Source organism: Bubalus bubalis, chromosome 2 (genome assembly GCF_019923935.1).
Source record: "Bubalus bubalis isolate 160015118507 breed Murrah chromosome 2, NDDB_SH_1, whole genome shotgun sequence".
NCBI classification, from domain to species: Eukaryota; Metazoa; Chordata; class Mammalia; order Artiodactyla; family Bovidae; genus Bubalus; species Bubalus bubalis.
In genome coordinates this window covers 141,827,204-141,899,292 of record NC_059158.1, presented here as the reverse complement: position 1 = coordinate 141,899,292, position 72,089 = coordinate 141,827,204, and the positions used below count along the sequence as shown (strand labels likewise).

Sequence of the window (72,089 nt, the reverse complement as noted above, 5' to 3'; positions counted from 1 at the left end):
CTGCCTGCCAATGCAGGAGACACAGGAGATGTGGATTCAATCCTTGAGTAGATCCCCTGGAGGAGTAAATGGCAACCCGGTCCAGCATTCTCGCCTGGAAAATTCTACAGACAAAGCAGCCTGACAGGCTACAGCCCATGAGGTCCAAAGAGTCAGACAATACTGAGCATGCACACACACAGTGGAGTTTACCCTCCAGTGGCTATTTCATATATATTCTTATTTTTCTATTATTTCTGTTAGTTTTTGAAACATGTTTTTATTCTTTATGATTGTTCTACTCTCTTTTTTTTAGTATTTTTTCTGTCTTTACTATCAGACTCTGATTTTACCCTCCAATGATTGTTTCATACATATACTCTTAATTTTTTTTAATATATCTGCTGGTTTTCCAAATCAATTTTATTTTCAACTCCTTGCTATTGCTCTACTTCCTTTTGTTTTTTTGTTATTATTTTTTTCTCTTTGCCATTGAAGTTTGGTTTTACCCTCCAGTACCTGTTTCTTATAGAGTCATATTTTCTCTAATATATCTGTTAGTTTTCTAAATTTATTATTTTTTTATTCTTTGTTATTATTCTGATCCTTTCCTTTTTTTTTTTTTTTTTTTTTTTTTGCCTTGGCCTGTGGTTTTTCCATTAGTCATGTGTGGATGTAAAGGTTGAACCATGAAGAAAGCTGAGCACCAAAGAATTGATGCTTTTGAACTATGGTGTTGGAGAAGACTCTTGAGAATCCTTTGGACTATGAGGAGATCAAACCAGTCAGTCCTCAAGGAAATCAATCTTGAATATTCATTGGAAGGACTGATGCTGAAACTAAAGCTCAAATACTTTGGTCACCTGATGCAAAGAACTGACTCATTGGAAAAGACCCTGATGCTGGGAAAGATTGAAGGCAGGAGGAGAAGAGGATGACAGAGGATGAGATGGTTGGATAAGATCACTGGCTTGAGGGACATGAGTTTGAATAAACTCCAAGAGTTGGTGATGGACAGGGAAGCCTGGCATGCTGCAGTCCACAGGGTTGCAAAGAGGTGGACACGACTGAGCAACTGAACTGAGTTAAACTGAACTATGGCTTGTGGGATTGTGGTTCACAGTCCAGTGATCAGTCCTGAGCTCCTGTGGTGGGAATACCAAGTTCAAACTGCTGGACTAACAAAGAACATCAGGCCCCAGGGAATGCTAACTACACTGAGTTATCCAAGAGGTCCACATCTCAACACCAAGGCCTAGCTCTACCCAACTGCCTACAAACTCCAGTGCTGGAAAGCTTAAGCCAACAATTAATAAGAGAGGAACACAGGCCCACTCATTAAAAAAAAAAAATGAGATGACCAAAAAATATGTTACAGATGAAGGAGCAAGGTAAATACCTACAAGGCCAAATAAATGAAGAGGAAATAGGAAAATCATCTGAAAAAGAATTTAGAGTAATGATAATGAAGAAGTTCCAAAATCTTGAAAGCAGAATGGATTTTATTCTATTTAATGTATTAATGGGCTTCCGTGGTAGCTCAGATGGTAAAGAATCTGCCTGCAATGTAGGAGGCCTGGGTTTGATCCCTGAGTCAGGAAGATCCCCTGTAGAAGGAAATGGCAACTCACTCCAGTATTCTTGCCTGGAAAATTCCATGGACAGAGGAACTTGGCAGGCTACACTCCATGGGGTTGCAAAGAGTCAGACATGACTAAACTATTAACACATAATATATTAAATGTGTTTTATTTAATGTATTTATTTTATTTAAATGTATTACATGTATTTAACAAGGACCAAGAAGATATAAAGAATAAACAAACAGTGATAAACAACATAATTACTGAAATTAAAAATACTCTAGAAGGAATCAGTAACAGAATAACTGAGGCAGAAGAATGAATAACTGAGCTGGAAGATAGAATGGTGGAAATAACTGTGAAGGAGCAGAATAAAGAAAAAAGAATGAAAAGAATTGAGGACAGTCTCAGAGACCTCTGGGACAAGATTTAATGCACCAACATTCAAATTACAGGGGTCCCAGAAGAAGAGAAAGAGAAACGGTCTGAGAAAATATTTGAAGAGAGTATAGTCAAAAATTTCCCTAACATGGGAAAGGAAATAGTCACCCAAGGACAGGAAACACAGAGAGTCCGATAGAGGATAAGCCCTAGGAGAAACACACTGCTGCTGCTGCTGCTAAGTCGCTTCAGTCGTGTCTGACTCTATGCGACCCCATAGACGGCAGCCCACCAGGCTCCCCCATCCCTGGCATTCTCCAGGCAACAACACTAGACACATATTAATCAAACTAACAAAAACTAAATACAAAGAAAAAATATTAAAAGCATCAAGGGGAAAGTAAAAAAGTAAAAAATAACATAAAAGGAATCCCCATAAGGCTATCAGCTGATTTTTCAGCAGAAACTCTACAGTCCAGAAGGGAGTGGTAGGATATATTTAAAGTGATGAAAGGGGAAAAACCTACAACCAAGATTATTCTATCCTGCAAAGATCTTATTTAGAATTGATGGAGAAATCAAAAGCTTTACAGACAAGCAAAGGCTAAGAGAATTCAGCACCACAGTATCAGCTTCACAACAAATGCTACAGGAACTTCTTTAGGCAGGAAACATAAGAGAAGGAAAAAACTCACAAAAAACAAACCTAAAACAATGAAGAAAATGGCCATAGAAACATACATATCAATAGCTTTGTTAAATGTAAATGGATTAAATGCCCCAACCAAAAGACACAGACTGGATAAATAGATAACAAAATAAGACTGTGTATATGCTGCCTACAAGAGACCCACTTCAGACCTAGGGACACATAGAGACTGAAAATAAAGGGATGGAAAAAGATATTCCATGTAAATGGAAATCAAAAGAAAGCTGAAGTAGCAATACTTATATCAGGCAAAATAGACTTTAAAATAATTGCTGCAAAAGATAAGGAAGGACACTACATAATGATCAAAGGATCAATCCAAAAAGATATAACAATTATAAATATGTATGCACCCAACATAGAAACATCTCAATACTTAAGGCAAACGCACAACTATAGAAGGGGAAAGTGATAGTAACACAATAATAGCAGAATTTAAGACTACATTTATTCCAATGGACAGATCATCCAGACAGAAAATTAATAAGGAAACACAAACCTTAAATGACACATTAAATAACACATATAGACCTAACTGCTATCCACAGGAAATTCTATCCAAAGGCAGTAGAATACACTTTTTCTCAAATACACATGGAACATTCTCCAGGGTACATCACATCTTGGGTCACAAATCAAGCCTTGGTACATTTAAGAAAATTAAAATCATATCAAGCATCTTTTCTGACCACAATGCTATGAAGTTAGATATCGATTACAGGAAAACAAACTGTAAAAATTACAAAAACATGAATATTAAGCCATATGCTTCTAAATAACCAAAGTCACTGAAGAAATCAAAGAGGAATTAAAAAAAAAAAATGTCTTGAAACAAATGACAACGAAAACACGATGACCCAAAGCCTATGGAATGCAGCAAAAGCAGTTTTGAGAGGGACATTTATAGCAATACAATCCTACTTCAGAAATGAGAAAAACATCAAATAAACAACTTCAGTTCAGTCACTCAGTCGTGTCCGACTCTTTGCGACCCCATGAATCGAAGCACGCCAGGCCTCCCTGTCCATCACCAACTCCCGGAGTTCACCCAGACTCACATCCATTGAGTCTGTGATGTCATCCAGGCATCTCATCCTCTGTCGTCCCCTTCTCCTCCTGCCCCCAATCCCTCCCAGCATCAGGGTCTTTTCCAATGAGTCAACTCTTCGCATGAGGTGGCCAAAGTCCTGGAGTTTCAGCTTTAGCATCATTCCTTCCAAAGAAATCCCAGGGCTGATCTCCTTCAAATGGACTGGTTGGATCTCCTTGCAGTCCAAGGGACTCTCAAGAGTCTTCTCCAACACCACAGATCAAAAGCATCAATTCTTCGGCACTCAGCTTTCTTCACAGTCCAACTCTCACATCCATACATGACCAAAGGAAAAAGCATAGCCTTGACTAGACGGACCTTTGTTGGCAAAGTAATGTCTCTGCTTTTGAATATGCTATCTAGGTTGGTCATAACTTTCCTTCCGAGGAGTAAGCATCTTTTAATTTCATGGCTGCAGTCACCATCTGCACTGATTTTGGAGCCCCCCAAAAATAAAGTCTGACACTGTTTCCACTGTTTCCCCATCTATTTGCCATGAAGTGATGGGACCAGATGCCATGATCTTAGTTTTCTGAATGTTGAGTTTTAAGCCAACTTTTTTACTCTCCTCTTTCACCTTTATCAAGAGGCTTTTTAGTTCCTTTTCATTTTCTGCCGTAAGGGTGGTGTCATCTGCATTTCTGAGGTTGTTGATATTTCTCCTGGCAATCTTGATTCAAGCTTGTGTTTCTTCCAGTCCAGCGTTTCTCATGATGTACTCTGCATATAAGTTAAATAAGCAGGGTGACAATATACAGCCTTGACATACTCCTTTTCCTATTTGGAACCAGTCTGTTGTTCCATGTCCAGTTCTAACTGTTGCTTCCTGACCTGCATACAGATTTCTCAAGAGGCAGGTCAGGTGGTCTGGTATTCCCATCTCTTTCAGAATTTTCCACAGTTTCTTGTGATCCACACAGTCAAAGGCTTTGGCATAGTCAATAAAGCAGAAATAGATGTTTTTCTGGAACTCTATTGCTTTTTCGATGATCCAGTGGATGTTGGCACTTTGGTCTCTGGTTCCTCTGCCTTTTCTAAAACGAGCTTGAACATCTGGAAGTTCACAGTTCGCATATTGCTGAAGTCTGGCTTGGAGAATTTTGACCATTACTTTACTGGCGTGTGAGATGAGTGCAATTGTGCGGTAGTTTGAGCATTCTTTGGCATTGCCTTTCTTTGGGATTGGAATGAAAACTGACCTTTTCCAGTCCTGTGGCCACTGCTGAGTTTTCCAAATTTTCTGGCATATTGAGTGCAGCACTTTCACAGCATCATCTTTCAGGATTTGAAATAGCTCAACTGGAATTCCATCACCTCCCCTAGCTTTGTTCGTAGTGATGCATCCTAAGGCCCACTTGAATTCACATTCCAGGATATCTGGCTGTAGGTGAGTGATCACACCATCGTGATTATCTGGGTCTTGAAGATCTTTTTTGTACAGTTCTTCTGTGTATTCTTGCCACCTCTTCTTAATATCTTCTGCTTCTGTTAGGTCCATACCATTTCTGTCCTTTATCGAGCCCATTTTTGCATGAAATGTTCCCTTGGTATCTCTAATTTTCTTGAGGCGATCTCTAGTCTTTCCCATTCTGTTGTTTTCCTCTATTTCTTTGCATTGATCGCTGAGGAAGGCTTTCTTATCTCTTCTTGCTAGTCTTTGGAACTCTGCATTCAGATGCTTATATCTTTCCTTTTCTCCTTTGCTTTTCGCTTCTCTTCTTTTCACAACTATTTGTAAGGCCTCCTCAGACAGCCATTTTGCCTTTTTGCCTTTCTTTTCTATGGGGATGGTCTTGATTCCTGGCTCCTGTACAATGTCACGAACCTCAGTCCATAGTTCATCAGGTACTCTATCTATCAGATCTAGGCCCTTAAATCTATTTCTCACTTCCACTCTATAATCATAAGGGATTTGATTTAGGTCATACCTGAATGGTCTAGTGGTTTTCCCTACTTTCTTCAATTTCAGTCTGAATTTAGCAATAAGGAGTTCATGATCTGAGCCACAGTCAGCTCCTGGTCTTGTTTTTGTTGACTGTATAGAGCTTCTCCATCTTTGGCTGCAAAGAATATAATCAATCTGATTTCGGTGTTGACCGTCTGGTGATGTCCATGTATAGAGTCTTCTCTTGTGTTGTTGGAAGAGGGTGTTTTCTATGACCAGTGCATTTTCTTGGCAAAACTCTTATTAGTCTTTGCCCTGCTTCATTCTGTATTCCAAGGCCAAGTTTGCCTGTTACTCCAGGTGTTTCTTGACTTCCTACTTTTGCATTCCAGTCCCCTATAATGAAAAGGACATCTTTTTGGGGTGTTAGTTCTAAAAGGTCTTGTAGGTCTTCATAGAACCGTTCAACTTCAAGCATTACTGGTTGGGGCATAGACTTGGATTACTGTGATATTGAATGGTTTGCCTTGGAAAGGAAGAGATTATTCTGTCGTTTTTGAGATTGCATCCAAGTACTGCATTTTGAACTCTTTTGTTGACCATGATGGCTACTCCATTTCTTCTGAGGGATTCCTGCCTGCAGTAGTAGATATAATGGTCATCTGAGTTAAATTCACCCATTCCAGTCCATTTTAGTTCGCTGATTCCTAGAACGTCGACATTCACTCTTGCCATCTCTTGTTTGACCACTTCCAATTTGCCTTGATTCATGGACCTAACATTCCAGGTCCCTATGCAATATTGCTTTTTACAGCATTGGACCTTGCTTCTATCACCAGTCACATCCACATCTGGGTATTCTTTTTGCTTTGGCTCCATCCCTTCACTCTTTCTGGCGTTATTTCTCCACTGATCTCCAGTAGCATATTGGGCACCTACCAACCTGGGGAGTTCCTCTTTCAGTATCCTATCATTTTGCCTTTTCATACTGTTCATGGGGTTCTCAAGGCAACCTAACACTAAAGCAAGAACAACAACAAAAAACCTCCCACCTAGTTAATAGAAGAAAAGAAATCATAAAAGATCAGAGCAGAAATCAATAAAAAAGAAATTAAGCAAACAATAGCAAAGATCAAAAACTAAAAGCTAGTTCTTTGAGAAGATAAAATTGACCAACCATTAGCCAGACTCATTTAGAAAGAAAGGGAGAAGGCTCAAATCAATCAAAACAAAAGATCATGAGAGACTACTAAGAGCAAATCAGTTCAGTTCAGTCGCTCAGTCATGTCTGACTCTGACCCCATGGACTGCAGCATGCCCTGTCCATCACCAACTCCCGGAGTTGACTCAAACTTGTGTCTATTGAATCAGTGATGCCATCCAACCATCTCATCCTCTGTCGTCCCCTTCTCCTCCCACCTTCAACCTTTCCCAGTATCAGGGTCTTTTCAAATGAGTCAGTTCTTTCCATCAGGTGGCCAAAGTATTGGAATTTCAGCTTTAACATCAGTCCTTCCATTGAATATTTAGGACTGATTTCCTTTAGGATGGACTGGTTGGATCTCCTTGCAGTATATGCCAGTAAAATAGACAACTTGGAGGAAGTGAACAAATTCTTAGAAAAGTAAAACCTTCCAAGACTGAACCAAGAAGAAATAGAAATTATCAACAGACCAATCACAAGCACTGAAATTGAAACTGTGATAAACAATCTTCCAACAAACAAAAGCCCAGGGCCAGAGGGCTTCACAGGTGAACTCTATCATATGTTTAGAGAAGAACTGACACCTATCTTTCTCAAACTCTTCCAAAAACATTGTAGAGAGAGGAACACTCCTGAACTCATTCTACGAGGCCACCATCATCCTGATACAAAAGCCAGACAAAGACATCACACATAAAAAAAGAAATTTACAGGCCAATGTCACTGATGAACATAGATGCAAAAATCCTCAACAAAATACTAGCAAACAGACTCCAGCAACACATTAAGAGGATCATACACCACGATCAAGTGGGGTTTATCCCAGGGATGCAAGAATTCTTCAATATATGCAAATCAATCAATGTGACAAACCATATTAACAAACTGAAAGATAAAAACCATATGATAATCTCAATAGATGCAGAAAAATCTTTTGACAAATTTCAACACCCATTTATGATTAAAAACTCTCAAGAAAATGGGTATAGAAGGAACTGACCTCAATGTAAAAAAGCACATGTAAGAAAAACCCACAGCAAACATTATCCTCAATGGTGAAAAACTTAAAGTATTTCCTCTAAGATCAGGAAGAAGACAAGGGTGCCCACTCTTGCCACTAGTCCTAGCCACAGCAATCAGAGAAGAAAAGAAAAAAATACAGATTAGAAAAGAAGTAAAACTCTCAGTGTTTGCAGATGACATGATATCATAGATAGAAAAACCTAAAGATACCACCAGAAAATTACTAGAGCTAATCAATGAATTTAATGAATTCCCAGGATACAAAATTAATGCACAGAAATCCCTCGCATTTCTATACACTAATAAAGAAAACTCAGAAAGAAAAATTAAGGAAATAATCCCATTCACCACTGCAACAGAAAGAATAAAATACCTAGGAATAAACCTACCTAATGAAATGAAAGAACTATATGCAGAAAACCATAAGACACTGATGAAATAAATAAAAAATGACACAAACAGATGGAGTGATGTATCATGTCCTTGGACTGGAAGAACCAATGTTATGAAATGACTATACTACCCAAAGCAATCTACAGATTCAGTGCAATCTCTATCAAATTACCAATGGCATATTTCACAGAACTAGAATAAAAAATTTTACAGTTTGTATGGAAACACAAAAGACCCCCAATAGCTAAAACAATCTTGAGAAACAATGGAGCTAGAAGAATCAACCTTCCTGACTTCAGACTATACTACAACATTACAGCAACCAAGACAGTATGGTACTAGCACAGAAACAGAAATATAGATCAGTGGAACAAGACAGAAAGCCTAGAGATAAACCCATGCACCTATGGGCACTTTATCTTTGACAAAGGAGGCAAAAATACATAATGGAGAAAAGACAGCCTCTTCAATAAGTGGTGCTGGGAAAACTGGACTTTATTTTCCTGGGCTCCAAAATCACTGCAGATGGTGATTGCAGCCATGAAATTTAAAGACCTTACTCCTTGGAAGAAAAATCATGACCAACCTAGACAGCATATTAAAAAGCAGAGAGATCACTTTGTCAACAAAGGTCCATGTAGTCAAGGCTATGGTTTTACCAGTGGTCATGTATGGATATGAGAGTTGGACTATAAAGAAAGCTGAGGGCTGAAGAATTGATGCTTTTGAACTGTGGTGTTGGAGAAGACTCTTGAGCGTCCCTTGGACAGCAAGGAGATCCAATAAGTCCATCCTAAAGGAGATCAGTCCTGGGTGTTCATCGGAAGGACTGATGTTGAAACTGAAACTCCAATACTTTGGCCGCCTCATGCAAAGAGCTGATTCATTTGCAAAGACCCTGATGCTGGGAAAGATTGAGGGCAGGAGGAGAAGGGGACGACAGAAGATGAGATGGTTGGATGGCATCACCGACTCAATGGACATGAGTCTGAGTGAACTCCGGGAGTTGGTGATGGACAGGGAGGCCTGGCATACTGCGATTCATGGGGTCACTGAGTCAGACATGACTGAGCAACTGAATTGAACTGAACTGATGCATAAACTTCCTAACACCATATACAAAAATAAACTCAAAATGGATTAAAGACCTAAATGTAAGGCCAGAAACTATAAAATGCTTAGAAGAGAACATAGGCAGAACACTTTTTAACATAAATTGCAGTAAAATCTTTGACTCCCCTCCTAGCATACTAGAAATAGAAACAAAAACAAACAAGTGGGAGCTAATTAAACTTAAGAGCTTTTACACAGCAAAGGAAACAACAAACAATGAAAAGACAACACTCAGAATGGGAGAAAATAATTGCAAATGAAGCAATTGACAAAGGATTAATCTCCAAAATATAGAAGGAATTCAATATTAGAAATACAAACAACCTGATTAAAAAATAGGCAGAAGACCTAAACAGACATTTCTCCAAAGAAGACTTACTGATGGCCAACACATGAAAAGAGGATCAAATTGCTCCTTATTAAAGAAATGCAAATCAAAACTACAATGAGGTATCACCTCACATTGATCAGAATGGCCATCAGCAAAAATCTACAAACAAATGCTGGAGAGGATGTGGAGAAAAGGGATAATTCTTCCACTTTTGGTGTGAATGTAAAGTGATACAGCCCCTATGGAGAACAGTGTGCAGAGTCCTTTAAAAACTAGGAATAAGACTACCATATGACCCAGCAATCCCACTCCTTGGCATATACCCTGAGAAAACCATAATTCTAAAAGACACATGTACCCCAGTGTTTATTGCAGCACTATTTACAATAGCCCGGACATGGAAGCAACCTAGACATCCATTGACAGATGAATAAAGTTGTAGTACATATATACGATGGAATATCATTCAGCCATAAAAAGGAACAAGTATGAGTCAGTTGAACTGAGGTGAATGAACTTAGAGCCTGTTGTACAGAGTGAAGTAAGTCAGGGAGAGAAAAACAAATATCATATATGAACACATATATATGGAATCTAGAAAGATGGTACTGATGAGCCTATCTGCAGGGCAGCAATGGAGGCAGACATAGAGAACAGACTTATGGACCTGAGAGGGGAAGGAGAGGGTGGGATGAGTTGAGTGAATAGCATTGAAATATATGTATGTGTATACACACACACACACACACACACACATATAGGCTTCCCTGGTGGCTCAGACAGTAAAGAATCCATATTATATGTATATATGTTATATATATATACATATATATATATTATCATGTGTAAAATAGATAGCAAGTGGGAAGTTGCTGTATAACACAGGGAGCTCAGCCTGGTGTTCTATGACCAACTAGAGGGGTGGGATGGGAGGGTGTGAGGGAGACTCAAGAAGGAGGGGTTATATGTATACTTATGACTGATTTGCATTGTCATATGGCAGAAATCAACACAACACTGCAAAGCAATTATCTTCCAATTAAAAATAAAAATAACAGGCAAAAGATTTTGATATATATCTCAACAAAGAAGATATATGGGGAATTTCCTGTTAGTCTAGTAGTTAGGACTCCACACTTTCACTGGGCCAAGGGCCCAGGTTCAGTTCCTGGTTGGAAGAAGATATATGGATGTCAAATAAGGATTAAAAAAGTACTCATCATCTTGTCATTAAATAATTGCAAATTAAAAGAATATGAATATAACGTATAAATCAACTATATTTCAATTAAAAATATATATATATACACATATAATATCACTGCTGCTGCTGCTAAGTCACATAATTCAGTTATGTCCGACTCTGTGCAACCCCATAGACAGCAGCCCACCAGGCTCCTCTGTCCCTGGGATTCTGGACAAGAATACTGGAGTGGGTTGCCATTTCCTTCTCCAATGCATGAAAGTGAAAAGTGAAAGGGAAGTCGCTCAGTGCGACCCCATGGACTGTAGCCTACCAGGCACCTCTGTCCATAGGATTTTCCAGGCAAGAGTCTACAGATCTACTAAAATAGCTGAAATGCAAACCACTAACACCACCAAATGCTGGCAAGGATGTGGAGCAAAAGAACTCTGCCAAATAGTACAGCCACTTAGGAATACAGTCTTTCCATTTTTTCGGAAGTTAAACATAGGGTTACCAGACAATACAGCAATTTCTCTCCTGCGTATTCACTCAAATAAGTTGAGCATCTACATTCACACAAAAATCAGCACCCGAATGTTTCTAACAGCTTTATTCATAATGCCAAAACTTAGAAGCAACCAAGATACCCTTCCGTAAGTGAGTGAACAATCTCTGGTATATCTAAAGAATGAAGTATTATTCAGAAATAAAAAGAACTGAGTTATCAAGTTGTGAAAAGACATGGAGAAATTTTAAATGCATTTTATTGAGTGAAAGAAGTCAGTCTGAAAAGGCTATTATACTGTATGGCATTCTAGAAATAGCAAAATTATAAAGAAAGTAAAAAGATCAGTGGTAGTCAAGGGCTTAGAGGGAGAGAAGGATGAGTAAGTGGAGCACAAAGTATTTTTAGGGCAGTGAAAATGTTCTGTATGGTACATTAATGGTACATACCTGATACACATTTGTCAAAACCAGGAGCTGTACAACACTGAGTGAACCCTAATGTAAATGCTAGTAGACTTTAGTTTAATACAAATGTATCAATATTGTTCCTCAATTGTAACTACTGTACCACAATAATGCAAGGTGTTAATAGAGGAGAATTGTGGGGAGTGGGAGAGTATATGGAAACTTTGTACTTTCTGTACAAATTTTCTGTAATCCTAAAATTATTCTAAAAAATAAGTTGTCTTAAAAAAGAAAAAAAGTTGGGGAGAAATGTTCATTTAACAACTAATAAATTATCTTAATCTTTTTTTTCCATTTTTTCAAAAATTTGAGGTGAAATTCACATACAATATACTTTTTTAAAGTGTACAATTCAGTGACCTTTAGCACATTTACAGTGTTAATGCGACCATTACCTCTATCTAGTTCCAAAACATTTTAAGAACCTCAAAGGAGACCTTGTCCCCACTTAAGCAGTCTTTCCCCAATACCCTTACCCCAGTCTCTGGCAACTGCTAATCTGCTATTTTTCTCTATGGATTTGCCTATTCTGGGTATTTCACATAAATGCTATCATACAATATGTGACCTTTTGTGTCTGACTTCTTTTACTTAGCGTGATGTTTTCAAGGTTCATCTGTGTTGTAGCATTGATCAGTACTTAATTTTTTCTTATGGACAAATAACTGTATTTTATGGATATACCACGTTTACTTAATCCATTCATCTGCTGATGTACATTTGAGTTGCTTCCAACTGCTGTGAATTTACTGCTATGAGCATGTATGTACAAGTACTTGTTCACCTGTAATCTACATTTTAGGTGACCCTCCAGGTATCTAGTGGGGTGTTCGATTAATCCATGGTCCTTGGTGTATACCAGTTGATACTACAGAGGGATTTATTGAAGAGAATTTGTATTTCTTGAATGTTTGCTTATCAAGTATTTGATAGAGCCAAAGTGGAAAAATTTGAATGCATGGGTCTGGTAGCTTTGGTATGGCACAAGAAGATGTTTAGAGTAAGTGTTTCTTGGAATAGAGGACAGAATAAATTCTTGAAAAATCAGACATTTCATTTAATGGCCTTGATTGAGTACTACATTTCCACCTCTGGGAATGCTGTAGACAAGAAAAGGTCTGGCTGGGAAACAAGAAATTGTGGATTTACAAACAGTGGGTCCTTTGGAGTCATTATCTTCGGTAATCCTAAACATATGTGCAGATTTACTATTTCTTTTTTATACCCAGTTCTCTGTATGTATTTTTCAAACTCTTACCCACTGTAAACCAGGTCCAAAAGCTGGTCTATATTAATGATTCAGTTAGAACTCTTCCTTGTGGATTACATCTGTTATGAGGATTACCTCTCCTATGAGGACAGTGTCCAATTCCTACTAATGTCTTAACAAAAAAAGCATCTCCATCTCTCCAACACAAAAATATAAAAGAAAATAAATGACACCACCAGACATATCAAAAACTTAGGTCAGCTCAGGTTTTTAAATTTTATTTTTATTTATTTTCAATTACAGGATAATTGCTTTACAATGTTATGTTGACTTGTGCCATACAAAATGAATCAGTCATAGTGTATATACATAATTCCTCCCTGTTAAGCTTCCATCTCCTCCCACCATCCCACCCCTTGAGGTCATCACAGAATATCAGGCTGATCAGCTCAGGTTTTAACATTACATTTTTAACCATACATACATACACACATTTTAAAACAATAATTACAAATTAAAATGATCTAAGCAAATTTTTATTTTAAACTTAAAACAGGCATAAATATTTTAATCAAATAACAAGGTATAAGCCAGATGGTGTGTGTGCGTGCTAAGTCACTTCAGTCGTGTCCTACTGTTTGTGACCCCATGGACTATAGCCCACCAGCTCTTCTGTCCATGGGGATTCTCCAGGCAAGAATACTGGAGTGGGTCACTATACCCTCCTCCAGGGGATATTCCAGACCCAGGGATTGAACTCAGGTCTACAGCATTTGTAGGAGGGTTAGGCTTCAGCAATACATGAACCATGAACTTCCAGATGTTCAAGCTGGTTTTAGAAAAGGCAGAGGAACCAGAGATCAAATTGCCAACATCCGCTGGATCCTTGAAAAAGCGAGAGTTCCAGAAAAACATATATTTCTGCTTTATTGACTATGCCAAAGCCTTTGACTGTGTGCATCACAATAAACTGTGGAAAATTCTTCAAGAAATGGGAATACCAGACCACCTGACCTGACTCTTGAGAAACCTATATGCAGGTCAGGAAGCAGCAGTTAGAACTGGACATGGAACAACAGACTGGTTCCAAATAGGAAAAGGAGTATGTCAAGGCTGTATATTGTTACCTTGCTTATTTAACTTAAACGCAGAGTATATCATGAGAAACGCTAGTTTAGAGGAAGCACAAGCTGGAATCAAGATTGCTGGGAGAAATATCAATAACCTCAGATATGCAGATGACACCACCCTTATGGCAGAAAGTGAAGAATTAAAGAGCCTCTTGATGAAGGTGAAAGAGGAGAGTGAAAAAGTTGGCTTAAAACTCAACATTCAGAAAACTAAGATCATGGCATCTGGTCCCATCACTTCATGGCAATCAGATGGGGAAACAGTGGAAACAGTGTCAGACTTTGTTTTTTGGGGCTCCAAAATCACTGCAGATGGTGACTGCAGCCATGAAATTAAAAGGCGCTTACTCCTTGGAAGGAAAGTTATGACAAACCTAGACAGCATATTAAAAAGCAGAGACATTACTTTGTCAACAAAGGTCCATCTAGTCAAGGCTATGGTTTTTCCAGTAGTCATGTATGGATGTGAGAGTTGGACTGTGAAGAAAGCTGAACGCCAAAGAATTGATGTTTTTGAACTGTGGTGTTGGAGAAGACTCTTGAGAGTCCCTTGGACAGTAAGGAGATCCAACCAGTCCATCCTAAAGGAAATCAGTCCTGGGTGTTCATTGGAAGGACTGATGTTGAAGCTGAAACTCCAATATTTTGGCCACCTGATGCAAAGAGCTGACTCATTTGAAAAGACCCTGATGTTGGGAAAGATTGAAGGTGGGAGGAGACGGGGACGACAGGGGATGAGATGGCTGGATGGTATCACTGACTCGATGGACGTGAGTCTGAGTGAACTCTGGGAGTTGGTGATGGACAGGGAGGCCTGGCGTGCTGCGATTCATGGGGTCTCAAAGAGTTGGATCCGACTGAGCGACTGAACTGAACTGAACTGAGCTCTTTAATACTAGCACAACCTGGACATCTAGGCTGTATTCTGTGAGGCTTTGTGCTCAGGATCAAATTAAGACTTCTATTACTAGGGATAAAGAGAATGGTATTTGGGACAGTAAGCAGGGTCTGCTACACAGACAAACTGACAAGGCTGACCTCAATCCTGAAAACTTGCTCCTAGAATCTTAGCAAAGAGATCTCCATTTCAAACACTGCAGACAGAAGAAGGTGTCAAGTGACACCAACCATGGCTCATTCATGGAAAAGGATGGAAGGGGTTGGGGGCTGCCATGGAACTGAGGTTGATGAGTCAGTCCTAGCCAGTGGCCTAGAACAGCAGCCCTGAGAACAGGGATCCTTCTACTGAAAAAGACTAAAGACCAGACAGAGAAGTGAATACAGAACTAGAGAAGAGTTGTTTCTTTAGCACCAAAGAACCAATGAGTCAAAAGTTCAAAGAATTACCTAGTCTTTACTCTAGAAAGCAGTATTCTCAAATATATCGAGATGAGGATTTGGAAAACAGAAAAAATATCAGCCATAGTCCTGTCGTTAGTATACCCCTTTTGGAATATTTCTTTCTGGGCTTTTGTTTTCCTGAGACATTTTTTTGTTTGTTTTTGCTTTAAATATACTTACTATAAAAGTAAAGGCTCTGTTGGGATTTCCCTGCTGGTCCAGTGGCTAGGACCCCACACTCCCAATGCAGGGGGCCCAGATTCAATCCCTGGTCAGGAGGCTAGATCCCACATATCACACCTAAAAATTCCTGCATGCTGCAACTAAGATCCTGCATGCCACAATGAAGCCTGAAGATCCCATGTGCTGCAACTAAGACCTGGCACAGCCAAATAAATAAATAAATACATTTTTTAAATGCTCTGATTATGGCTTGAGTTTATATCCTCAAGCCAGGGTGACTACGGATAATCTACATAATATCACTGTGCTCACCCTCCTCATCTCTAAAGTGGGAATAAATAATAAAGGGGACAAAAATACCTACCTCATAGAGCTGTTCTGAGGATTAAATGAGATAATTTATGTGATGAGCTAAGAACAACTCATGTAAGCCTTTATTATTTGTATATATAATTTTAACAGTTAGAATTCCAACCACTGGACTTTTCAGCATAATTATGCCCCTATTACTGAACACTGGATGAATTTTCAGTTGGGGGGTTATTATAAAGTTTGAAGTATTTTAATATATTTATCTCTTTTATATTTAGGGCTATTACTTAAGCAATGTCTTCAGAGTCTTCGCTGAAGATTTTAGAACATTTCCTTTAAGCTGGGTTGTGGGTACATGAGTATCCATTATATTGATGCCTAATATAATTCTCTTTTAGCATGCCTAAAAAACTTTACTTAAAAACTATACTCAATGAAATAAGGCATTTAATAATCAAATCCTTATATACAGAAGTGTCAAAGTAGTTCAGACTCCACCATTAAAGTGAGGAAAAATAACTTACATGAGAGCTGACTAAAAGACAGAGATGGGGGTCTTTTCAGGTCTTCACATGCCAACCACATGCCAGGCATCTCCTGGCTTGTCACCACTGCTCACATTCTACATTCCAGCTAAAAGTTACACTCATGGTTTTTAAAACATGCCTTGCATTTCCCCTGCTCCTTCATTTGACCTGTTTCTTCTGCAATGTATTCTCTTCTCCATCTCAACCTGCCAAAATCCTTACCAGTTTTCAAGCTTTGATTCAACGTTTTCAAAATAACTCCTCCACAGTGTGCTATTAATAATAACAGCCATGTGTGGCATCAGCAGTGTAGTCAGTGGGTATGATCATAAGGGCTCTCTCATTTCATTCTTGGAACAATTCTGTGAAGTAGGCAAGGGATGGCAAGTCCTTATTCCTCCCATCTTGAAGGCCTGCTCCTGGAATCAAAGTCCCTCTACTCCACTCCAGAACCCTTGCCAGTGAGCAAAACACACAAGCAAACCCTTAATGCTCTTCTCCTTGAAATCCGTGGGCTGACAAATGGTATTAACAAAAGTGACAAAAGTAAACAGACAACATAATATAATTTAATAAATAACTGTTTTATTGCTGGTTTGTTTTTTACTTTGTATTTTTTTTTTTTCCTCCAAGTGGCAAGTGGCACATGGGATCAGTTTCCCAACAAAGGATCAGACTCAAGTCCCCTGCAGTGGAAGTAGAGTCTTAATCCCTGAACTGCCAGGGAGGTCCCCCTTTCAGGATATTTTAAGCAATAATACTCTTCTAGGTCATGCTCTCCAATCCAAGGAGGAAAGGTATGCTTATGTGCCATGTCCAACCCTTTGAGATCCATGTAGCCTGCCAGGCTCCTCTGTCCATGTGATTCTTTGCACCTTGAGTGAGCTTTGGCAGTTTATCTCTTAAGGATATAGTCAATTTCATAAAAGTTTATCAGCATAAATCTGCCAATAAATATTTCAGTTTTAATGTCTCTATGGGATCTGTAGTGGTGTCTTTCCTTACTAACACTCCTAATTTATGTGTCTTTTCCCTTATCATTCTAGCTAGTGCATGCGTGCTAGAATGCACAGTAGCTCAGTCGTGTCTGATTCTTTCCAACTCTGCCGAACTAGAGATCAATCTTACTAGCTGTATGCCACAAATTTTGCTATTTGTATTTTCATTGTATTCAATTAAAGATATTTTCCAATTTCCCTAGACTTTTTTGAACAGGGGTATTTATAAGTGTGCTGTCTGATTTCCAAATATTTGTAGATTTTTCAGATGCTATTTTTAGGCTAATTTCTTCATAGTCTGAGAATATATTTTGTGTGGTTTCAATCCTCTTAAATATATTATTTTATGGCCCAGAATATAGTCTGTTGTGGTAAATGTTTCATGAACATTTGCAAAAAATGCTCTACTGTTTTTGGATGGTGGTAGTTTAGTTGCTAAGTTGTGTCCGACTCTTGGGACCCCATGGACTGTAGCCTGCTGGGCTGCTCTGTCCATGGGATTCTCTATGCATGAATACTGGAGTGGGTTGCCATGCGTACTCAAAGGTGATCTTCAGGACCCAGGGATTGAACCTGCGTCTCCTGTGACTCACTCCTGCATTGCAGGTGAATTCTTTACCACTGAGCCCCCGGGGAAGCCCAAGGAAAGGCATATAAGAAGAGACACAAGACAGCCTGTTCTCTCTGCGCTTTCTGCCATATGGAGACACAACAGTAAGCAGGTTCTCACCCGCCGTGATGTAGACGTTTTATTTGTGAGCGAGGAAGAGATTCTTTCTCAAAGTGTGCTGCAGCCAGACGTAGTATCGCTCCTTAGCAGACACTTTGCTGTTCCAATCATACACCAGGCGGTTGAGTTCAGTGTGGAGTTCCAGGAGCGAGTGCTTTCTGGAGGGAACGTAGAAGGCAAAAATTAATCCCATGCAATTATCAATGAGGAGACAGATTATCATCAGAATGAAATCAACTCACAGATATGAAAGTGCTGTAAAACTGTTCCTTTCTAAATAGTCTACAAGCTGCTTAGCAAATGATCTAAACAGGTTTGCAGCAGTCTGGTTTGATGATCACAGTCCCCTCCCCCAAGAGGCAACTCTGTGCAAATGCAGGATGAATGTAAAAGGACAGGCCAAAGATGTGGCTGGCCCATGGCATTTCCACCTTGGAAGGCTGAGTCACCCCTGCTCTAGCCCTCCCTTTACTGTTGAGCCATCCTTGAGGAGGCTAGGTGTCCTGGACCCTGAGATTTATTCCTGGGGTTCCCCAAACAATGAAAGATGCCTTTCACAAGTGACTTGGAGATACTCTAAATTGTAATTAGTGGGCAACTGAAAAGGGACTACTAATCTTCATTTGAGGCACAGTGAGGCTTGCTTCCCCCTAAAGGAACACCAGACTGCTAATGGTTCCCTTAGAAAAGTATTCTTGCCAATAAACATCAAAAATGTCCAAGTAACAAAGACTTGCAAACCTGTACAATCTGGTACCATTTTTTACCCATCAAATTGTCAAGACGTGGGAAATAAAAGAGCACACAGTATTAGTGAAAACTCAGGGATGTAGATAGTCTCATAAAAGCAGCCCTATGAGAATTCCCTGGCAGTCCGGTGGTTAGGACTCAATGCTCTCACTACCAGGGTTCTGGGTTCAATCTCTGATTAAGAAACTAAAGTCCCTCAAGCCACATGGCATGGCCAAATTTTTTTGAAAAGCTGGTCTAACTGTCCTAGAAGACAATCTGATAAGATGTATCAAAGGTTTTTAACATGCTTATTGGACTTCCCTGGTGGTCCAATGGTTAAGAGTCTGCCTGCCAATGCCAGGGACAAGCGTTTGATCTGGGAAGATTTCACATGCCAGAGGGTAACTAAGCTTGTGTGCTACAATTACTGAGCCCGTACTCTAGAGCCTGTGCTCTGCAACAAGAGAAATCACTGCAATGAGAAGTCCGCAGACTGCAAGGAAGAGCAGCCACCGCTCTCTGCAACTAAAGAAAAGCCTGAGTGCAGCAAGGAAGACCCAGTGAGGTCATAAATAAATAAACATATTTTTTAATGCTTGTCATTTGACACAGTAATTTAATAATTTAATGCTTGTCATTTGACACAGTAATTCCACTTCTTGGAATTTTCCCTTCAATAAAACAATTAAGAATAAGAACAAATACTGACCTAAAAAGATGTAAAAACATCTTGTCATTTGACACAGTAATTCCACTTCTTGGAATTTTCCCTTCAATAAAACAATTAAGAATAAGCACAAATACTGACCTAAAAAGATGTAAAAACATTGCCCAATGCAAAATATTGCACAAAGACTAAAGACTGGCCAAGGAAATTGTGCTGGTAACCATATTAGGGACTACTCTGCAGGTAGTAAAATGCTATAGAAATGTGATTCCTGACATGTAAAAATAAGCTGTTACACAAACTAAAAGCACGTTATAAAGTAACAGTAGATTATGATTTCATTTTGGCGTACAACACATGTTTATTGTATGGGATCCAAACAAGATCTGGAAGGCAATATATTGAGATTTGGTTAACAGGTTGGTTCTGGTAAGTTGGATTAAAACTGCTTGTTATGTTCTGCTTTCAGCATCTATATCTCATGGTTTGGTGGTGGTGGTGGTGGTTTTCTTCCCAGTAAGGAGTATGCATTGTTTTTGTAATAAGAAAAAAATAAACATTTCTTAATTTTGAAGAAAAATATCCAAACCACAAGCTCTACTAAATATCCTTCTAAGGCACAAAGCATTCATAAACTGTGCAGAATCTATCTCAGACTCTTAAGGCAACCGCAACAAGGAATGAAAAAAATCCCCGTGAAGAGAAGGGCATCAAACAGTGGCACTTCCATCTTGGTGCATGTGTGCGTGCTAAGTCGCTTTAGTCATGTCCATCTCTTTGCGACCCTAAAGACTGTAGCCTGCCAGGCTCCTCTGTCCACGGGATTCTCCAGGCAAGAATACTGAAGTGGGTTGCCATGCCCTCCTCCAGGGGATTTTCCCAACCCAGGGATCGAACCCACATCTCTTATGTCTCCTGTGTTGGCAGGTGGGTTTTTTACCACTAGCACCACTTGGGAAGACCCTTCCATCTTGGCAGCAGAAAATAAACAATTGGGGCCAGGATCCATCACAGCTTGGGTGGCTCACCTTTCTTTCCACAGTTTCTGGGAGAGGCACTGCAGGTACAATGAGGGTGAGCTGGAGGGCCCCTCCAGTAGGGACACATCTGCTTTGCACAGGCTCCAGAAGAAGTCAGCTTCTCGGTGTATCAAATCTTGGTGGGGCCCAGGCTGCCTGGCCTTGGAGTCTGCACTTTTCACTGACGGCCCATCCACCTCCAGGAAGCTGCTGTCCTCCAGCTGGCCCTCTGATTTCACATAGCTCTGAATAAAAAAGAGCTTTGGCTTCCCTGAGAGAGAGGGGCACGTGTCTGCCATGAACATTCTTCTGATATGATCCAAAGGGACCCCAGAGTGAGTCTGATCCACGCCAAACACGCTCTGGGAGCCCCCTCGGCTCACCAGGATACACGCAAAGCTGTCAGAGTCTTGGTGCTGGGGCATCTGGGCAACTTGGCGTAGAATGTTGGTTATATCTGTCATAGTGAGATATAAGAAATGCTTGACTTCATAGCCCAGGGAAGTGAAGGTTTCCCGAAGAATGTCTGGAAAAAACAAAGAGGAAAAACAACACAGGAGTAAGGAAAGCTCAAGAGACACTGGGTCACAATCCTAAACATGGTCTCATCTCCATTACTTGTCTGTTTCTGCTTTTTGTGTCATAGTTTGAGGCTTTACCCTGGTGGCTCAGACGGTAAAGAATCTGTCTGCAGTAAAGGTTCTATCCCTGGGTTGGGAAGATCTCCTGGAGAAGCAAATGGCTACCCACTCCAGTATTCTTGCCTGGAGAATTTCAGGGACAAAGGAGCCTGGAGGGCTACAGTCCATGGAGTTGCAAAGAGTTGGACATGATTGAGCAACTAACATTTTCTTTTCTGAGGCTTTAAAGGTCCCGAGCAGAGAAGGTAGTGGCACCCCACTCCAGTACTCTTGCCTGGAAAAATCCCACGGATGGAGGAGCCTGGTAGGCTCCAGTCCATGGGGTCGCTAAGAGTCAGACACGACTGAGACTTCACTTTCACTTTTCACTTTCATGCATTGGAGAAGGAAATGGCAACCCACTCCAGTGTTCTTGCCTGGAGAATCCCAGGGACAGGGGAGCCTGGTGGGCTGCCGTCTATGGGGTCGCACAGAGTCGGACACGACTGAAGTGACTTAGCAGCAGCAGTAGCAGCAAGAATGTAGTTAAGCTATTCACTGTTGTCCTTCTGCCAGACCAGGAGGTAAGGGCAAAAAAAACAATGAATTATATGTATATATGTGTGTGTGTATATATATATATATAACGCCATAATGAAGAGATATAAAGAAGGTGCCAATCTCTTTAAAATCCTATGACAAACAACCTCACTTGTCTACATAGGGTCCCGGAGTGGTAGACAAGCGCAGCAGCACCTCCCACTAGGCAAGGTTTCTGAGGGTGTAGGCAAGGCTTCAGTGCCCAGTTCTGTGCTCAGGTGGGGCTGTACCATGAGAGAACCTGGACAGGGACCCCAGTGCCATCCCCTCTGCTTTATTCCAAACTCTCCCTTTCAGGAGTCACTCTCCAATCATGGAGCATTCTCTCCTCTAGGGGGCAGAAGCAAACAGAGAAACACCAGACTCAAAGCTCTTTTGTTTACTTGTTAGTTCCCTCAAAAGCCTCTTTTCACTGATAGATTGACTCTCTTATCAAAGCCCTTGAAAGAAAGCCACTTCCTCCCTTTCCATCCTTGTATGCAGGGGCTGAACAGAACCCATGCTATCCTGCGCCTTACTTAATTTCTTGCTTTGATCTGGGCTGCCTGCAGGCTCTGACTGGGCTGTCGCAAGGCAGTCAGCAGGCCACTGCATGAAACTGGGTAAAAGAGGAAGTCTTGGACTCACAAGGTCTTAGTTTCAGTCCTGACTCCTCCACCCACATATGGGTCTAAACCTTGTCTGGTCCTGAAAGAAGGCTAACTTACACTAACAGAAGAGCTAAGAAGGAGATAGAAATCTGCAGTCTAGAAGAACAGAAGGAAAAAGAATAAAGCTGAAAGTGGATCCAAAAGCCATACAGGTCCTCAAGGCCAAGTATAAGGCCAATCAGAACACCAGACCTGGATGGGCCTCAGACAAAGACAGAGGATCCCTTAAAATATTCCTGAGGCAACACTCATCCAATGGACACAGTCTGAAGAGATCCCAGCTGGCATTTCCCATTAATAACACACCTTTTTCTCTATCAGATGATGAGGACTGAGGCTGCTGCTGCTAAGTCACTTCAGTCCTGTCCGACTGTGCAACCCCATAGATGGCAGCCCATCAGGCTCCCCCATCCCTGGGATTCTCCAGGCAAGAACACTGGAGTGGGTTGCCATTTCCTTCTCCAATGCATGAAAGTGAAAAGGGAAAGTGAAGTCTCTCAGTCGTGTCCGACTCTTAGCGACCCCATGGACTGCAGCCTACCAGGCTCCTCCATCCATGGGATTTTCCAGGCAAGAGTACTGGAGTGGGTTGCCATTGCCTTCTCTGGGAGGACTGAGGCTAGCTGTTGTGTTTTCTTGACCCAGCAAGAACATGGATATAAGCCAGTGTATACAGGATGAAGATCATGATAGTGTGGCTTTGAAGAAATGACATCTGTAACTTACTCATCTATAAAATGGATCAGTGACTAAACCATCCTCCAGAGGGTGGCTGTAAGGATTCATTGACATTTCTGTCAAGATGCTTGGCAAACTGTGAGTGCTTATTCAAATATAAGATATTAGTTTGGGGACTTCCCTTGTGGTCCTGAGGTTAAAAATTCACTTGCCAATGCAGGGGACATGGGTTCGATCCCTGGTCCAGGAAGATCCCACATGCCATGGGGCAGGTAACCCCACGTGCTGCAACTACCAAACCCTGCGTGCCTAGAGCCTGTGCTCCGCAACAAGAGAAGCCACTGCAATGGGAAGCCAGCACTCCACAACAGGGCAGCCCCTGCTCACCGCAACCAGAGAAAGCCCGTGTGCAGCAACAAGGACCCAGTACAGTCAAAAATAAATATAAAATAAGTAAATAAAAAAATTTTAAGATATTAGTTTTAAAGAATACAAAGGCAGCCACTTCACCACAAATCATAGAGCCTGCCTGCGATGCCTCTCTTGCATGCAATCTACTTCCTTAGAAACCAGTGTGCTAAGTCACTTCAGTCGTGTCCGACTCTGTGCAACTCCATGGACAGAGGAACCTGGCAGGCTACAGCCCATAGGGTTGCACAAGCAAGAATACTGGAGTGGGTTGCTATTTCCTTCTCCAGGAGATCTTCCCAACTCAGGGATCAAACCCATGTTTCTTATGTCTCCTGCATTGGCAGGCAGGTTCTTTTAACACTAGTGCCACCTGGGAAGCCCCTTAGGGTGAAAGCTAACTAAAAGGGATTCAGAGCAGCCAGATTCAGATCCTGCACCCCCATGTATCAACAGTAACTTCCCTGTCCTTCTTTGCAAATAGGGGAAGAAAAATGTGGGTGTTGAGTTTGGAAAATAAAACTTCAACCGACTGCAGAAGTCCCACTTCTCCTACCCATCTTGGAAACTCCACACCTGACCCAGCCCTAGCTCTGTAAAATTCAGCTGTTCCTTTATTAACTTCCTGAGAGGGATTTCTTCTGGCCTGACAGTACAGGGCTGTTAGGGAAAAGCTAGAATCAGCACTGCCCACCAGTTTGGGGACTACTGAGATGAAATCCAAAAAATTAAATACAGTAAAATGTCATGACTCCATCCAGTTAGAATGTGTTTTGACTGAAATGAGCTCACATTTATCTTAATACTACCTACAAACTGGGATTCATTAAATAAATGTATAGAATATAAAAGAAAGGGTGGCTGCTTCACCAGTCTATTTACAATCACTTACTGAGTAACTTTAATAAACCAAGCTCAAATTATTACAAAGCACATGAATGCAACACAAGTGCGCATCATATTCTTAGTGGAAAGGGGAGTTTTGAGGTCAAACATGAAGGACAAATGCAAGATTGACAAGACTTAACCAGGTTTCTTTACTCAGAAGTAAAGACTGCTCAGAAGCTTTAAGGCCAACATGCATCGCAAAGCTCCTAAAGGGGAACAAATTATTCTCATCTATTAAAACTCGCTTGACCTCAAAACTCATGCTTTACAAAGTTCCTCTTCCTGTGTTAGAGAAACACTATGGTTACAGGATACAGATGAAGTAAACCATGTAGTTCCTATTCTTCAAGAAGCCCACAGTCTTGTTGGAGAAGCAAAGGATATCAGTCATTTCAGTTGCTCAATTGTGACCAACTCTTTGCAACTCCGTGGACTGTAGCACGTCAGGCTTCCCTGTCCATCACCAACTCCTGGAGCTTGCTCAAACTCATGTCCATCGAGTCAGTGATGCCATTCATCTCATCATCTATCGTCCCCTTTCTCCTCCTGCTTTCAATCTTTCCCAGCATCAAGGGTCGCATCAGGTAGCCAAAGTATTGGACTTTCAGCTTTAGCATCAGTCCTTCCAAAGAATATTCAGGACTGATTTCCTTTAGGATGGACTAGTTGGATGTTCTTGCAGTCCAAGGGACTCTCAAGAGTCTTCTCCAACACCATAGTTCAAAAGCATCAATACTTCAGCACTCAGCTTTCTTTATAGTCTAACTTTCACATCCATACAAGACTACTGGAAAAACCATAGCCTTGGCTAGACGGACATTTGTCGGCAAAGTAACGTCTCTGCTTTTTAATATGCTATCTAGGTTGGTCATTGCTTTTCTTCCAAGGAACAAGTGTCTTTTAATTTCATGGCTGCAGTCACCATCTGCAGTGATGTTGGAGCCCAAGAAAATAAAGTCTGTCACTGTCTCCACTGTTTCCCCATCTATTTGCCATGAAGTGATGGGACCAGATACCATGATCTTAGTTTTCTGAATGTTGAGTTTTAAGTCAGCTTTTTCACTCTCCTCTTTCATTTTCATCAAGAGGCTCTTTAGTTCCCCTTTAGTATCTGCCATAAGGGTGGTGTCATCTGCATAGCTGAGGTTATTGATATTTTTCCTGGCAATCTTGATTCCAGTTTGTGCTTCATCCAGCCTGGCATTTCTCATGATGTATTCTGCATATAAGTTAAATAAGCAGGGTGACAATATACAGCCTTGAGATACACCTTTCCCAATTTGGAAACAGTCTGTTGTTCCATGTCCAGTTTTAACTGTTGCTTCCTGACCTGCATACAGATTTCTCAGGAGGCAGGTCAGGTGGTTTGGTATTCCCATCTCTTGAAGAATTTTCCACAGTTTGTTGTGATCCACACAGTCAAAGGTTTTGGCATAGTCAATAAAGCAGAAATAGATGTTTTTCTAGAATTCTCTTGCTTTTTCTATAATTGCCAAAGGATGTTGGCAATTTGATCTCTGGTTTCTCTGCCTTTTCTAAATCCAGCTTGAACATCTGGAAGTTCTTGGTTCACATACTGTTGAAGCCTGGCTTGGAGAATTTTGAGCATTACTTTGCTAGCATGTGAGATGAGTGCAATTGTGTGGTAGTTTGAACATTGCTTGGCATTTCCTTTCTTTGGGATTGGAATGAATATTGACCTTTTCCAGTCCTGTGGCCACTGCTGAGTTTTCCAAATTTGCTGGTATATTTGAGTGCAGCATTTTCACAGCATCATCTTTTAGGATTTGAAAGAGCTCAACTGGAATTCCATCACCTCCACTAGCTTTGTTCATAGTGATGTTTCCTAAGGCCCACTTGACTTCGCATTCCAGGATATCTGGCTCTAGGTGAGTGATCACACCATTGTGGTTATCTGGGTCATGAAGATGTTTTTTGTATAGTTATTCTATGTATTCTTGCCACCTCTTCTTAATATCTTCTTCTTCTGTTAGGTCCATACCATTTCTGTCCTTTATTGAGCCCATCTTTGCCTGAAATGTTCCTTTGGTATCTCTCATTTTCTTGAAGAGATCTCTAGTCTTTCCCATTCTATTGTTTTCCTCTATTTCTTTGCAGTGATCACTGAGGAAGGTTTTCTTATCTCTCCTTGCTATTCCTTGGAGCTCTGCATTCAAATGGGTGTATCTTCCCTTTTCTTTTTTGCTTTTGGCGTTTCTTCTTTTCTCAGCTATTTGTAAGGTCTCCTCAGACAATCTTTTGCCTTTTTGCATTTCTTTTTCTTTGGGATGGTCTTGATTCCTGTCTCCTGTACAATGTCATGAACCTCTGTCCATAGTTTTTCAGGCACTCTATCAGATCTAACCCCTTGAATCTATTTGTCACTTCCACTGTATAATCATAAGGGATTTGATTTAGGTCATACCTGAATGGTCTAGTGGTTTTCCCTACTTTCTTCAACTTAAGTCTGAATTTGGTAATAAGGAATTCATGACCTGAGCCACTGTCAGCTCCCAGTCTTGTTTTTGCTGACTGTATAAAGCTTCTCCATCTTTGGCTGCAAAAAATATAACCAATCTGATTTTGGTATTGACCATCTGGTGATGTCCATATGTAGAGTCTTCTCTTGTGTTGTTGGAAGAGGGTGTTTGCTATGACCAGTGGGTTTTCTTGGCAAAACTCTGTTGGCCTTTGTCCTACTTCATTTGGGCCAGGTGTGGGCACCAAGGTGGCACAGAGTGGGTGGCATGGAGGTGCTGGGTTCAGCAGGAGCAGGCCAGGGACAAACCCCTGATGCTCCCTGGTGGTACAGTGGTTAGGATTCGCTGCAGCCCAGGTTCGATTCTTGGTCAAGGAAGCCTTTCTTCTCTCCCCCTGCTACCTACTGATTTCCCTGGCACAACCCTACCACCCTTTTAGCTCACGCTTGCTCCGCCAGCCTCAGCGCTGTGACAGCAGCCCCCTGGGGCCCTGCAGCTCTAGCCCAAGCATGGTCAGACCACCTCCACTGTCCCCCAGGACAAACCTTTTGGCCACAGTGGCAACCTTGCCCACTCCAAGCTGTCTACCACCAGCTTCTTCCATCTTGGATGTCCTCGCCACTGCTTGGACTCTCAGCAGCACCGCTTCCACCATGACCCACCTGGGGCCTCCCAATGCCTGCCCTCCTCCCTGCTGAGGGGCTGTGGCTGGTGCCCCTCGTGGCTGCAGTGATGCTCCTGGGCTTGTGCTGGGGCTTCTGCTGTTGGTGGTGGTAAGGAGGTGGGGTTGGATAGGGTGGGGTTAGGGGTGGGCTGGGGTGGTCGCCGTGGGTGTGAGCAGCTGCACGATGGTGGCCACAGCAGGAGGTGCAGGAGGGGTATCTACATCTACGAGTGGGGCCAGTGGCCACGAGCACACCTTCCTTACCCCGTGCCTCATGCCAGCAACCACTATGGGAGGCTTAGCCATTGTGCCAGGTCTGGGGCTGGCTGTGACTCTCGTGCACGGGTGGCGGCTCCAAGAGGGTCCTGGTCTTCAGTGGGCTCTGGGAGGCAGGCCAAGACACCCAGGAGGCGTAGGAGTGACGATGAATGCGGACCTGTGCTGGTAGTTACACCACAGCACAGTGGAAGTGAGAGAGCTCGCAGACACCAGTGGGGCCGGCCGGGAAAACCTTGCCAACCAGATGGCAGGCTGTAGGTATGCTCTAGGCAGAGATGCCTGCCAGGGTGGACTACCCAACCAACATGGTATTCCACCTGCCTGACCACGGCTCTCAGTCCTATGACAGTGAGGTAAGATTTACCCAGAAGACCTCCCTCCCCAACTCCTAACCAAAGGTGGGCACGTGGGCACACACATACACACACAGCTCCCTGTTCCACACACCCCTCACCTAGTTATGACATCCAATAGTTTCCCATTCCCTCCAAACTATCTATCTATCCAGGATACACTCCATCCCCTATCCCCAACCTGTCATTGACTTCCCTTAGGAATTCTCCCCAGGGGTAATCGCACACCACAGTCTCCTTTTAGCCCAATCTTGGGCTCCTCTATCACCAAAGGGTTTCATGTCTGTTTATAGACTGTTTTCTTCAGAGGTGAAGTGGACGGCCAATGAAGTGCACCAACATGGGGTAACGGCGGAATCCCCTGCGGAAAAGGAGCTCCCATGAGCGGAAGGGTGCTTGCCATCGCCGCAGGAGGTTTCCTCAACAGCTCTGCCGGGGCCTTGGGCATCAGTGTGGATCGCTGACAGTGTGGGACGGAGGTGCTTGTGGCCGTGGTTGGTGGCCACCTGACGTGTGGCAGGGCATGGTGCAGAATGATCACATAGGAGAGGGGGCGGCAGCGAGCCGGGGGCTGGGAGGCTGGACTTGGAGTGCTCGGATGTGTATAAATGTGCATAAAACAATGACTGACATGTCACATAGAGCAGCAGGAGTTTAGGTAAAATAAGAGATCAGAGTAGGGAAAGTCAGTGCAGTCCGAGACACCTGAAGAGGAAATTATGGGAAAGGTGTAATTCAGCTGTGGTTCCCCCCAAAGAAACAGCAGGGCAAAGGACAGGCCTCCAAGTGGTAGGAAAATGGTGAATAAAGACAGAAGAGTGAGAAAGGAAGTGGGGAGTGTGGGGGGCAGGGCTTGTATAAACCTGACTTTCCATTTGTTCAGATACACTGATCAGGGGGTTTTACTGGACAATCCATTTACTGGACACACAAAATTATAAGCTACTTTTCAAATGTCGTTTTTTTTTAAGCTACAAATGATGACTAGTAATTCCTTCAGGACTAGCTTTTCTTAGGAGAAAACTATATTAATAATAAACATGTCAAGTGCATGTCAAGAGAGGTAGGTGTCTGTGGTTCCTTAGGCAGCCTTAAAGTCCTCTGCTTTTCCACATACCCACCATGCCTTTTCCACGATTCCAAAACTCCAGAAGCTCTGAAAAACTTAAGTTCTTTTCCCTAACTTGTTTTGTAGCAAAATCTTCCCTGAACTAATGAAAAGCTATTTATAGCCTTTATTCCACTTGGTGCAAATATCCATTCCTTTTGCTGTAGAAATAATCACAGATTATGGGGCACTACCCTAGACCCCACTGGCATGTTCTATAAATTACAGTATATGTACCATATCATCATTCTGAACTCTTAAACTTTTAAATTTTGAAATACAAGGGTCTCCAATAAGGGCTTGTGGACCTAAAATTCTTCTTTATATCCTAGGTTTATGCTGTCTGTGAAAAAAGGGTTTGCTATGTAGCACTGATTTAAAGGGCTTCCCAGGTAACTCAGTGGTAAGGAACCTGCCTACCAATTCAGGAGACGCAGGTTCGATCTCTGGGTCTGGAAGATCCCTTGGAGAAGGGAATGGCAACCCACTCCAGAATTCTTGCCTGGAGAATTCCATGCACAAAGAAGCCTGGAGGGCTGCAGATCAGGGGTTCGCAAAGAGTCGGACATGGCTGAGGGCACACATGCACACACACACACACACACACGCACACACACACACAACGATTTAAAGGGAAATTTCATTAGTGATTCTAGGTTTCCAACTGAATGGTTGCCTAAGTCTCAGAGGATAAGAGTGCTCAGAAAGGGCTTCCCTGGTGGCTCAGTGGTAAAGAACCTGCCTGCCAATGCAGGAGACACAGGATCGATCCCTGATCTGGAAAGATCCCACGTGCCGCAGAGCAACTAAGCCCATGTGCTACAACTACTGAGCCTGTGCTCTAGACCTAGGAGCTGCAACTACTGAAGCCCACATGCCCTAGAGCCCATGCTCCTCATGAAGAGAAGCCACTGCCATGAGAAGGCCGTGCACTGCAACTGGAGTGTAGCCTCTGCTCACTGCAACTAGAGAAAAGCCTGCCCAGGAACAAAGACCCAGCACAGCCACACTAAAAAAGAATGCCCAGGAAAAAAAAGCATACACCACAGACTTCCTGGTTCCATACACTCTCCCCCCGCCCAATTCCCAGGGAAGGATCTTTAATAGTCTGCTAACGCCATGGGAGTTAAGAGGGGGAGGCTTCTCTTCCTTGGCACTCAAGCTGGCAGGCAACAGCGGCTGCTGTAAGGGGATGAAGCCTCCATCACCATCTCAGGGGTCAGACTTCCACGTTTTCAAAGCTCAGCAGCAGAGGCCACCATGGCTGCTCTGATTCCCCTTGCTGAGATTTGTTTATATCTATCAGTACAGGAAAATGCTGCTGATTTGGGTTGTCACCCATTCCATTAAGCGAAATCGAGGAAAGGGGCTGCATGACCCCAAGGAGCAGCCAAGCTCCAGTCAACACCCTTGCAAAGCTCTCTCTGTGATCAACTTTTGGCTTTCAGACCCACTGCTGCTCTGTTAGAAGAGAAAGTTTACTTGCGCAAATTTCCCAGAGAAATGTGCAGCATCTGTTAAAGAAATCTACATCTTAGCCTAGTTAAAAGAGCACACAAAAATCTTCAAGCTTTTCAGAAACAGTGAGGGAGAAAAGATGAATAAACACATCCTCTTAAAATCTGCAAACACCATCTTTCATTCAGCCTAAAAACCCCAGCCAGAGCCCAAGGTCAAGGTCCAGAGTCCATGTGTCTGTGATTTGGGGCTTTCACTTCTCCCCTCCTTAACAAGATGCTCTGTCAGGGCACCCTGAAGCAGGAGCTCGTGTAAGTCTAGCTTTGCTAGGTCTCTGACACAAGTGACACAACCCTGAGGACACCAAGCACAAAGCCACTGAACGGAGACAATTAGCCCCAAATCCTTAAGCCTCTACGTCTGCTCCAAGAAGAGGCTACTGACTTCTCTAAAGATTCTTCTCAAGAATGAGCCACTTATAAAACAAAAAGTTAAAAAAAATTTTTAAAAGAATGAGCCACCAAATGATAACCTTATCTTTGTTCACAATGTGGCTCTAAGGCCAGTCTCTACCTGTGGCCTCTATACCTGCTTCATATAGGGCCAAGCGTGGTGATTTGCACATAGTAGGTGCTCAATAAATGTTTATGGAATAAAGGAAGAATAAACCTATAAAGCTTTGGGGAAATCACATACTCTTTGGATAGAAGTCTCACTTTTTTTTGAGGACAGGAACAGATAGGTGTAAGGGAGTCTGCTAAATTCTACAGGTACAAAGGAATGGTTTTAGAAACATACCAAGACCAATAGCGCTTATTTCTTCGTTCATTCACCCAACAAATATTTACTGAACTCTAATGTGCCACCCAGTTCCAGGTTCTGAAGACACACAGCAGAAGCTCACCACCCTCATGGCACTTACAGCAAAGTAGCTAAAAACAGAGGCTTTGCAGTCAAGCTTTCAAATCCCAGCTCTATTACTTAATGAGAAAAGCTAGAAAGGGAGTTTATTGTGCTCTGGTTGCTCATCTTGAAAATGGGGATAAGAGTGATACTGTGCAGGGGCCCTGCATTTCTTTGATTACAGAAAACAGCCTTCACCCAGCTTCCATGACCCTCCCTGAGTTCCAATGGGCAGATTCAAGCAGCTGTTAATCAGGAAAGGAAGGAATGGAGGGAATGTGAGACCAGGGAGAAACAAAGTCAAGAACAGTGTTGGGGCAAAGTCCTGTGTACCCATCAACAGACAACATCTTTGAGCTATTTTGCAGATACTGATACAGGCCTCTGGATCCCAGTTCTCTGGTCCCTCACTGGTCTGGGGTCAGGCTCCATGTGCTAAGCTCAAAGCCATGGCGAGTTCTAGCCCAGCAATTTACAACTAAAATTAAACAAACAAAACGGACAAGTAACATTAACTAATGTCCACAAAATGGATATTTTAGTGCCTGCTAAATGTATTGTGTGTGTGTTTAAGGCACTGCCCTAAGTTCTTTACAAGTACAACTCACTCACTCTTCCCAATCTCCCTATGAGGTGTGTCCTGTAATGAAGTCTGTTTACAGAAGAAAAATGGAGCTACAGAGAAGCTAGAAAAAGTGCCCCAGGTAACAAACTAGGACACGGCAAAGCCATGATTCCCACCTACATGGTGGTATCCCAGGGCTCAACTCTGATCACAACTCTATCACACAGAAAAATACAAATACACACTCAGTCCCAGCCCACAAGAGGTTCATAACTCAACAAGGGAGGTAGACACTGGAACTTAGCCATGAAAGTCACAAGTCATGGCTTTATCTTTGTGATTCTCCTCATACAACAGCTATACATTCTGCACCAAGTCCAGGTGGGAACTTCTTGCTAATGAATGAAACAAAACTGGTTACAACCAAAATAGGAGGACGATTACACAATCTCTTTCTGAGAAAACATTTCCTTATTTTTAAGTGAATACTAAGGGAATACCAGACCACCTGATCTGCCTCTTGAGAAATCTGTATGCAGGTCAGGAAGCAACAGTTAGAACTGGACATGGAACAACAGACTGGTTCCAAATAGGAAAAGGAGTACGTCAAGGCTGTATATTGTCACCCTGCTTATTTAACTTCTATGCAGAGTACATCATGAGAAATGCCGGACTGGAGGAAACACAAACTGGAATCAAGATTGCCGGGAGAAATATCAATAACCTCAGATATGTAGATGAAACCACCCTTATGGCAGAAAGTGAAGAGGAACTAAAAAGCCTCTTGATGAAAGTGAAAAAGAAGAGTGAAAAGTTGGCTTAAAGCTCTACATTCATAAAACTAAGATCATGGCATCTAGTCCCATCACTTCATGGCAAATAGTTGGGGAAACAGTGGAAAAAGTGTCAGACTTTATTTTTCTGGGCTCCAAAATCACTGCAGATGGTGACTGCAGCCATGAAATTAAAAGACACTTACTCCTTGGAAGGAAAGTTATGACCAACCTAGATAGCATATTCAAAAGCAGAGACATTACTTTGCCAACAAAGGTTCGTCTAGTCAAGGCTATGGTTTTTCCTGTGGTCATGTATGGATGGGAGAGTTGGACTGTGAAGAAGGCTGAGCGCCAAAGAATTGATGCTTTTAAACTGTGGTGCTGGAGAAGACTCTTGAGAGCCACTTGGACTGCAAGGAGATCCAACCAGTCCATTCTGAAGGAGATCAGCCCTGGGATTTCTTTGGAAGGAATGATGCTAAAGCTGAAACTCCAGTACTTTGGCCACCTCATGTGAATAGTTGACTCTTTGGAAAAGACTCTGATGCTGGGAGGGATTGGGGGCAGGAGGAGAAGGGGACGACAGAGGATGAGATGGCTGGATGGCATCACTGACTCGATGGATGTGAGTCTGGGTGAACTCCGGGAGTTGGTGATGGACAGACAGGCAGGCCTGGCGTGCTGCGATTCATGGGGTCGCAAAGAGTCGGACACGACTGAGCAACTGAACTGAACTAAACTGAAGGGCTAAAACCGGAGAGGGCAATGGCAACCCACTCCAGTACTCTTGTCTGGAAAATCCCATGGACAGAGGGGCCAGGTGGGCTGCAGTCCATGGGGTCGCTAGGAGTCGGACACGACTGAGCGACTTCACTTTATTTTTTCACTTTCATGCATTGGAGAAGGAAATGGCACCCCACTCCAGTGTTCTTGCCTGGAGAATCCCAGGGACGGGGGAGCCTGGTGGGCTGCCGTCTATGGGGTCGCACAGAGTCGGACACGACTGAAGCGACTTAGCAGCAGCAGCAGCAACAAGGGCTAAAACAGAAAGAACAAATCTTGTACATCAAATACACCTCAATTTAAGAAAAATAAAACTAAATAAATACAGGACACATCTATAGCTCAAGAGACAGCATTTCTCACATCTAACTAAATACAGGACAGGAGAAAGTAAGATCATATCTGAAATCCCAGGAAATTCAGTGTAATAGTTGCTAATTGGACCTTTCTTGGATTCTCTTCCCATAAAATTCACCATGGTAATATTTAAATATATACGTATTTATTTTTACTTATTTGGCCACACCATGTCTTAGTGGTGGCACACAGGATCTTTGATCTTTGGGGGGTATGCAGGATCTTTAGTTAAGGCAAGTGGATCTGGTTTCCCAATCAGGGATCGAACCCAGGCCCCCTGCTCTGGGAGCAGAGTCATAGCCACTGGACCACCAGGCAAGTTCCACCATGGTAACATTTTGAGTGAGCCTAAAAAAACTCAGTTCTGACTCATTCTAAGAGAATGTTGAGAAGCTGGAAAACTGTGGAAATAAAACGATCGATCCTTTCAAGAAAGAGATAAATAATGAAACCAAATTTTATTGCACTTATATAAGCTCTTCTCATTATTTTTTGATGCATCACCAGTGATTGATTCAGTTCAAGTCAGACATCCAACAGCTAAGAAAATCCATTCAGATCCAAACAAGGATAAACAGGTAGTATAGACTCAGGCCAATAACCAAAGTACAGGATGGCAGACACAGTGCCTCTAAATGAGTACAAATTTATCCTATTTTTAATATTCCCCAGAAAAGCTTTAAAGACCTATCTAGGTGAAATGATGGGGCATCTGATAATACTGAAGCCCAGAAAAACCCTCCATTTTTAACCCCTCCTTGGATTTCAGGACTCCTTCCTGCCGCAGCATCTAGCATGGAAAGAAAAGACCTCCCCAACTTTCACAAAATTTGCCTTTGTACCAGAGACAGCACTATGGGTTCCTCCAACTCCCTTTCGTTTTCCTCCTGACACACAGCTAGACTCAGTTCCTTGTCTACTGTGGTTGGATGGGGCCATGAGTTCTAACCAAAGGATTGTGGGTAGAAATGATACGTATCACTTTCAAGCCTGTTCCTCAAGTCCTTCTGAGCTCCTCCATTCACTTCCGTCGTCCACCAGCCATACACAGAGGAGCCAAAGACAACTCCAAGCCCTCAGATGATGACACCACTGATGTACACCTGCAACAAAGCTCCCCAGCCCCATCCCACCAGACATGAGTAAGAAACTACCCTTCCTGTGTGAAACCACATTTTTGGGCAGTGGTTTGTTAAACAGCAGCTAGTGTTGATGCCTCTGATGAATACTGCTTGTGTGTGCCTCAATCTCACTATGGAGCATCAATTCATCTGAAGCCTTCACACCTACCTGTGTCATTGCCAATGCAGTCAATTATCAGGCAGATTCCCAGGGGCTTGCTCTGCATCTTATATCTCTCTTCTACCGTGTGCTGGAAAGGAAAGCAGGGATTGTCAAAGAAGCTAAACATTGTTCTCTTACCTCAAGGTCCCCCCCATACTATCTTTTCTTTTGGATTTCCTTAAATTTCCTTTTGGCAGATGAGTTACTCAATAGGCACAGGCTGAAGTCACCATGACTGACATTTCCCTTCAACATCAACCAGTTATTTTAGTTTCTAATTAACTTTAATGAAACCTGCAGTCCCTTTACGCATTAGCTTTGTGAGATAAAGATAACGTAAAACACAGAGAAAAGATTGGTCATAAGTTTCCACAGCAACCTGCGTTTATACAAGTGATATTTTTCCAAACCAACACAAAAGGAGGCCTTTTATTGCCTTCTGTTATGGAGAAGACGTACCAGCATAGAAAAAGTCATAACAAGTCAAGGTTCGGAGTCATTGCTTACTTATTTACTCAGCAATCACTCAGCTGAGAAGAGAAATGCCACTTGGAATTTTCCTGTATTCCAAAGTGCACTAATGCAATCCACTTCAACATCTTTTTCTTTGCTACATCCAAGGTTCCCCTTTAGAACAGAAGTGCTCTCAGAATAGCATCCTCAGCATCCTACTGTCACAAAGAATTCTTAATAGACAGATATTTGTAAAGCCATCAGTGTTCTCCTCTATACTGTGCTTATACTACCAAGCCAGATCATTTATTCTGTACCTGAGGCAAAAATGCTCCTGATTCCTGAATGGGTCTCTTCACTGGTTCTCCTGGGGGTGAGAGAGAAATCATTTACAAAACTGAAGGAGAACTAAGGCTGTTCCTAGTCCCTGCTAGCTTTTATGTCACACCTGTTCTCTTTCCCGATTTTCTTCCCCGCTACTATCTCTTCTTTCCCCAGCTATACTCAGCCCCAAGCTTCTAACCTCACACTGAAACACTTAGCTAACTGATAACGAAACACAAGTCCCCATGCCAAACGGGTTGTGTAGAAAAACCACCTAAATAGAAGTGAAGAAGGTTCTCCCTTGCCCTCTTCCAGGTAAGAACCCAGTGACAGGGGAGTTTTTAACCTGATAGGGAGAATCTGATAAACTTACTTCCCAATAAATATATCAATAGCTTTACTGCATGTGCTGAAATTGCACACAATGCCTCAAGGGAGCAGCCTTAGAGACTCAGAGAAGGAAAAGCTTTTGTGAGTTTACCACTTAATGGAAGAGATGGCCACGTTTTCTTAATCCAGTGTCAATGGAAGATTGTAAAATAAAATGTCAATGGCAAGATATCAGACAGTGGGCTTAGCAAATGTAGATGAGCTTAAAGCAAAGTAGATAAAAAATGACTTTACTAGTCCCAGGGAAGTGGAGAAACCACCCATTTTGAAGCCATGAAGGGCTGGCTGAAACCCTAGCACTATTACTAGTAAGCTCTGTGATCTGGGGCAAGTTTCTTCCTGAAGTCTCGGGGTTTGTTGGGGTTTTGTTTTGTCTTGTTTTGTTTTTTAATCTCTGAGATGAGCACCTAATTTATAAGATTGCTGCACAAATGAGGAATAATATCTAAAGACAGGCAAAGAAAATGCCAGTGTTGGTCAAGTTTGGGGAAATGAGCACTTTGAAATGGTAATGCTGTATAAGCTGAAACAGACTTTTTAAGGGACAATTAGCAATACCCTTTAAACCAATGTTCTGCTTCTAGAAGTTTATCATAAGAAATAACAGAACAAGTGTGCAAAAATGTCATGGAGAGGTACTGAAGGACTATTTGTAACAGCCCTAAGCTAGAAAGAGCCTGAAAGTCTACTAACAAGAAACTGGTTAAATAAATAATGGTACATAGAATACTATGCAATGTGAAAATAGATAACAGAGATTTTATGTAATTGACATGAAAAGATACGCAGGATATATTAAGTGAAAAACATATTACTGAATAATATTGAGCCAATGTACTTAAAATCATGTATGTGTGTGTGTATATTCCATATACTTACTAGAGGTACATAGATCAAACATTAATAGTGATTATGTCTGATACTCAGAATTAAGAGGAAATTTTCAATTTTTATATTTTAATAATCATGGCTTAACAGAATTAAAAGAAAACACACAAAATAATCTATGTAATATGTCCATCTCAGTTCAGGGTACTTCACGTCAATTCAGTTCAGTCGCTCAGTCGTGTCCGACTCTTTGCGACCCCATGAACCACAGCACGCCAGGCCTCCCTGTCCATCACCAACTACCAGAGTTTACCCAAACTCATGTCCATCGAGTCGGTGATGCCATCCAGCCATCTCATTCTCTGTTGTCCCCTTCTCCTCCTGCCCCCAATCCCTCCCAGCATCAGGGTCTTTTCCAATGAGTCAACTCTTCGCATGAGGTAGCCAAAGTATTGGAGTTTCAACTTCAGCATCAGTCCTTCCAATGAACACCCAGGACTGATCTCCTTTAGGAGGGACTGGTTGGATCTCCTTGCAGTCCAAGGGACTCTCAAGAGTCTTCTCCAACACCACAGTTCAAAAGCATCAATTCTTCGGCACTCAGCTTTCTTCACAGTCCAACTCTCACATCCATACATGACCACTGGAAAAACCACAGCCTTGGCTAGATGGACCTTCGCTGGCAAAGTAATGTCTCTGCTTTTGAATATGCTATCTAGACTGGTCATAACTTTCCTTCCAAGGAGTAAGCGTCTTTTAATTTCATGGCTGCAGTCACCATCTGCAGTGATTTTGGAGCCCAAAAAAATAAAGTCTGACACTGTTTCCACTGTTTCCCCATCTATTTCCCATGAAGTGATGGGACTAGATGCCATGATCTCAGTTTTCTGAATGTTGAGCTTTAAGCCAACTTTTTCACTCTCCTCTTTCACTTTCATCAAGAGGCTTTTTAGTTCCTCTTCACTTTCTGCCATAAGGGTGGTGTCATCTGCATATCTGAGGTTACCGATATTTCTCCTGGCAATCTTGATTCCAGCTTGTGCTTCTTCCAGCCCAGCGTTTCTCATGATGTACTCTGCATATAAGTTAAGTAAGCAGGGAGACAATATACAGCCTTGACATACTCCTTTTCCTATTTGGAACCAGTCTGTTGTTCCATGTCCAGTTCTAACTATTGTTTTCTGACCTGCATATAGGTTTCTCAAGAGGCAGGTAAGGTGGTCTGGTATTCCCATCTCTTCCAGAATTTTCCAGTTTATTGTGGTCCACACAGTCGAAGACTTTGGCATAGTCAATAAAGCAGAAATAGATGTTTTTCTGGAACTCTCTTGCTTTTTCGATGATCCAGCGGATGTTGGCAATTTGATCTCTGGTTCCTCTGCCTTTTCTAAAACCAGCTTGAACATCTGGAAGTTCACGGTTCACGTATTGCTGAAGCCTGGCTTAAAGAATTTTGAGCATTACTTTACTAGTGTGTGAGATGAGTGCAATTGTGTGGTAGTTTGAGCATTCTTTGGCATTGCCTTTCTTTGGGAAACTTCTCAGGGTACTTAGCACTTACTAAAAGTGTTAATAAATTGCAGTTATTGTAATCATCATCCAGTTGAAATCTATTTGGAAGTCCGAAATAATAGGAACACTTGGTTTGATTAAACTTCTATCAGATTGAGGGCAAGTTATCAGGATGCTTTTCTCTTTTACCAGCAAATGAACCATATCCAGGCAAGAGCAGGCAACCAGCTCTCCTAAGGATCTTCAGGGCTATTGAGAGCTTCATCTACCTCACCTGTATAATTACCATCAAAGATAAACTAGCCATCACAGAGCCCAGTGGAAAGAGCTCTGATTATTTTAAACTCCTATCCAAATCTACCAGTTCTCCCAATTTAAACAGCTAACTCTTACCACCTCACCGGTGTCTTAAGAAACATGCTGTCAGAAATTAACTCACTCTTCAACAGCTCTGGCTGGAGGGCTGACTTTTATGCATGGAATGATGGGCATGACCTGCTCCATCTGGCTGATGTGGGCAGAATATTTGGAGGTGCACACAGACAGTATATGGGCTGAGTCAGGGGATGTTGGCAAGGGGCCTGCCACATAAAGGAAGCTTCCATCAGGCCACCACCCTGCTTGGTACACTCAGGATCGCCACTGCACACAGGACAAATTCCAAGCTCCTCAGGGAAGACTGAGCTCTCTTTACCTGTCTAAACAGCCCTGCCTCTTAAGTACAATCATATCCACTACAGTAAGACTCAGCCCTCTTTTGAAGGAGAACTCAAGACAAGAAAAAAGCACCCTTCTTGAAAATGATAGCATCAAGAGCTGATGTTTTAAGAGTGATGAGAGAGATCTTACATCCCTTAAATCTTTTGGTTGACTCAGTTCAGTCGCTCAGTCACGTCCGACTCTTTGTGACCCCATGGACTGAAGCACTCCAGGCTTCCCTGTCCATCACCAACACCCAGAGCTTGCTCAAACTCATGCCCATCAAGTCGGTAATCCCATCCAACCATCTTATCCTCTGTCATCCCCTTCTCCTCCTGACTTCAGTCTTTCCCAGCATCAGGGTCTTTTCAAATGAGTCAGTTCTTCCCATCAGGTGGCCAAAGTACTGGAGTTTCAGCTTCAGCATCAGTCCTTCCTATGAATATTCAGGACGATTTCCTTTAGGATGGATTGATTGGATCTCCCTGCAGTCCAAGGGACTCTCAAGAGTTTTCTCCAACAGCACAGTTCAAAAGCATCAATTCTTCAGCCCTCAGCTTTCTTTATGGTCCAACTCTTAACATCCATACACGACTACTGGAAAAACCATAGCTTTGACTAGATGGACATTTGTCGGCAAAGTAATATCTCTGCTTTGTAATATGCTGTCTAGGTTGGTCAGTGCTTTTCTTCCAAGGAGCAAGCATCTTTTAATTTCATGGCTGTACTTACCATCAGCAGTGATTTTGGAGCCCAAGAAAATAGTCCGTCACTGTTTTCATTGTTTCCCATATATTTGCTATGAAGTGATAGGACCAGATGACTAGGTTTTTTTTTTAATTCTTTTATTTGTAGAGGTGGAGAATGTCATCTTACAGTATCTACATTTATTAAATGGGCTATAAAACAAGATCCTGCTGCTGCTGCTGCATCAGTTCAGTCATGTCTGACTCTGTGCGACCCCATAGACGGCAGCCCACCAGGCTCCCCCGTCCCTGGGATTCTCCAGGCAAGAACACTGGAGTGGGGTGCCATTTCCTTCTCCAATGCATGAAAGTGAAAAAATAAAGTGAAGTCGCTCAGTCGTGTCCGACTCCTAGCGACCCCATGGACTGCAGCCCACCAAGCCCCTCTGTCCATAGGATTTTCCAGGCAAGAGTACTGGAATGGGTTGCCATTGCTGTCTCCGAAAACAAGATCCTAGTAACCTTTTTTCTTCCTGCTCCTAGATAATGGGTTTAACATGGCTTATGACCACGGCTAGATTAATGTTTAACATGGCCTGGTTATAGTTCTGTTTGAGGTATAAATGTCACATGTCTTAAAATATATAGCCAAAACAATGAAGTCAGAGGTATTTACATTCAAATAAGCTAATCTGATCATGGAAAAAGTAAGAGAGTTCCAGAAAAACATCTATTTCTGCTTTATTGACTACGCCAAAGCCTGTGACTGTGTGGATCACAATGAACTGTGGAAAATTCTGAAAGAGATGGGAATACCAGACCACCTGATCTGCCTCTTGAGAAATTTGTATGCAGGTCAGGAAGCAACAGTTAGAACTGGACATGGAACAACAGACTGGTTCCAAATAGGAAAAGGAGTACGTCAAGGCTGTATACTGTCACCCTGCTTATTTAACTTCTATGCAGAGTACATCATGAGAAACGCTGGGCTGGAAGAAGCACAAGCTGGAATCAAGACTGCCGGAAGAAATATCAATAACCTCAGATATGCAGATGACACCACCCTTATGACAGAAAGTGAAGAGGAACTAAAAAGCCTCTTGATGAAAGTGAAAGAGGAGAGTGAAAAAGTTGGCTTAAAGCTCAACATTCAGAAAACCAAGATCATGGCATCTGGTCCCATCACTTCATGGGAAATAGATGGGGAAACAGTGGAAAAAGTGTCAGACTTTATTTTTCTGGGCTCCAAAATCACTGCAGATGGTGACTGCAGCCATGAAATTAAAAGACGCTTACTCCTTGGAAGGAAAGTTATGACCAACCTAGATAGCATATTCAAAAGCAGAGACATTACTTTGCCAACAAAGGTCCGTCTAGTCAAGGCTATGCTTTTTCCTGTGGTCATGTATGGATGGGAGAGTTGGACTGTGAAGAAGGCTGAGCGCCGAAGAATTGATGCTTTTGAACTGTGGTGTTGGAGAAGACTCTTGAGAGTCTCTTGGACTGCAAGGAGATCCAACCAATCCATTCTGAAGGAGATCAACCCTGGGATTTCTTTGGAAGGAATGATGCTAAAGCTGAAACTCCAGTACTTTGGCCACCTCATGTGAAGAGTTGACTCATTGGAAAAGACTCTGATGCTGGGAGGGATTGGGGGCAGGAGGAGAAGGGGACGACAGAGGATGAGATGGCTGGATGGCATCACTGACTCGATGGATGTGAGTCTGGGTGAACTCCGGGAGTTGGTGATGGACAGACAGGGAGGCCTGGCATGCTGCGATTCATGGGGTCACAAAGAGTCGGACACGACTGAGTGACTGAACTGAACTGAACTGGACTGAAGCTAATTTGATGGATAACTAGAAATGCCAATAAGTATATTTTAAGAGTTTAACTGTTCATTTTGAGACCTTAATTAAAATATGTAGATAAAGGAATGGCCAACTCTAAACATGCAACATTTTGTACTTGAATTATCAAGCATTTTTAAAAGTGAATATAAAGAAAAGCTGGTCTTACTTTGAATGTCAGGTGGTCCCATCATAAGCCTTTGTTCTTTACTCCTGCCATTCTGGAGCTTCAAACATAAAAAACAAGGTCACACTCCCCGTTCATTTTTCAGAGGCATATTATATTACACCTCTTTAAATATCTTGATAGGATTCTTAGGAATAAATTAAAGTATCACATTCACTGTTAAATTATCTAAAGAAAACTAGCAAGAGACATTAATTCCATAAAACTATAGTCCATGACCAAAGCAGCAATTCAAAGTGAAAATACAATAAATGTGTAAATATATTCAACTAGCATATTAGAATGTTTCAAAAACAGCTCAATAAAGTCAGACGTCATGGTACAGGAGAGTTGCCACAATAACTCAAAGTTAGAACAAGCTGTTGGAACTTGCAACATTCAAAATTCTGTGTTAAAGATCAGGTCATTCAGCCTGATCTTTAATACAGAGGCAAGGTACAGGTATGATTAAGAGTGGGGGTAGAATTCTGCCACTTATTAGCTATGTAACTTTGAGCAAATTCTTTAACTATATGTCTGTTTCTTTATCTTCAAAATGAGGACAATAATAGTACCTACCTTATAAATATTTTTCAGGATTAAATGTATACAAGACACTCAGCACAGTGACTTTTAAGCATACGGATGTCCAGTTTTTCTTTTTCTATAATGCCTAGCTATGCATAAGCCACATGTGGGTGTAGCTCTTGAACATTAGCCACCCTCTCTGAGGGCCAGAACGGGATGAATCAGAGAATGAAAGATTGAACAGACCCTTTCTCTTCTCAGATGACAGGTCCTGTATAAGGTACACATAGCACACACTGTCAACCATCTGATACGCTCAGCTTTCAAATGACAGTTCTCCTCTGAAGCTATCCTAGCCAAAAGAGAGAAGTACACTATTTGTTAAGCTGTGTCTATAGCTAAGTCTGTGCATCTAAATCAAAGAAAACACATAAATTGCTTTTATCAGTAATAACCAATGACTTAGCCAGAGGATAATGATATTAGAATTTGAAACCCCACATGGGTGTGCATTCACTTTTACATACTATTAAAGAGATATAACATCAAATCAAAGCTAGATTTACTCTAGATAAATATAAAAGAACATGACAGTACAGAGTTACAACTTTTTTTTTGGCTGCACCGTGTGGCTTGCAAGATCTTAGCTCCCCAACATGGGATCAAACTTGTGCCCTCTGCAGTGGAAGCACAGAGTCCTAACCACTAGACAGCCAGAAAAGTCCCACAATTTGTTAACTCATATGTTGGTATCACGTATCCTACAATGCCACTGTAATTTTTTTAATAATAATGATAAAGAATGTATTTGAAAACCATTCAGCCAGCTTGAACTAACTGCAATGTATCAAACATTCCACTCCATAGTTGAGAACATTCTTTTTTTTTACAAAATGCACATAGCATTCAGCAAAATAGACTGTATAATGTGCCATAAAGCAAACAAAAAATTCAGTGTGTTCTGAAGGACAGAAATCATACAGAGCAATTATTTGACCAAAACAGAATTATAAATCAATAATAACAAGGAAATGTTTATATCTCTGGAAATCAACTTTAACACTTCCAAAGATATTTTGTCACATAAAGGGAAATATTTGAACTCAGGGGCTAAATTTGGACAAAATTTATAAAGAGATGGGGCATTTAGAATAAAGAGATAGGACACTGAGGGTGGGGTAAGCAGGTAAGACTTCTCTAAGGGCACTCAGGAACCTTTGGAATTTGGGATGGCAAATGCTTCTGAAATTTTAAAAGCACCTTTGCAAACTTGTATGAGTTAACATCCAGGCTCCTAAATCTTGTGAGGAATTCACTGAATTCATACGCCATAGTGCCTGCTAACTAAATGAATGAATGACCAAGGCCACAGATTAATATAGCAAATTTAAGGCAAAATTTACAGAGCATGTGGGTTCCTAAAAAGCCACAAAGACAGTGAATCCAATTACTTGCATTAACAAAGTAGAAAGGCAATAATAAAAATACAGCAGGCTTTTAACTAAGAATGACAGTATAATTTCTGGTAGATACGCCATAGCAAAGAAAGTTCAGAAAATCGGGATCTGAATCCTAAATCAGTCTTCTCTCATGATTTGGTATCACAGAGGTTCAGAAGGATGAAGAAAAGCATATTTAATTCTGGAAAAAATGCACCATGGTGTAGAAGGAGTATGGATGGGCCTAGGTCTGGCGGCCGGTAGGGTGGGCAATCAATGTTCCTTAGGCCTGAGTGAAAGTGGCTCAGTCACGTCCGACTCTTTGCAACCCCATGGACTATACAGTCCATGGAATTCTCCAGGACAGAATACTGGAGTGGGTAGCCTTTCCCTTCTCCAGGGGGTCTTCCCAACCCAGGGATTGAACCCAGGTCTCCTACATTACAGGCCGATTCTTTTTATCAGTTCAACCTCAAAGGAGGCCCTTAGGTACTTAGGCCTAAATGTCTTTATTTATTTAATGAAAGGGTTGGGCAGTTAATCCCTACCACCATCCATCTGAGTTCAGAAATTCTATTGCCTAATGCTCTCTTACAACTTATCTCCTCCACAAAACTATTTTTATTACAGGTATAGTCAATATTTTCATCACATACTTTTATGAAAGTGCTTATGATTTAATCACAAATGATAAACTGTGGTCCTGACTACACATTCCATATATCCTTATATGTGGATGAGGATGAGATTACAATGAGATTAAATTCTCAGTATAAAAGATTAACCAAACAATTATTCTGATGATGACCTTGCACCGCTGACTAACACAACCACCAGAAGTGACTATCTGTTATTTATGGTCACAAATCAGTCACTCAGTGACAAAAACACTTTTACACTTTTGTTGAAATCACTAAAATAAGCTCAATGAAAAGCAAATGCACAAAGAGGTAAACACAAGGATATTTATTTTGAAGTATTGTCATACAACAAAAGATTAGAAAAAAATCTACATCCATATTTATAAAACATATTGTGATACAGCTAGAAAGTATCACTTGGAAACTATGTCCAATCTCTAAGAACAATGATTAAATAGAGGCAGTCCCATATGATTCATACGAAAAAATTTCTAAGAATTCTCAGGTCAGGACAGTGGGCATAGCATGCTACCATTTGTACAGAAGAAAAAAAGTAAAAATTAATATGATATGTGCATAGACTATCTCCAAATGGTCAGAGAAGAAAATGGGTAACAACAGCTGCCTCTGGGGAAAGGAACTGGGCAAGAGGAAACAGACTTTAAAAATCATTTTAGCACATTTTGAGTTTTTTGTCCATGGGCATGTCCTACCTATTTTTATTTCAAAAGTTAAATTCTCTAGACTTCCTTGGCGGTCCAGTGGTTATGAATCCCCTGTCTTGCAGTGCAGGGGACACAAGTTTGATCCCCGGTCAGGGAGCTAGGTCTCACATGCCACAACAAAGAGTTCACATGCTACAACCAAGACCTGGTGCAGCCAAATAAATAATTAAATATTAAAAAATAAAAATGTAAATTTTCAAAGGAACACACAAACAATGGAAAAAATGTTTGTGTATGGGGATACATAAACACACAGGGAAAAAAGACTAGAGGGGAACAACTGTTAACACGGAGGTGATTTATCTTCTTTCCTTTATATATAGTTCTCTGTATTTTCCAAGTTATCTCAATAAACACATTAGCTTTGAAATTATAAGAATTTATACATATTTTATAAACAAATGCATATTTCTGTCACAATTTTTTTCAGATGTTAAATGAAATACATGCTAGGAGAATATGTACATTTTTGTCAAAGTTCTGAAACTGTTTCATGCCAGGATTCCACACATTTGCTCCAGACTCACCCTTAGGTTATATGAAGGATCTTTAACACTCAAGTTTGGCAGAGATGCCTGGCGAGCATTTACATAATTTGTTTCCGCTCCTTGAGCTGCAAGCAGAAGAGAGGCACTGAGTTAAGATTGACAAATTATCATCAAATGAATCTTCAACAATGGCTCAGTTCAGAGTCAGTCATGATCTTTCAAAATACCCAAAACTTTCCAGCCACTTACTGAACTCAAAATGTCAGATCAGATGACTCTTCTCCCAATGTCATTAAGAACAGACTAAAAGTGCTACTCCTATTCTTGATCTTGAATCATTCATGGGCATGGGGGAGGGCTGTGTGCAGATCACTGGGTATCAGTCATGCCCTCAGGCTCTGTGGTGGCTGTAGACTGCTAGCAGAGCCCATACTGAGTGTGAGTCTAAAAGACATGGGAATTGAGGGATGGGATGGGGAGGAAGGTGAGACAGAGGGTCAGGATGGGGAACACATACACCCATGGCTGATTCATGTGAATGTATGGCAAAAACCACCATAATATTGTCAAGTAATTAGCCTCCAATTAAAAAATAAAATAATAAATAAATAAAAGACATGGGAAGGGGTGCTGTGAGAGAGAAGGCCAATGTGTGCTGGCCCCCTTTATGGAAGGGGTTCAGCAGAAAAAATGCCCCTTTCCATGAGGAGGTTATATGCAAGGCAGTTACAGGACCCCAGGGACAGGATGTCTCCAGAGCTTGGATGGTGGTCAGGCAAGGCAGCAGGGCTTGGCATAGACTCAGAAGCCCTGAGTACACACAGTGCCACCAGCCAGTGCAGAAAGTTGGGGTGCAGACTCCTTCTTAAAGACCAGAATGTTAAGAACTGCTTGGTGCCATTTTGCAGAGGGCCAAGACTCTGTGGTCAGGGGTGCTGGCTGATGAAGTTAGCAGACAGATATAGGGTATAGAGGATATAAAGGATTCTGATTGCTAGCCTCAGGCTGGTGAGGGCCATGGACATTCAGGTTCTGTTCCATCCACCCATTGTACACATGAATCTCTACCAACCTAACCCACTAAACATAGGTACTTCCTTAGGCCACAGAGAGGGCCAAAATGCTGCTCACCTGACTGCTTGTATTTCTGGATTTTTGTCTTCAGGTCTATCCTGTTGATGTTCCTTAGGCTTTCTTCTAATAAATTCAGTTGATCTGGAGCAACCAGATTTAGCTTCTCCAATTCAACCACAAGATCCAAGAAACTCTAAGAGAACCATCAACAAGAAACAAATGTCAGTACGGCTGACCATCAGGCCTCATATGCAAACCTCAGGCTGCATAATTTATAACAATAAGAAAATGTGACCAGAGGAGTCCTCTGAGTGACCTTCAAGGATCCTAAACCAGAGTGCTTTGTTTTATTGTTTCTCCAAGACCATGAGCAAATTACACTCCTGGAATTTACCCAGAAAAGAGGTAAGTCTTTGGGGGGGTGCAACCTGCACCTAGGTTGGGAATAGATGCATGAGTCATTTTTTGCATGAAGGATTAAGAAAGCAGGCCTGAAAATAAAATCCTCCTGTGTTAATTCTCTTCCCAAAAGTCAGGCTGGTGTCATACTGAAAAACTCTAAGGGATTTACTGAAAAAGGGAAGTGAGACAGTAGCTGGGGAAATGTTTTTACTAGAAAAATTCTAAATGATATAGCCCTGAAGTTCCTAAAATATTTTAATCAATGCTGGAAATTCCAGTTCATTCTGATACAGTGGACAGACATGAGGTGGTAAAATTACAAGGTGAGGGTATTTTGCTATTTGTTCAGCCTGGAACATAGGGATTGTGAAAGAACTACATTTCAGAAATAGGCATCACTTTTGGTTTTACTTTCTTTCTGTTTAACATTTGGTTACTAATGTGCTATCTTTATTTTTCAATTAATAATCATAATTAAATCTACATAAATGATTGAGAAATAAGTGGACTAGGGGATGCCAAAAAATGAGTTTTATTTTTTTTTATTTTACTTTCCATTTTGCATTTGATATTGGGGGCATACAGTTGCCCTATATTCCTAGATCTCAGAAATGAAACAACAATCATTAAGAAACATGAGGAGATTCTTAAGCAATGATTTACCAAAGTCCTCAGAAGCAGATCCTTGATACTAGAGACCCAAGCTTTTCCTGGCCTGTCCACAGGTCGGAAGTACATATCAGGCCAGCTGGGATCTACTTTTCCAGTGACCATAGCATCCCTGAGATTTCACCCCTAGCTCATTTTCAACTGCAAATCTCTACTTCTGCCACTCTGTGGATTCATCAGCCTCAAGGACCTTCCCCTGCCCATCTCCCCCGAAGCCTGATGACTGTACACTGACCCTGAAGTGGCTGAGAGAGGGGGACAGCAGAGAGCAAGATGGCAGTGGGCCAGCACGTCCCATCTGTTTCTGCTCAGCGTGAGCAGATGGGACTTCCTAACCTTCCCAGATGATCTGCCAAACCAGGGAGAGAAGCTGAAGGAGAAGCCAGGCCTATGATTTTATACAAATAAAGGATAAAATGCAAGGAGGAAACACACATCCAGGGCCACACCAGCCAACAACACTCTATTGCCTCTCAATTCATGGACCAATTTTCTTCCCATCAGTGTTACTATGAAAAAACCCTCATACTCTTCTCCCTTCCCACCTTCACCCTCAATTTGGGCCTCCTTGCTTAAGTGCCTGATTCCCTCTCTTCATACCATAGAGAACAACTCCCAACCTCTGATAAGACTCTTGGGAACATGAATCAAGAAAAAGAAAGAAAACTCACCTTATCCTTGGCTATCTTGCTTCGACCCGTATGATCTCTCATGAGGAACATTAATGAGGACACGTCAGATTTATCCAAATCCTCACCTATCTCCATCATCAGCACCCTGAAAACCAGACAAGGTTCTTTAGTAAATTCAGACACAAGTCCTAGTGAGAATACTAAGAGCGTAGGTCTCCTCTAGGCCAAAAACTGGTTAAAAGACTAATTCTTGCCCCTATTTTGAATGTGTCCCCCAGAAAACAGAAAGCATACATCACCCCAGGAGATCTTAAGGAAATTCAAAAAGGAAACTTATCCCTTCTGAGTTTTCAGTAGAACATGGTACCTCTTTTTCCATCTGCTATGAAAAGAACAAGAGAATAAAAACTTCCCCAAAGAATCCCCTAGCTCTCCCAGAAGTTATAAGTGAAATACATGAAGAAACTAAATGACTAAGATGAAAGATGTAAATAGAATTCAAAATGATCTCATCCTCTCAGTTTAACAAATTCCCAGGTGATGCTGAAGCCGCTAATACAGGGACAATACTTTGAATCACAAGATCATGAATCAAAGTAACGCATAAGCTGTCCTGGCTTGCTCCAGAACTCAAAAGGTAAAAGGCATCTACATCCTGGAGACTGTGACTGTGTAGAAAGCCCCTCCTCACTTAGTCACCTCTGTTACAGCTGGGGTACCAGCATGCTTTATCGGGGCTCCCAAGGACATCTCATGATTGTCATTAGGGCCTGGTCATTGTCATCACTGCTTAGAAGCCCATTTTCCCAATTAGACTTTCAGATTCTTGAGGATGGAAGATTCTTCATTTTGCTTTAGCGCTTACCAAACACCTCGCATATGTCAACCCACAATAGAGCCCATTCAATAGATGAATAAATGAATCTAGCATTCCCTGGCCTCTCTACTCAGAGGTCCCCAAACTGCCTCCATTCACTACAGCAAGGAAACAGAAGATGGAGAGAGTCCCCTGACTTTTTCACAAAAACCCAGTCAGTGCCTCCTGAAAAGCTTTAAGATTTCTGACATCATATAATGGTTGGAGAAATGGAAGATGATTAAGAAAAACAGCAACAACGATAATTAACCCTTACATTGGTAGAGTGCTACCTGGTTTTAAAAAGTTCTTTACATAATTTAAAATATAGTAATTTTTAAAAGTACTTCACAAACTAAATTATCACCATCAATCCTTACAAACACACTTGTGAAATCAGATATTATTCTTAGTTTCACAAGTAGGAAAATGAAGGCCCAACTGATAGCAGTGGCTGGCTCAGCCTATGTGGCTGAGGCTATTGGTTCTGAGGCTTCAAACAGACCTTTAATCTCAAGTCTCATCCACGTTCCAAGGGCCACACTGATTGCAACTCTCTTTAATACAGTTTTTAATCATGTATATCATCTCCAAATGATAATATCTCCAAATAATGATATAACTAAAGACCCAGTGGTCCAGAGAAAAAAAGAATCACAAATTTAAGGTTATAAATTATCTTTCTTTCCCCAGAAATGCAGCCTTTCCTGTCGTTTCTGTGCTCCTCTGAGCCTCCAAGAGAATGTTCTGTGACCAGGAAAGTGAAAGTGAAGTCGCTCAGCCGTGTCTGACTCTTTGCAACCCCATGGACTGTAGCCTACCAGGCTCCTCTGTCCATGGGATTTTCCAGGCAATAGTATTGGAGTGGATTGCCATTTCCTTCTCCAGGGGATCTTCCCGACCCAGGGATCGAACCCGGGTCTTCTGCATTGTAGACAGACCAGGAGGAAGGAACAATTCAAAGGCTGTCTGAACTAAAGGGAACTCCAGTAGTCATTCCTCTCTGAACTTAAGGGAGTCTAGATGTGGTTAATTGAAGAAACCTTCAATCTGGGCTCTCCAGAGCCTCCGGGAGTAGGGACCTCATAGAAACTCACTGAAAGCTAGCTCACCCACTAACTTCCTCGGCAGGGGAAAGACCAGAGGAAATTCAGGAAGGATCACAAAGCTCTAAAAGGTCAGGAAGATTACTGTCAAGCTTGTTGTTTTCTTTTCTCAGAACAGGAAATTGCCCAGCTCTGACATCACGGGCTAGCAAAGAACACAGCAGATCTCATAATTAGAAGCCTGCAAGAGTACTAGCTCTTAGTCATTTGTCTCTCTACCATTCTACCCATCAGGCAAACACATACCATCTGTCCTTTCCAGTTTCATTCTGACCTTCTACACAGTTATTTAAGCAAACATGTACTAAGGATTCAAACATTTCAGAAGAATGAATATCAACAGGGCAATAAGATCGGTGGGTAGATAAAGGGATGAACCTGCTTTTCTTAATGTCCTCTATGTTTCTATGGTTCTGAAGTCTAGACCTTCTTCCCTCCCTTCCTCCCTCCTACTGGTGCAGCCTAGGGAGGGGCTGATGAATTACCTATAGTCTGAAATCAGATGTGGGTGCCTGCGCAGGAGGGCCTCCACTGTCGGGGTATCCATATTCAAGACCCTCTTGAGCAAGTCAAACCGCCTCACTCTGTAGAGCAGCTCAGCCAAGCTCACAGAAGACAGCTTTCCTCTCTCTCTTAAAATATCCAGAAGATCCCTGACATTCAGTGGAACCACATCTGCAGCAACATCTCGGCACAAAAAAAGGAGTGTATCCTTCTCCTCTTCATCAAGTGCTTCTTCTACCTGATGGATGACTTCAGCAGACATCCTGTACAGTGTCATTCCAAGGAATGGCAGGAAGAAAAGTCTAGTCCAGTCAATAGAAGGCCATGAAGCTACTGATTTCATTTCTGGTGGTTTTCTTCATTTCTTTCAAAATCCTTTCCAATGGAGGAGTTCTGTGGTTAAAAGGGAACTTTTTTTTTTAATCCTCCTAGCAAAATAACGTATGCCTCAAAGTCCAGGCTCTTCTTTTCTTGCTGGTCTAATTTAGCAGATTAAACTCATGTTGTTAAGTCTGCAGAAGTGATCCTTTCCGGAGACAAAGCAACTGATCCCCAAATCAGGACAGACAAAGAAGATAACCTACATTTTAAAAGAAATGAAACCAAAGACAAATTATTTCAAAAAAAAAAAAATCCCACATGCTTTATCAGAATTTATCAGAGTATAAAGTGTGATAAGCGGAAAATCACTACTAAGGAATTAATGACGAAGTGACAGATGAATGGTGAGGGGCAGAGGAAGAGCCCAATGACTAGGCTGCTCTCTAGACCACAGAAACTGAGGTCACGGGGGTTAACCCCTTTTGGGTGAACTCCCAGTAGACTTGAACAAACACAAATCTTAGCAAAGGGGACTCTGCAAGGTGTCAAAAATGATGGGAGAAAACCGGTTTCTGTCTCTACCTCACCCTTTTTTCCCCAGTTGTTCTCCTACTTGGAAACCCCTCATTCACACCTGCTGCCATCCTCCCAAAGTCGCAGGCACTTTACACAGTGTCATCATGACTGCTCACAGGACCCGCCACCATGGCTGAACATGAGCCTTGCCGGGTTTTGATCACCTCTTTGGACCCTGAGCCCCTTAGGAGGGTCAGAATCCCATACTCACAACACATTGCTGGACAGCAACTGTCACTGGCATTGCTGATTGCATCAGTGGAAAAAAGGAGGTTGAGCAGATCTGCAGAAAGATGCAGGAACTGGGTGGGAATGGTGGGATGTTCATGCCATGGGTGTATTCTTAACTTTTTCCATTGGAACTCAACCTATTTTCTTTCAAAATTTAAGTTATAAATGGGGATCACTGTTTAAAGTTTCATAGCTATATTTTATTTTAAATAAGCTCTTACCTCTTATGCTATTGGTGGAATGCAAACTAGTACAGCCACTATGGAGAACAGTATGGAGATTCCTTAAAAAACTGGAAAGAGAACTGCCATCCGACCCAGCAATCCCACTGCTGGGCATACACAATGAGGAAACCAGAAGGGAAAGAGACACGTGTACCCCAATGTTCATCACAGCACTGTTTATAATAGCCAGGACATGGAAGCAACCTAGATGTCCATCAGCAGATGAATGGATAAGAAAGCTATGGTACATATATACAATGGAGTTATTACTCAGCCATTAAAAAGAATACATTTGAATCAGTTCTAATGAGGTGGATGAAACTGGAGCCTATTATACAGAGTGAAGTAAGCCAGAAAGAAAAACACCAATACAGTATACTAATGCATATATATGGAATTTAGAAAAATGGTAACAATAACCCTGTATACAAGACAGCAAAAGAGACACTGATGTATAGAACAGTCTTTTGGACTCTGTGGGAGAGGGAGAGGGTGGGATGATTTGGGAGAATGGCATTGAAACGTATAATATCATATATGAAACGAGTTGCCAGTCCAGGTTCAATGCACGATACTGGATGCTTGGGGCTGGTGCACTGGGATGACCCAGAGGGATGGTATGGGGAGGGAGGAGGGAAGAGGGTTCAGGATGGGGAACACGTGTATACCTGTGGTAGATTCATTTTGATATATGGCAAAACCAATACAATAGTGTAAAGTTAAAAAATAAAATAAAATTTTTTAAAATAAATAAATAAGCTCTTATGTTCTGGTACAATACCCTGTTGGTTTCTAGCAGAGAACATTTCAGATTAAAAGCTAATCTTAGCAAAAAATAATTGGGAAACAACCTAACTGTAGGTTGGTAACTCTTGCTGCATATTTGTGTACACATGTATTAAACTAGCAGGATTTACTGAAAGGAACACCGATTCTATTTTATTTATTGATATACAATCTCAGGTTACAAAGATGAAGCATCTTACCACAAACACATAAGTAGAAAAAAAATTTATATGAGAACAAAGAGGAAAATAATTAGATTAGAAAGTCAAAATGAGGTGGAGGGATAAAGAATACAATGCAAATATGCAGGCCAGAAAGGCCTAAACAGATTTTAGCAGACCCTGAATGTGTCCCGAGCTTCCTGGTAGTCAAAGCAAAAAGGGATATATGGGATGTTAAATAGCCCTTGCTGTCAAAAATAAGAAAAACTGAAAGATTCTTAGAGGAAGCACAATTTCCCTAGAGTTCCGGAGGTCCCCACCAATGGAAATATTAATGAGTACTTTAGTGTCTGAAATTAACAAAATTATGTTTATTTAAAATTTCATTTAAAAAAAATTTTAAATATCTTATTTTAAAATAAGCCATTCGTGCACACCATTCACACTAGCCTTCCTCTCAATAGTCTAAAAGGGTTAGTTTTTAATAAAATAGACACTTCAGTTAATGTAGGCTTGTTAATAAGTATTAATGTGTCTATGCCAATCCCATGTTCATTCATCCAAGCCTCACTTAAACAGCCATTCTGAATAACTGGAGAAATGAAATTTAAAATGATTGTTTACTCAAAGTAGAAAAACTGGTACTCAGACTACTTTATTATTTTTCTAATCTGAAAGCTTAATGCTAATTTTATGTGTTTTGCAGAGGCTAAATCTGTACTCTACTCACAGGCTAACAAGACTTTAAACCTACCTATTAGTTTCCAAAAAAGGAAGGCAAGTTCTTTTTCTATTCATTAAAAGTCATAATTCTGCAGTTGCTATTATTATAAATTAATCTGTAAAATATTTATACACACTAGAAAGTATAAAATAAGTAAACACAAGAAGAAATGAGGGGCTTTCCTGGTGGCTCAGTGGTAAAGAATCCAAGACACAGGCTTGACCCCTGATAGGAAGATTCCGGAGAAGACGATGGCACCCCACTCCAGTACTCTTGCCTGGAAAATCCCATGGATGGAGGAGCCCGGTAGGCTGCAGTCCATGGGGTCGCGAAGAGTCGGACTCGACTGCGCGACTTCACTTTCACTTTTCACTTTCATGCACTGGAGAAGGAAATGGCAACCCACTCCAGTGTTCTTGCCTGGAGAATCCCAGGGACGGGGGAGCCTGGTGGGCTGCCGTCTATTGGGTCACACAGAGTCAGACACGACTAAAGCAACTTAGCAGCAGCTGCAGGAAGATTCCACGTGCTGTGGAGCAACTAAGCCCATGCACCACAACTATGGAGCCTGTGCTCTAGAGCCTGGGAGTCGCAACTCCTGAGCCCATGCCCTGCAACTACTGAAGCCTGTGAGCCCTAGAGCCTGTGCTCTACCACAAGAGAAGCCACTGCCATGGGAAGCAACTAGTAGCTCCCTCATGCTGCCACTAGAGAAAAGTCAGCACAGCCAAAAGTAAACAAAATTATTTTTTTAAAAAAGGAATGAGATGTTATGTATATTCACTAGACATACTGAAAAAGAATCAAACAGAGCTATTAGAAATGAAATGTTCAATTCCCTTTTTAAACACAGTAATTTTTATAATTCATAACCATCAATGATATAATAATACCATTAAGAGTTAACAAAATTAGATAATTGCTTCTTAAAATATGATCAGCTCAGTTCGTTTCCTCTAGCCATTACACCCAAGGCTGCCTTCTGCCAGTCACGCACACTCAGCAAGAGAACTGGCGTGCTGTCTTCCCTCTGTACTAATGGAAGTATAGTTTGGCAGCAAAATCCAAATTACTCAGTGGTAGCATCTGGCATAGTCAAAGAAAATATCAAAAGGAAAACTACAGATCCTGTGCTGACCCAGGCCAACCAGATGCAGCAAAATACCAGTGCTTATGTGTTGGGGTGGTGCTGGGGACAGTGAACTGAGGCCAGCAGTGATTGGCACTTGAAAGAAGGGAGCATGAAAGGGAGAAGTGGGGCTACAGTCCAAATACTCACTACTTTGTTACAGTTTCTTTTAATCCCAAACCAAGAAATTAACATAAAAACTACTTTCAGACTAAGGAAGTTCAGTAAGGTCTTGAGAGGCAAAGCCCAAGCCACCCCCATAAGGTCACCTTCCCAACCCAGAGGATATGAGACATACATTCTGCTGAAGGTGAGTCTATGATTAAAAATCACCTGCATAAACAAAAAAAGCACCATGACAGTAGACAAAGTAAAACTCACATACTAGGAACCTGTGTCTGAAAGAGTTTAAAAATAAGTATCTTCTGCTCAACATCACTCATTATCAGAGAAATGCAAATCAAAACCACAGTGAGGTACCATCTCACGCTAGTCAGAATGGCTGCTATCAAAAAGTCTACAAACAATAAATGCTGGAGAGGGTGAGGAGAAAAGGGAACCCTCTTATGCTATTGGTGGAATGCAAACTAGTACAGCCACTATGGAGAACAGTGTGGAGATTCCTTAAAAAACTGGAAAGAGAACTGCCATACGACCCAGCAATCCCACTGCTGGGCATACACAACGAGGAAACCAGAATTGAAAGAGACACGTGTACCCCAATGTTCATCACAGCACTGTTTACAATAGGCAGGACATGGAAGCAACCTAGATGTCCATCTGCAGACAAATGGATAAGAAAGCTGTGGTACATATACACAATGGAGTATTACTGAGCCATTAAAAAGAATACATTTGAATCAGTTCTAATGAGGTGGATGAAACTGGAGCTTATCATACAGAGCAAAGTAAGTCAGAAAGAAAAATACTAATACAGTATATTAATGCATATATATGGAATTTAGAAAGATGGTAACGATGACCCTATATGCAAGACAGCAAGAGACACAGATATAAAGAACAGACTTTAGGACTCTATGGGAGAAGGTGAAGGTGGGATGATTTGAGAGAATAGCACTGAAACATGTATATTACCATATGTGAAATAGATGACCAGTCCAAGTTCAATGCATGAAACAGGGCACTCAAAGCCGGTGCACTGGCACAGCCCAGAGGGATGGGATGGGGAGAGAGGAGGGAGGGGGGTTCAAGATGGGGGCCACATGTATACCCATGGTTGATTCATGTCAATATATGGCAAAAACCACCACAATACTGTAAAGTAATTAGCCTCCAATTCAAATAAATTAATTAATTTAAAAAATAAAAACAAAAAAATAAGTATCTTCAAAGGTTCAAGAAGATAAGGGCAATTTTTGAAATTTGACAGGCCAACTCAATGGTTCTTAATCAGGGGCAGTTTTGCTCTTCAGGGACATTTGACAATTTTTGCTCAATTTGAGATATTTTTGGTCATCATAACCAGGTGGGGCTATTGGCATCTACAAGACAGAGGCTAGGGATGCTGTTATATATTACACAATGCATATTCCCCTCAACAAAGGGTTATTCAGCCCTAAATAAAACAGTGCCAAAACTGAGAAACTGCACTAGATAATATGGAAAAAATGACTATAATACACACCAAAATGCTAAAGAAAACATAAAAAAATGTTTGCTCAAATATACAGTTGAGCATGTAAGAAAGCAAACTTGTAGGAAAGCAAAAGGATAAAACAGCTAAAAACCAGTAATAAGCTGTTTAAGATGTGCCACATACAATAGGATAAAAACAGAGAACACGTAGGAATGAGTCTAACAAAGATACGCAAAACATTAACAGAAAAAAAACTACAAAACGTTATTGGAAAGACATTAATAAAGACCTAGATAAATGGACAGTTTTACCTTGCTTGTGAGTATGGAGACTGAATATAATAAACATGTGAATTCTCTAAAATCAATGATCTATGGATCTAAAGCAAGGGACTTATGAGGTAGCAATTTATAAATAGTTTAATAGTAATTATTAATATGAGAAAAAGAAAAGTCAGCAGCAAATATTATACTTAGTGGTGACATGTTAGCAATATTCCCTTAAAAACGAGGCTCAAGACAAGAATGATCACCCTTCTATTCAACACTGTACTAGAGGACAGAGCTTAGCACTAAAATAAGAAAAAACCTTAATTAGAGCATTAGCATAGGAACCAGAGAACCAACTATCAATCTTCACAAGCAGTAAGACTTTCTACATAGGAAACCCAAGTGTACCAGCAGACAAAATGCTAGAATTCACAAGAGGTTAAGGCTTGGAGATATATGATTAATAAATGAAAGTCAATTATATCTCTATCCATCAGCAAAAAAATAGGAAGAAAATGTAAATTTTTTAAAAAAGATACTATCTACAAAAGCAGCAAAAGTTATATGGTATACAAAAAAAAACCTTTCAAAAGATACACAAGACATTAAAGAAGAAATTATAAAACTTCAAGGAAGACTTCAGTTAAGACAAAGATAACTGAAGAAATGTATGATAATCATGGACAGAAGATTCAGTATCATCAGGATATCAATTCCCAAATGAATTTATACAAATTTAAGTCCAATCAAACACTGAAAAAATTTTGCCATGGACCATGGCAAGCTGATTTTTAAGCTTATATGGAGAAGAAGGGCCAAGAATAGCCAGTACAAGCTTTAAGAACAACCAGTTGAATGAAGCTGCCTTACCAGATATCAAGATTTATTATAAATGTATAGTAATATGACACAGGAATAGGTAATAGAATAACCAATACACAGATGAGAACTCAGAAATAAATCCACACACTGACAACTAAGGTGGTCCTGTAAATCAAGAGGGAAAGAATATTAATGTCCAGAAAGGGTGCTGAGACAACAGTTTTCCATACATACAAAAAGGATAAACTGGGATCCTTTGCTCAAACCATATACAAGCCAATTCCACAAGTACTAAAGTCCTGGACATAAAATGTCTAGAAAAGATTCTCCAAGAACATTATTATAACCTACAAATACAAAAGTGATTTTGTAGATGTAGCCAGAATATGGAAAGCATTTCTGCAAATCAATAAGCATATGACAAGCAACCCAAGGAGAAAATAGGCAATAGGCAATTCCCAGAAGAAGAAACCCCAAACAGCCACAAACCATATGAAAAGATATTGAAGGCAAAATAGTATTCAGAGAAATGCAAATTTAAACTACAGTGAGATATTATTTCACATTGGTCAAATCTGCTACTACATGTCAGAGAAAATATAGTGAAATTAGAAACTTTACACATTGCTAGAGGAATTATAAATTGATTTGGCCACTTTAAAGAACAAGTTGCAACACCTGATGAAGATGAAAGCATATGTTACTCTATGACATGAAAATTTTATTCCTAAATGAATCTGCTTTTAAAATTCTTAGAATACCAAGACATGTACATAATGTTCCAAGCATCAGTAAATCTTAGCATACAATAATGGTCACCACCTACAAGTCTACTAAAAGAGACTGAATAAAATGTCCCAGTCCTTTGTAAAATACAATACAGCCATGAAAAATGAGGAACTATGAATGAATCTCACAAACAGACAAAAAATACAACAAATATTTCTGCTAAAGCAAAAAGTTGCTAAAGCATGCATATCATATCGTGTGATCACTCACCTAGAGCCAGACATCCTGGAATGTGAAGTCAAGTGGGCCTTAGGAAGCATCACTATGAACAAAGTTAGTGGAGGTGATGGAATTCCAGTTGAGCTATTTCAAATCTAAAAGATGATGCTATGAAAGTGCTGCATTCAATATGTCAGCAAATTTGGAAAACTCAGCAGTGTCCATAGGACTGGAAAAGGTCAGTTTTCATTCCAATCCCAAAGAAAGGCAATGCCAAAGAATGTTCAAACTACCACACAATTGCACTCATCTCACACACTAGCAAAGTAATGCTCAAAATTCTCCAAGCCAGGCTTCAGCAATATGTGAACCATGAACTTCCTGATGTTCAAGCTGGTTTTAGAAAAGGCAGGGGAACCGGAGATCAAATTGCCAACATCCACTGGATCATCGAAAAAGCAAGAGAGTTCCAGAAAAAAAAACATCTATTTCTGCTTTACTGACTATGCTGAAGCCTTTGACTGTGTGGATCCCAATAAACTGTGAAAAATTCTGAAAGACATGGGAATACCAGACCACCTGACCTGCCTCTTGAGAAACCTATATGCAGGTCAGGAAGCAACAGTTAGAACTGGACATGGAACAACAGACTGGTTCCAAATAGGAAAAGGAGTACGTCAAGGCTGTATATTGTCACCCTGCTTATTTAACTTATATGCAGAGTACATCATGAGAAATGCTGGGCTGGAAGAAGCACAAGCTGGAATCAAGATTGCTGGGAGAAATATCAATAACCTCAGATATGCAGATGACACCACCCTTATGGCAGAAAGTAAAGAAGAACTAAAGAGCCTCTTGATGAAAGTGAAAGAGGAGAGTGAAAAAGTTGGCTTAAAGCTCAACATTCAGAAAACGAAGATCATGGCATCTGGTCCCATCACTTCATGGGAAGTAGATGGGGAAACAGTGGCAGACTTTATTTTTTGGGGCTCCAAAATGACTGCAGATGGTGATTGCAGCCATGAAATTAAAAGACACTTACTCCTTGGAAGGGAAGTTATGACCAACCTAGGGAGCATATTAAAAAGCAGAGACATTACTTTGCCAGCAAAGGTCCATCTAGTCAAGGTTATGGTTTTTCCAGTAGTCATGTATGGATGTGAGAGTTGGACTATAAAGAAAGCTGAGCATAGAAGAATTGATGCTTTTGAACTGTGGTGTTGGAGAAGACTCTTGAAAGTCCCTTGGACTACAAGGAGATCCAACCAGTCCATCCTAAAGGAAATCAGTCCTGGGTGTTCATTGGAAGAACTGATGTTGCAGCTGAAACTCCAAGATTTTGGCCACCTGATGCAAAGAGCTGACTCATTTGAAAAGACCCTGATGTTGGGAAAGATTGAAGGCAGGAGAAGGGGATGACAGAGGATGAGATGGTTAGATGGCATCACCAACTCAACGGACCTAAGTTTGGGTAAACTCCGGTAGTTGGTAATGGACAGGGAGGCCTGGCATCTGCGGTTCATGGGGTCGCAAAGAGTCGGACACGACTGAGTGACTGAACTGATCTGAAGATCTTTAATGTTAGTAATAATTTGGGGCTTTCCAGGTGGCGCAGCGGTAAAGAATCCACCTGTCAATGCAGGAGCCACAAGAGATGCAGGTTCAATCCCTAGGTCGGGAAGATCCCCTGGAGAAGGAATTGGCAACCCACACAAGTATTCTTGCCTCAGAAATCCCATGAACAGAGGAGCCTGGTAGGCTACAGTCCATGGGGGTCGCAAAAGAGCTGGACACGACTGAGCAGCTGAGCATGCACACATGCTGAGCACTCTCAACTTACATAAGACCCTAAATGTTAGTAACAATACCATATATTGTTTAGGGATATGTGTATTAAAAATATTAAAACATATAATAATAATGAATAATTAACACAGAAAAGTGGTTTCTGTTGCGGGATTAACAGAACATCACTAGATAAAAATTCAGAGGGGAAGTGACTAAATTTGTAATATTTTACTACATATGCTCAGCAATAGATATACAGACAGTAAAATAAATACACCTCTGACCACATTCTCTGACCACAGTGCAATAAAATTAGAAGACAATAATTAGCTAAAAGGAAACCCTGTATGTTCTTGAACTAAAAAAAGGAGTTTCTCTTTCTCTCTACTGCATGTAGCCCTTACCAGTTCAGTTAACAAGTACTGCATAGAAACAACCGGAGCATGCCATATAGAAACTATCTCATAGCATTGAAAATGCTTTCAGAGCTTTTTTGGTGTATACATAGACAATCCTTAGAATAAGAAAGCCTAGAAGCATTCCAAAGTTACCATCAAAAAAGAACAAGTCCAATTTTATTTAACATGATTCAAGAGATAAGGTAGAAGGGGGGCTTCCCTGGTTTCTCAGTGATAAAGAATCCGGCTGCCAATGCAGGAGGCTTGGGTTTGATCCCTGATCTGGGATGACCCCACATACCACAAAGCAACTGAGCCACTGGGCCACAACTATTGAGCCTGTGCTCTAGAGCCCGGGAGCTGCAAGTACCGAGTCCACATGTCCCAGCTACAGAAGCCCAAGTGCCCGAGAGCCCATGCTCTGCAGTAGGAGAAGCCACCTCAATGAGAGGCCCAGGCACAGCAATTAGAGAATAGTCCCTGCTCTCCGAAACGAGAGAAAAGTCAGCAATGAAGACCCAGCACAGCCAAAAACAAATAAATATATATTTTAAAAAGATAGGGTAGAAGGGATGGAGAGAGGGGTGGCAGGTAGAATGAGTTCTTTAGAGTCTGGGGAAAGGAGAGTGCTCATTACTTACCAGCCCCGTCCTGCCTGAGCTGCCTAGTTCAGCACCACACACCTCCTCTGAAGTCAACGGCTTCACCTCACTCAGAGACAAAGGAGCTGTCCAAGCCCAATTCTTTCTCCTTCCTTCTTTCAAAAACCCAGCCCTCCGGAGTGACTGAGACTTCTGTTAGTTTTCTTTCACGCCCACTGTCTTAAGTCATTCACCTTTCCCAGCAGGGCAAAACTGGCAGCTGTGTGTGTGTTGCTAGAATTTTTAAGGAATTTCCCTTTCTGGCACCCCCCTCTCTGGCAAATTTTAATTTAATGACTGCCTCTCCTTCGTCTCTTCACCCACACAAAATTTCCACAATGGTACAAACTGTCCCCCACCTTCAGAGTCAGAGCAGTTCCAGTTTCACTTCTCAACTAGTTGCGAATGATCACTGAATACACCAAATAAAGCAGATGTAAGTCATAAGGGTTCCTTTCCACTGGTTAATGGAAAGGGAAAGGGTGTCAGCTTCTAGAAGAAGAAACCACTCCAGGTGTTTTGAGAAGAAAAACATTGATATAGGTGGATACAGGAGCTTACAAAAGTGCTGTAAGGGCTTGAGGAATGGTCTCCTAACTGAGCTTCTGAGAAAGATTCCCAGGGCTTCCAGAAAGACCTCGTCTTGGCCAAGGCAGTGGGGACGCAGGAGGCTGTCAACAGTAGCACAGAGCTGAAGAACACCTCGGGGCTCCCCTGGTGGCCTAGTGGTTAAGAATCCTCCTGCCAACGGAGAGAATACGGATTCGATCCCTGGTCCGGGAAGATCCCACAGGGAGCAACTAATCCCATGTGCTGTAACTACTAAAGCTTATGTGCCCTAGAGCCTGTGCTCTGCAACAAGAAAAGCCACTGCAATGAGAAGCCTGCACACCACAACAAAGAGTAGCCCCCACCCACCACAACTAGAGAAAGCCCGCATCCAGCAAGGAAGACCCAGCACAGCCAAAAATAAAGAAATCTCAAAAAAAAAAAAAAAAAAAAAGAACAGCTCAGTCAATGATTCCAAGATCAGAGGGTCAATCAGCCCCCCATCTGCCTCCTCTGTCCCCACAGCTGGTGACTGGACTTAACAATGTGCTGCTTGAACCCCATCACCACAGCCCTGCTTGCCAGCAGGGAAACCAACAAGAGCAACCAGCTACTTGGTCTCTCCTCCACTTGGTTACAGATCCTGCCCACATGTACGTTATAAAGGAGTCTGGGAAATGCAGTTTGTGGTTTTCCACTCTCTAGACCTAAGTGAGAACGGGTCCTGAGCACCAACTGACACCAACTGACAGAAGGATATTCCAAGAGAACACTGTTGTCTTCTTTGTGGTTAGATCTTCTGCACAGACCCCCATGCCTGACTCCTAGTAAGCACTCAATTAGTATTTGAATGAGTGAACAGAGTTTCAGAATTCACTTCAAGGCAATGGCCTCACTTTCTTAGCTCCCCAAATAGGACCTAGAAGCAAGGGCTACAAACCCTTTTCTGGCTAGCGGCTCAATTCTCTTGCCCTTTTGCTCCTCACCACCAGCTCTGCAATACCTTGGTATGCCAGAACTTTCCAGTTTGAGCACTAAAATTTCCACTGTCCACGAAACTCCTCATCGGCAAACCGGGATGGTCACGCCAGCATCCCATCCTCAGATGGTGAGCGTCCACCACTCACAGATTTAGAGTAGAAGTCGTGCTGAATGGAGGGGAAAAATCATCCCACACTCGTGGTTTTCAACATCAGCTGGCCCCTTACTGCTGCTTGGCATGCTATTTCAGGACTGCGGTCAGTTCCTTTCAAAAGCCCCTTCACCCCTTCCACCCTCACAGCTTTCTTCTATCCAAACACCACACAGTGGAGCCACTTCTCATCGACTGACCTTGCAGTTGATTGAGTGATCTCTTGCAACCTTCCACCTTCCCCTGCTGTCCCACACCTTCCTGGGCCATCCACTCCCCATTTGCCCTCTTGTCTCCACCCTTTCATCAACCTCTCTCTACCTTCAGGGACTCCTCCTCCTTCAGCTTGTAAACATGTTCAGTCTCTTCCATCTTAAAAATAAAGAAAACAAAAAAACCCGTTCCGCCTGAGATCCCCTAGACTTAATCAGTCTTTCGCTCTTTCTCCTTTCATGTGAAGCTGGGATTTCAGAAAGGGAGAGACTGCAACGCGTGCTTCAGGTCCTTCAGTGTCTCAATTCACTCAAGATGCCTCCACGGGTGTCCCCTCCACCCCACACCCTTTACATAGTGAGACTCAGTGCCATACTGGAACCTGAAACAAAGGAAACTTCATTAATGTGGATACGGTCTTTATTGAGAATTCTTATATTTTCTTCATCGTGGATTTTTGGCATTCATGTCAATTTTTTCAAAATCTTGCATTAAAATATTATTTAATCTCGATTTTCCACACCCCCTTAAATGATTTCAATGAGTGCCTCACTTGCCTCACCCGAGTGTCCTCACCTGATGGTGCTCTTCTAGAGACCCTGGTGGCCTCCTAGTGGCCAAATCCATGGTCACAGGGAAGTCTTTTTTTACCCAAGCATTCAGATACTCTTCCTTGAAACTCTTCTCCCTTGGCTGACTTCACACCACTACATTTTACACTGTTTCCCTCTAACCTTCTCCAACCCCTCAGCACTCTTTCTGTACCTGCTTCTTAAATGAGGGGGTGCCCTAGCATCCATCTTTCTCGCTGGCCTGTCTGTTTCTCCTGCCTGTGACCTCCCCATCTCCAAAGAGATCTATCAGAATGAACTTTCTGAAGTTCATGCTTGGACCAAAGCACTGTCCTAAATTCAGACCTTTCAATGACTCCTATCTCCCATCGCAGGTTCCAATTTCCTTTGCATTCAAGACTCTTCCAGGTCTGGCACCTGCCTTTACCTCTCATTAACACACACCTCGCACATTTGGCTTCAAACCAACCTCAACAAGGAGTTTTTACCCACATCTTTGCACCTTTGCCTGGATTACCTGGCAAAACCATGCTCAGCTTGCAGGGCCAGCTGAAGTGTCTCCTACATGTAAAGCTTTTCTGGGAAGAACTCACCCAGACTTGGTCAGTAGCTCCTTTGTTCCATCACCATATTATGTATATAAAGCTTTGTGGCACCCAGCATAGCCCCAGTAGGTGACAGTAAAATGTTACTTTATCAGGCTTTTCAATGTTTCTCACAGAATGCCAGCTTTGCCCGCAAACCATCTGGTATCAAAAGCACGTAACGTTCCCAGTAGCATAACTGCCAGTATGACTGGTTCCCGGCATAATTAAACCTATTCCAGGACAGATACACTTAATATTCCCTTCTTTGTACAGCTTTGCTCATGGCATGGCAGGTCATGTTCAGAGGCAGGAAAGCAAGATCATGTTCACTGACCCACAGCATGCAAGCAGATGTAATTTCCCAGCAATACAAAACAACTGAGTAGCAATGTGGAGAAGCCTGCCTTTCCAGCTGCAGAAAGCAGCATGTAAACCTGGAACTTTCAGGTGTCTGGGAATCCCCACTGAGATATGAAGATGAAGTGCCTGAGAGAGTCATCCAGAAGCTTCTAAAGAGATAAACGAAGAAAGGGTTACATGATCCTGACCACGTTATGGGAGTTCAGTGCATCCACGCTGAACATCACAGGACCCACGCTCCTCCTCTTCCATTTGTGTATAGAACCTGTGGATGTGGGCTCTGTGTGTGACAATTTGAGCAGCCAATATAACAAAAGCAGCTTTTCTCCATCCATAGGCATTTTAACCCTAAGATAGTACACAAGATGGCATTTTGTGCCCACTATTTAAAATAACATGCTTAGTAACAGATCATCACATGGGTCCTGATTTCTGGAATGCTGCAGAAACGGTCTAGAAGACCATGTATTAAAGCAGAAGCATAAATGCATTCAAATTTGGAATTATTTATTGCGCATTTTTAATTTTTCATATGTTTCATTTTTTAAATTTAATATTTAATGCATACTTTTACCCACTGATACATTATGTATATGAAAATACATAATGTATCAGTGGCTGTGCTGTGCTTAGTCGCTCAGTTGTGTCGACTCTTTGCAACCCCTGCAGACTGTAGCCCGCCAGGCCCCTCTGTCCAAGGGGATTCTTCAGGCAAGAATACTGGAGTGGGTTGCCATGCCCTTCTCCAGGGAATCTTACCAACCCAGGGATTGAACCCGGGTCTCCCACATTGAAGGCAGGTTCTTTACCAACTGAGTCACCAGGGAAGCCCATCAGTGACTAAGAGGATGCATTAAAAAATTATTATATTTGGCTTCCCAATCATACATTTTAATTATAGCAAATTGCCCAGAAATTATAGTTGATCTCAATTATAAAATGACATAAAATTAGAAGGTATATCTTATAAAGTTCTTTGATGAAGCTCAGCCCCATGACTCTCATGGAAACTCCTACAAATTTCAACATAACATTACCTCACATCACTTTTCTGATTCACAATAGCTGGATACGGGCTGCAGAAAATGCGGGAATGAAAGAATCCCAGAAGGAGAAAGAATCTAGACCAAAAGGAGATGGTGAGTCATCTAACCGTACTGAAACATGAGCAGAGTCACTGGGGAAAACTACTTAATGCAGTGGCCCACTCCTCCTGAATCAAAGCAAATTTTCACTAGGGCAAACTTCCCCTAGAGAGCGCAAGCACCCAAAATTATCTCCCCTCCCTTACCTACTTTCTTCTTGAGAATTGTCATATGCGGTAAGCTCCCACTCATCTACATTAAGTTGTAGAGGAGTCCTGGCCAGGACTGCCAAGTTCACCCTCTTAGCCCTTGAACAGACTGGTCATCATCACAGGGCCCCAGCAGGCGGGCACTTGGGTCATGCCTACTCATCCTTACATCATCTACAAGGAAGCAAGATGGAGATGGTGGTAGAATGAGAAACAAGCTTAGAACCTGGTTGTCAGATCCAGGAGACAGAGCTTGTGAAAGGAAGATTTTGCAATTCTATGGGGTAACAATGTTGTTGTTTAAGAACTGGGAGAGGCTCAATGGGGGCTTCACTGTTGGCTCAGTGGTAAAGAATCTGCCAACCAATGCAGGAGATGCAGGTTCAATTCCTTGGTTTAAGAAGCTTCCCTGGAGTAGGAAATGGCAACCTGCTCCAGTATCCTTGCCTGGAAAAGTCCATGGATAGTGGAGCCTGGTGGCTACAGCCGATGGTGTCACAAAGAGTCGGACATGACTGAGTGGCTGAGGGCACACACTGTATCGAATACGGTAGTACAGTATTACAAGCCCAGGACGTTCACTTGATGGCAGCCCCCGTAGGCCAGCTATTTACTGTACTACTGTACTTTCAAAGTACCGTACTGTAAGCTTTAAAATGTTTTCTTGGAACATCACTGAAGGTCCACTGTTTACGACTCTCTGCTTTCAGTGCAAGAGGCTTGGGTTCTGAAGCAGGAGGAAGATGGGTAAAGTGATAGGCGAGTCATTCCCTGTGAACAGAAACTCTAAGACAAGAACAGCAGGACAATTAAGAAAGGAAGACTGAGGGCAGCCACAGAAAATTTACATAGCAGGTAAACCCCTAAATTTAGCTGGACTGTCCCCCACTCCTTCCCTAATACTTTAATCTCTGTCCTAACTCTGTAACTTTGCAAGAATATTTGCCTCCATCTGGAATGTCCTCTTTACTCTCCACCTCTACAAATTAATATCTAAACCTTTCTCCAGCTTCCCAGGTGGCATAGTGGTAAAGAATCCACCTGCCAATGCAGGAGACTCAAGAGACGTGGGTTCCATCCCTGGGTCAGGAATATCCCCTGGAGAAGGAAATGGCAACCCACGCCGGAATTACTGCTTGGAAAATTCCATTGGCAGAGTAGCCTGGCAGGCTACAGTCCAAAGGGTCACAAAGAGCTGGACACGACTGAGCACACAGGCAAACTTTTCTCAAAGCCTAATTCAGGTTTCTAATTCAGGTTTCTCTACTCCTTGAGGCTCCCTGAATGATTCCAGCCCATAAATCTCCTGAATAGACTAGTATAATCTTTACTATATAAATGATATCACTTAGTCCTTAAAAAAAGAGACAGCAAGGAAGCTGGGCCCTGTGCAGGCCACACATTTCTCATTCTCAAAGTCAGGAGACCTCTTAGACTATACATGCACAGAAAGGCTACTTAGAGGTCGAAAGAGAAGAAGGCCAAGAGATAGTCTACCCAAACACCTCTGTGGTAGAATCTATTTTACCTAAGAATGCATACACACACATGGGAGGAGGATCTTGAGATATACCAAATACAGACTCTGAACCAGGCAAGTCAAAATAATTGGCCAAAGGAAACCCAGAAGAAATGCCTCATAAAAGTGATTAAAACTGCCACAAGGGCAAGATTCAGGGACTCTCACTCTGAGTCTGCCCGTGTGTCTATTCACACATATGGTACTCTTTTTCCTCCTAATAAATATTTAACTTGTTTCATTACTTTCTGTCTTTGTGGGAATTCTTTTCCTCAAAACCAAAGGACCAGGGCCTTGTCACTGACCGCTGGTCAGGTGGCTAGGATTTGGTGCTCTCATTGCTGTGACCCAGCCTCAGTCTCTGGCTGGAGAACAGAAGCCCCCCTACAAGTCACTGCAGGCTGAGGCCACCTGAGATCATACCAACCCTGGTTGAGGAACAAGATCCCACATGCCATTCGGTGCAGTCAAAATTGAAAAGAAAGTAAGAGAATTCTTGACCTGTCATAAAAAATACAAATTAAAATTTAAAAAAAGAAACTGAAGAATGGATGATTTAAATAAAAAAAAGAAGAAAAAAGATTAATGACTATATCATTTACCCCAGAGCAACAACAAAACAGAAAGCTTTGGTTTTGTGTTTGTTATGTATTATTTGTTTGAAAAGTATTATACACCTATTACAGTACAGTACTGTATAGCCATGGAGAAGGAAATGGCAATCCACTCCAGTCTTCTTGCCTGGAGAATTCCCATGGACAGAGGAGCCTGGCAGGCTACAGTCCATGGGTTCGCAAGAGTCAGACACGACTTAGCGACTAAACCACCACCACCACTGTATAGCCAATTGTGTTAGTTGGGTACCTAGGCTAAATTTATTGGACTTAGGAACAAACTGGACTTACCAACATTCTCTCTGAATGGAACTTTGAGGATTTACTATACTTGGGACAGAAGAGAAACTGGAGGACAGCATCTGACAGACCAAGCGGTGGCTTCCAAGGCAAGCATTAAGCTCCTGTGGGCTTTCTGCCTGGCAGCCTGCCAGAAACCACAGCCCAAAACAAACTTCCTGCTCCAGAGCTCTTTGCCCCCACACCTTAAAAACTCTACAGGTACACATCACATGCTGTCTCTCCAAACAGTAGACTCTCCCTTGTGTGGGGAAAGAACCCACCTGGCATTGGGCAGGGGGTGGGGGGATTACTTGTCTCAAGCCAAGACAGGCATGGCCGTTGCTGGTAATGGGACTTGAGGTCACCCCAGTGACCAAACCTATACTTCCTTTTCAGTTATGAACAAGTCCACTGCCACCACTCAGAAAAACTACCCGCGACTATCCCCTCGCAACTCCCCAGTGGTGTAAGATTCCCAGGGGGCAGGGGCAAGGGGCCCCTGTGGGCCTGCAGGTGGATTCACCTTGGAGAGCGGGTGCCAGATGATAAATAACAGTGTTAAATCAAGTGCAAATGTCACTTTCAAATATAAAACATGAAGTCCTTAGGAAAAACCATTTTAATCAGGATGTCCAACCCAGAAGCTATAAGTAGAACAAGTGTTAACACTAAAAATGCAACTTCTGTAGGGCAAACACATTCAAAATACCCTTACAAACCCTAGTCTTTTTTCTAAGTGTTGGAGTTAAGCCAAGTTCCTTTTTTTTTTTTTTTTTGGCTCTCCCAAAGAAACTTTTTAAAGATTATTCAGGGGAATCACTGAAGGGAAATTATCCAGAACTCCGTTTATCTTATCTGAAATCTCTTACCTGAAGCAGGTCAACCCTCAGAGCCCTGTCTTAGTTTTAAATCATCATATTTTGTCGGTGTCCAACAAGCTCCCTCTTGGCTCTTCCTCTCAATGTGTAAACAAATTTCAAATGTCAACAAATGAAACTATTGGAGAACCTGGGCGTCCTTGAACTTACTTCCTGTAACCTTCAACTAAAAACTTGTTCTGAATTTCAGTGGCCTTTGTTCTGTTGCCTTCCACTGTTAATATTTTTAAAAAATATGCCCTGACCAGACATTCCCCAGGTCCTTTTAAGGGAAAAAGCGGGGGGAGGAAGGAACAAGTTTATTTCAAGGCTCTACAAAAAGTCTTATCAATCAGTCATTGCGAACCTTCCTAAGGGAAGTTGTTCCAGTTTGCCAAAACACACATCCACACTGCTTTAGGAAAGAGCAGCCCTAACCTACTTCACCAGGCTATTGCAAAAGAGTAAAAATTCCCGTCCTACCAGACGCTTCCGCGGAGACACACTACAGCACAGAAAGTCCCAGTTCTCATCAACTTTGCCAAAGGAAGGCTGCCAGACTTTCATCAGGTCACGCCCGAAGGGAGCAACCCTCGGGATGTCTCTAAGCAAAGCTTACAAAACACTGGGGATCTGCCACCAAAGTTGCGGTCCTGGGGCTTCATTCTTGGGCGAGTCTCTGGGTCTGGGCGATCCCGCGCCCAAACGAGTACCTGGGATCCTGGGAGACTCAGGCGGCCCTCCAGAGAATTGGGGCAGCTCCAGCTGGTCTAGGGCCCAGGGGGCAAACCGAAGATAACAGATCTATGAGGGGAAGGAGAGGGTGGGAGGAACTGAGAGAGTAGCATTGCCATTTATACCCTACGATGTGTAAAACAGCTAGTGGGAAGCTGCTGTATAGCACAGGGAGCTCAGCCCCACGCTCCGTGAGGACCTAGAGGGGTGGGATGGGGGCCTGGAGGGTGGGAGGGAGGCTCAAGAGGGAGCGGATGTACTATACTTATGGCTGATTCTTGGTTGTTGTTCCGCAGAAACCAACACAACGCTGTAAAGCAACTGTCCTCCAACTAAAAACTTAAAAATTCATGAACATAATATATATATATATATCTCTCTCTCTCTACAGGACTGAGTCACCTGCTAGAAGTCCCACCCCTCCCCTGCCCCCTGCCCCACACCCCCGCCCAGGCGCAGTGCCAGGAAGCGCCAGTCCGGGTGAACTCGAGAGGCAACGTGGGAGGGTCGGGGGTGGGGGTGGGGGTGGCGGGGGTGCACCTACCGTCCAGCCTGCGGTGAGGCTCTCCTCTGGCTGCAGCCCAGACTTCACTCCGACGCCTGAAAATCCGCAGGCAAGATGGAGAAAAAGAAACCGAAAGTCTGAAAGCAGACGTGGCTTTCCGGTCCAGTCCGCAAGCGCTCTGGCCTTCCTCTCCCTGGACTTGTCTCTGATCCTATAAAAACTTTTCACTTTATAAAAGTCTGATGGTCCGACATTCACTGTGTTAGACCCCACTCACCCGCCCTTCCAGTAGAACCGGTGCCAGGCCACAGCCCCCTTGTCGTCTATTTCCTGTTTTTACTTCTCTACGTGTTTGCTGTGAACTCTGGGCGGTTGCTTACCAAGCAGTTCTAGTTGTCTCTAGCAACAAGCACTAGCAGTTTTGTTGCTGATGTACTGTAAAATAATAAATAGCAAATGTAAAAGCGCTAATGCTTTATTGCTCACAACTACTTTCTTCTGATTTTTAAGTTTCTGAACTTTTCTTGAAAAATATTTAAACTTACAGGAAAGTTGCAAAAAGAACTGCAAATGAAAATATTCCATTTCCCAGAGCCCTACTTGGATTTCTATAATACCAGATAACAACATCAGAAGAGGTTTAGCAAAATTTAAGGGGTGGGGGTTGGAGGTGGGAGGGGATAAACTTCACTAAAGTAATCCAGTCAGCCACTAAATAAATCAGCATACAC

The 72,089-nt window shown here is 41.9% G+C and overlaps 1 protein-coding gene across 14 annotated transcripts; it reads right to left on the bottom strand.

Moving 5' to 3' along the window:
* Nucleotides 1-17,117: 17,117 nt before the first annotated feature.
* On the bottom strand, nucleotides 17,118-71,727 carry CFLAR (CASP8 and FADD like apoptosis regulator). 14 transcript variants are annotated; one of them, XM_025277979.3, is made up of 11 exons: nucleotides 71,398-71,721; nucleotides 70,832-70,922; nucleotides 51,506-52,104; nucleotides 49,098-49,203; nucleotides 47,413-47,548; nucleotides 46,321-46,406; nucleotides 42,464-42,521; nucleotides 36,323-36,372; nucleotides 35,559-35,640; nucleotides 20,708-21,224; nucleotides 17,118-18,438 (listed from the first exon to the last, which is right to left on the bottom strand). In XM_025277979.3, the coding sequence occupies exons 3-11, from the start codon at nucleotides 51,865-51,867 to the stop codon at nucleotides 18,300-18,302; spliced, it is 1,536 nt and encodes a 511-aa protein (XP_025133764.1). In that variant the 5' UTR covers nucleotides 51,868-52,104; nucleotides 70,832-70,922; nucleotides 71,398-71,721; the 3' UTR covers nucleotides 17,118-18,299. The 14 variants fall into 14 exon arrangements, with proteins under 14 accessions (XP_025133764.1, XP_025133771.1, XP_025133768.1 ...); XM_025277987.3 differs by lacking the exon at nucleotides 70,832-70,922 and adding an exon at nucleotides 19,722-19,782 and having other exon boundaries at nucleotides 18,277-18,438; nucleotides 71,398-71,722; XM_025277986.3 differs by lacking the exon at nucleotides 70,832-70,922.
* Between the last annotated feature and the right edge of the window lie 362 nt (nucleotides 71,728-72,089).

Excerpts from the sequence above, each read along its gene's own strand:
- CFLAR (XM_025277979.3), bottom strand. The coding sequence starts at position 51,867 with ATGAAATCAGTAGCTTCATGGCCTTCTATTGACTGGACTAGACTTTTC. Across the intron at positions 47,549-49,097 it reads GCAAGATAGCCAAGGATAAG|AGTTTCTTGGATCTTGTGGT; the intron begins GTGAGTTTTCTT and ends TGGTTCTCTTAG. Across the intron at positions 42,522-46,320 it reads ATCCTTCATATAACCTAAGG|CTCCAGAATGGCAGGAGTAA; the intron begins GTGAGTCTGGAG and ends TTATGTTTGAAG.